This window comes from Zingiber officinale, chromosome 4B (assembly GCF_018446385.1).
Source record: "Zingiber officinale cultivar Zhangliang chromosome 4B, Zo_v1.1, whole genome shotgun sequence".
NCBI lineage: Eukaryota > Viridiplantae > Streptophyta > Magnoliopsida > Zingiberales > Zingiberaceae > Zingiber > Zingiber officinale.
This window is the reverse complement of record NC_055993.1, coordinates 88,463,155-88,534,341: the sequence shown is the minus strand read 5'-3', so window position 1 is coordinate 88,534,341 and position 71,187 is coordinate 88,463,155. Positions and strand designations below refer to the sequence as shown.

Here is a 71,187-nt window from a genome sequence, read left to right as displayed (position 1 = left end):
GGGTCGGTCGGGGCTAGGGTAGAGGAAGCTGCGGCGACGTAGGCTGTGGCGACGACAGCGGTGCTAGGGCACGCGAGTTCGGCGGCGCCGGGTCAGCATCGACGCGCAGAGGAGAAGAGGAATAGGGGTGCGGCGTCGAGCGGCGACGCGATGAAGAAGACGAAGAGGAGAAGAATCGGGCGGAGGCGACTAGAAAAAGTGAGGTGAAGAAATGGCCGAGGGACTTGTATACTCAGGGAGGAGGAAACCACCGCGTGCGCGTGCGGTTAGGGCAGAGAGATCGCGCGTGAGAGGGCTCGGGTGAGGGCATGGGAGAGGAGAAGAAAAAAAATAAAAGAAAAAGGAAAATGAAACTTTTCCTCATTAAAACGGGGTAGCCCAACCAGGCTTTCCCGGGACCCAATATTATCCCCATAAACTCATCCATACGAGCTACAAAAAATTGCAAGAAAATTTCTAAAAATTCTAAAAAATTCCCTTATCATTATTCGTCATTTTTCGATATTTTACATACTTATTATTTTCCTAATTTATGTATTTTTCTATTTTCACTTGTAATGATATTTATATATATCATATGCTATCATTAATAATATGTGAATTCTATCATCAATATGGTATCAGAGCCTAAGCTTAACAACAACCTTTTTTTTCTCTTTCTTTCTTTTCTCCACAATACATACTAGCCGCCTTCTATAATGGTTGCCGCCGACGATATCAACCGTCGGCTCCAGCCGTCTTCTACAATGGCTGTCGCCGACGACATCACCCACCGGTTATCTCTCACAAATACTCCTATTTCTCCTGCCTCTCTTGTGGTTCTAGACGTCAATGCTCAAGCACCATTGAAACTCACCATCTCTAATTATTCTGCCTGGCGCTTGCAGTTACTCATATTCTTGCTGAAGATTAGTTGGCTAATGCACTTACAAAGTCGCTTTCTCGACCTCGGTTGTTTGCTATTTGCAGTAAGATTTGTGTCATTTCTGGGACACCATCTTGAAAGGGTGTATTAGGAAATAATTATTATAAGTAAACAGTTATTTGTTTCCTAGTTATTAAGGAATAATTATTATTAGAAAATAGTTATTTGTTTCCTATTTATTATTTATTGTTTCCTAATTTATGTATTTTTTTAGTTTTACGTGTAATGATATTTATATATACCATTATCGTTAATAATATGTGAATTCTACATGCATACATTCTTCTCGTGGGATGAATGATACACTTGCACTTTGTCAATTCTTTTTTTAATCTTTATAGACATACCCAAAATTTTAGGAGATTCAACATCAAAAAAATACCTTGTGGTCTACACCCATTTGTTATCAATCATCAGCTCCAAAAAGGTTTATTACAGATGTAAGCATCCTTTGCCAGGGAGTGTGCTATGTAATAGTATATTTTGCAACTAATAAAGAACTCTAAAGTTCTAATAATGTGATTTACAATTGATACACATTGTAAACTGTATGTTTTTCCTTGAATACTATCTCTTTCTCTTAGTGTTCTGGTAAAGCATTGCTCTTGTCACTATATTTCATATAAAAGTAGCCAGAGAACATTGAAGTAACGTTAATATACATTTTTTTCATCTTCTCTTTAATTAGTATTGGCGTTAGCAATTGGTAGCCAAAGAAGCCTTAAGTTTCAATCGTGAACTTAAACTAAAGTAGTTTCATTACGATGCTACACTGAACTGTCAGCTACTTGCCAACAATGGTCTCGTCAATGTCATCTCCATATTGAGTACCCCACCTCTTCTGCTTCAGGGCCCTGTTGAAAGCTGCACAGTCTGAAAGTTGAGCACATTCACGGGCAAATGATGCACATTGTGCACAGGGACGCCCAGCATTTTCACCTCTCTGATACAAAGTTACCATTCATTGGATTTTAATTTATTTTTTTTTACTCACGTGTTTAATTTTTAGGTTCTAATTAATTTTTAAGACGACAGGTCCCTAAGACTAAATTATAAAAGCACAAAGTCATCGGCACTTCAGCCCATGGCCATATGTCAAATTTGTAGATTTTTTTTCACCGAATATTTCGATCCACAACTGTCCAATCCAAATTTTTCACTACATTTAACATCAATCTTAGAGGTATAATCGAATCGAGTCAAGTCGAACACTTAAATATTTGAGTTTGACTCGTTTATAATCGAGCCGATCTCGAGCTTTATTTAACGAATATATTCATGGCTCACAAGCTTATTCAAACTTTTATCAAGTCTAAACATGCTTAATAAATATAAATTATAAATTTAAATATTCATTAAAAATTAAATTATATATTTAGAGAAAATTATAATATTCTTAGTAAAATTTATAATTTTATTATAATAAATAAATTTAATATATTGTTGGATCGAGACGTGCTAGAGGGGGGTGAATAACGCTCGTGACTTTCACTTTTCGTTTTGGAAAATCAACGAGTAATGCAGTGGAAATAAAGTAAACAAGAACAATCGCAAACACCAACGATTTACTTGGTTCGGAGCCTGTGGCGACTTCTACTCCAAGGCCCACGCTCATTAAGCGTTTACTTTGGGCAACAATTATAATCGCGCAAATATTACAAGAAGAATATTACAATTTAACTGAACTGAAATTATACCGATAACAGGAATTTGAAATTCGCAGCTTCGGGTGATCGGAGTCTTGTTATGGCTCAGCCGGATCGTCTCGTTAGCAGCAAACAGTTGAAAGATGCTCGGAAAGTGATATGTCCAAACTGTTGGTCAAGATAGGTATATAAAGCCCGTTGAGGGCGCCCTCAACTCCGTCGATTTCGCAACGAAGATAAGGGTTGAAGGAGTTGTCGCTCATCCTCTTGAAGACGCCTCCAATGTCATGGAGGGCACCTTCAAGCCCATCCAAGGTGCCTCAGCACTCCTTAAGGGCGCCTCCCTAAGTGATTTGGACATACCGACAACAGGACAAGAAGAATATTACAATTTAATTGAACTGAAATTATACCGACAACAGGAATTTGAAATTCGCAGCTTCGGGTCGTCGGAGTCTTGTTATGGCTTAGCTGGATCATCTCGTTAGTAGCAAATAGTTGAAAGATGCTCAGAAAGTGATATGTCCAAACTGCTGGTCGAGACAGGTATATAATGTTAGCAATTTCGAGCCGCAAAAATCGCTTTTTGCGTTGCGAAAACGCCGAAGCTAGCCACGGATCCGTGCGAAAATATATAAAATAATCTTGTACATGTTTGTCTACACTAGATCTACCTTAGATCTACATGAAAAGAGCATTACCCTTGTAGTGATGTTCTTCGCTTATCCCGTTCATCCAAAGGTTGTCGGATCTCGTAGAGTGTCAAGTGAACACTCCTCTACACATGTCCACACGGACAAAAAGGTGGAGAGAACAACTTAGAGTGTGCTAGCACCCTTGAGAAGTCTCGGCAATGGAGGATGAGAGGGAGAGAAAAACTAGAGAGGAAGAAGAAGAAGTGAATGAGCACACCATGCAATTCATTCACACACCTAAAGTGGTCAGCCACTTAATGGAGGTTTAATACCTCCATGGAATACCAAGAGTCATGGCTCTTGGTCTTCCTCATGAGGTGGCACACAATGATGTAGCCTTGATGATGTGGAACATCATCATTGGCCGATCTCATGCCAAGTCACAATGAAGTGACATTCGGTCAAGTCAAACTTGACCCTTCATGTTCCCTCTCAAGTCAAGTCAAACTTGACCTTTTTATCTCCCATGGTTGATCAAACCTAACCTTTGACTCAAGTCAATTTAATTTAATGAATCTCTATTCATTGAATTAAATTGACTCAATGAATCATAGTCAAAATTAGACTTATTCAACACATGAATCAAATTGAGTCCAACTCAATTAGTCTAATTTGGATTACTCTTAATCCAATTTGGTTCATCATATGAACCTAATCCTCTTGGTCCATCATATGAACATAATCTCTATCTAATTACCCTTTGTGTGTAACCCTATAGGTTCTTGTAGCGTTGGCAATGCACCTAAACCCATTTAGAAACATAAGTAATGAGCGGTATCTAGCAACACATCATTACTACCCAAGTTACAAGAATGTTGAGATCCAACATCACCTTTGTAACTACTAATTGTGACTCTCACAATATGTGACAATGTCCTTCTATCCTTTGTTGAAGTGTATACTAAAAGCCTAGCTTTTGTATAAACATTTATAAGAATCACATTGGTCAAGTGTCTACATTTATATATACCAAATGTAGATGTTCAATTAATTTATATTATAGATAGCATAGTGTGTGGTGTCACACATAGAAGATTGTGTTATCGGTTCTTTATAAATTATAAACAGTAGCTCACGACCAAGATGGAAAGGAACAAACCATTGGAAGGTCGTAGTGTAATTAGGTATTAGTTTATCTTAACTATATAATTACACTAGTACACTTATAGTGTATTGAGTAGGACCATTAGAGGTCGTTTCTTTTTATACTGACTTTATAAAGGAACAAAGACCTCAGTTATTATGGAAGTATGTGCTCTTAATCCTAATATAATAACAAGCACATATATTTGATATTTATTTTTTTAATTTATCAATGGGTGAGATTTAGTTTGATAAATCAATAAGCCCGATAAGTTGGGAAATGATATCACTTATAGTGTGTGTTGTTGATTATAGAAGGAAACTGTGTCCTAGTGATCTAGGTTGATAATGTCCCCAAGAGGAGCTCATAAGGATTGTCATGTTAAACCCTGTAGGTGGACTTAGTCCGACATGACGATAAGGTTGAGTGGTACTACTCTTGGAACTACGATATTAATTAAGTGAGTTGTCAGTAACTCATTTAATTAGTGGGCATTCGACATCTTAAACACAAGGAGATTAACACACTCATAATAAGAAGGAGCCCAAAATGTAATTTGGGATTGGTGCAGTAGTTCAATAATAATTCTTTAGTGGTATGAATTATTATTGATGAAGTTAAGTTGTGTGTTCGGGGCGAACACTGGAAGCTTAATTTCATCAGGAGACCAAAACCAATTCCTCCTCTCGGTCCCTATCGTAGCCTCTTGTATATAGAGATTTATACCCACCTATACCCACCTTTCTACCCACATTAAGGTGGCCGGCCAAGCTAGCTTGGAGCCCAAGTTAGGGCCGGCCAAAGCTAATGGGGAAGCTAAATTTAGGTGGCCGGCCAAAGCTTGGGTCTCAAGCTTAGGTGGCCGGCCACTAGAAAATAAAAAGAGATTTTTATTAAAATTATTTCTTATGTGGATATCATGGTTTTAAAAGAGAGTTTGAAATTTAAATCTTTCCTTATTTGTAAATTGAAAGGTGAATTTTAATTTTAAGAAAACTTTTCTTTTTTAACCATGTTCATGATTTAAAAGAGAGTTTAAAAATTAAATATTGCTTTTATAAGTTTCTACAAAAGATTAAGAAAAGATTTGATATCTTTCCTTATTTGTATATTGAAAGGATATTTTAATTTTTAGAGATAACTTTCCTTTTTGAAAATTATCCACATGTTTAAAAGAAATATTTTAATTTATAAAAATTCCTTTTTATAATCCACCATGAAAGGAAAAATTATTGGAGAATTTTTTTATAAATTTCCGGAAACAAATTAGGAAGTTTTAATTCTTGTGTTAATTAAAACTCTCCTTGTTTTGGGGATTAAAGTGGCCGGCCATTACAATTGTGAAAAGGATTTTAATTTTAATTAATTAAATTTTCCTTTTTATGGCAAAGTAATAAGGAAGTTTTTATTTAAATTTTCCTTATTTGTCAAGACCAAGGATTATAAAAGAGGGGGTAGAGGTGCCTTCATGGGTGCTAACTCTATTCTTTTCTTCCTCTCTTTTTCTCCTTGGTATGGCCGACCCTAGAGGTTTTCCCTCTCCTCTTCTTTTCTTCTTTAGTGGCCGGTTTTATCCTCTCTTGGAGCTCTTGATGGTGGCCGGTTCTAGCTAGGAGAAGAAGGAGAGAAAGGAGGTTTTGTTTCTTGCATCCCTTGGAGCTTGGTGATGGTGGCCGGACCTCTACTTCTCTTGGAGAATTGTGGTGGCCGAATCTTGCTTGGAGAAGAAGGTGACTTAGGTGCATTCTCATCTCGGTAGATCGTTGCCCACACAACGTCCAGGATAAAAAGAGGAATACGGTAGAAGATCAAGAGGTTATTTGCTTACAAAGAAAGGTATAACTAGTAATTATTTTCCGCATCATACTAGTTTTCTTTGTATAGTTATTTTTGGAAATACCAAACACAAGAGGCATATGATTCTAGAGTTTTTTTTGGATTTGTTTCGAATTTGTGTTTCTTTTGTTTTATTTTTTGAATTTGTGATTCGATTGTTCTTTTTGGTTAACCTAGAGTTATTTAAGGAAATTAAATATTAGCTTTCCTTAAAAGGCTTTGTCTAGGCGATGGTGGTTGCTCCCATATCCAAGAAGGCCATGTGCCTCACCATGCAGTCCTGGAAGCCAATTTTGGAAATTAATGTTTAATGGAATTAATAACATAGGTGGATTTGAATCAATAGTGTTAAGTTCCGCTTGCGATTCAAATCTAAACCATTAAGAACAGATAAGTTAAATTTAGAATCAATGATGTTAAGTTCCGTCTGCGATTCCTAATTTAACTTCTAAAGAACACAATAAGTTATTTAAGGAAAGGTTCGACACTTGTATAAAATTTTTGTACAGTGGAACCGGTACGATTTTCCTAGGACTAACCAACATCCTTGACATCTAAATTGATCAATTGAGACATAGACCGTGTCATCCTCTAATCAATTTATGTCTTGAACTCCAAGTAGACTCACTCTAAACAAATGAGCTCAATATCTCATATTGACTCATTTGGGCATGGTCATGCACTTAGTGGTCTCACTCTATCAAGAATCATGATGTCACTCCCGTCATATAGAAGGGATAGATCTCATCTACATCACTCACATCCCTCCGCATAATTTGTTACATACCCAGTAGTCACCTTTATACTCCACCCATTTACGGGTGACGTTTGACGAAGCCAAAGTATGTAACTCCTTATGTAGGGAACCATAGTGACTTCAGGTCCAAGGACTGATAGTCATACTAATAGTCATATGAGAAAGTATATGACACTTATATAACGATCTATGATACTTTCTCATGACGGGTCATTCAGTATACATTCTCCAATGCATACTCATGTGTCAACTTGATATCTCTATATTCATGACTTGTGAGACCAAGTCATCAAGTTAACCTACATGCTAGTCTCATCGTATTAACATTGTCCCTGAATGTTAATACTTGACTAGGAATGATTAAGAGTAGTGTTCTCTATATCATCTCACTATCAATTCAACCAATCGATTGATATAGATAAGAACCTTCCACTCAAGGACGCTATTATACTTAGTTATTTGACACCAATACAAGTAAGTATAATAACCATAAACAAATGCCTTATAAATATATATATAGGAATATGATATATCGAGTCCATACAACAATCATCATATGATTGGCTCTAGGGCTTGACTATGAATGATTAAAAGTAGTGTTCTCTAAATCATCTCACTATCAATTCAACCAATCTATTGATATAGATAAGAACCTTCCACTCAAGGACGCTATTATACTTAGTTATTTGGCACCAATACAAGTAAGTATAATAACCATAAACAAATGTCTTATAAATATATATATAGAAATATGATACATCGAGTCCATACAACAATTATCATATGATTGGCTATAGGGCTCTCACTAACATATAAAGCCCATTGAGGGCGCCTTCAACCTCCTTGAGGGCGCCCTCAACTCCGCCGAATCCGCAGCGAAGATAAGGGTTGAAGGAGTCGTCGCTCATCCGCTTGAAGGTGCCTCCAATGTCATGGAGGGTGCCTTCAAGCTCATCCGAGGTGCCTCAGCACTCCTTGAGGGTGCCTCAAGCTTGACTTCGCGCGCTCCTTCTTCCAAAGCATCCGAGGCACCTCCAAGCTCCATGGAGGCGCCCCGGACACTGTTCATCCGGGGATTTGAGCTCTTTCTTCATCTTGCAAGCTACGTTAGTCCACAAAACAACAACATATCCTGCAAGCTATGTTAGTCCACAAAACAATAACATATCCTGCAAAACAAAGTTAGCACATAATAAACATGATAACAGAAGTATTTGATAGTCTCCAGACTGTCCGGTTCTGACTTCGAATTTTCGACCGAAAATCCTAGGTCGAACCGACGCCTACTATTCCCTCTCCGGGCAACGCGCCCTCACCTACTCCACTCAAGAGAGTATACCTATTGCCAGTTCGATCCTCCAGATCGACTGGAATTTTGCTCAGCGCCCGAGTCTTCAGGTCTTTCCACTGGACATTTGCTCTAGACCCGTCCAAACTTTCCATCTGGTTCGCGACACAAGAACTTTCCACCTAGGGTTACCGGCCCCTTGGATTTTTGCCCGAAGCTTCGACCTGCCAAGACTTTTCACCTAGGGTTACCATCCCCTAGGACCTAGGGTTACCACCCCCTAGGGTTATCCACCTACCTAACCGCAACTAGGACTTTTGCCTAAGATACCTTAGGACTTTTCCTGCAAACTCATTCAAACACATTAGATCACAAATAAACTTAACTTTGAATCCTTTGTCATTATCAAAACTTAGGTTCGATCATCGAATGCTTCCCGCACCAACAATCTCCCCCTTTTTTATTATGGCAATAAAAATTCAAAGTTAAGTAAAAAGACATAAAGAATGAAGTTATAATGCTATAAAGAATTTAAGAACAGCGCAAGCATAAATAACAGTGCAAGCATAAATAAATTTAAGTGCAAAGCTCCTCCTTAATAGAATTTTCTTTATACTTGAATTTTAGATTTGATTTTGAATTTGAATTTTCTTATACTCTCCTCCTTTGCCATATATCAAAAAAAACTTTGTGAGGGAAGGAGTAAGAAAATGTTGTTTGACAAAAAAAAATCATAAGAAAACAAATTGATAAAAACTAAGTTTTAAGAGTGATAAAAATTTAGCTTATAAGAACTTATCTTTTAAAAATATGAAAAAAGAAACTTTGGCAAAAATTAACTTAGCTTTAAAAAGAAGGAGTTGAATAGGAGGTTGAATAAATACTTAAAACATTTTGATAAATACTTAGCTTTTTAGAACAAATTATCTTGTAAGGATTTTTAGCTAAGTGAGTGAATAAATTAAAGAAAACATTTATCAAAAAGTTAAGAATTTTAGTTAAGTGAATTTTCACAAAGTTTAATAGGGAGCATATTTCTTGTTTTAGAGAAAGTACTTAGCTTTAAATTAAAAAATATTTGAAAATATTTTTGAGGAAGGTAGTTTAGCTAAAGAAAATTTTTTGACTTTGAAAAGTAACTTAGTTAAATTTTTCAAAAAAAACACTTTAGGATTTAAAAAATAATAATTTCACTTAGTTAAATTTGAAAAGTACTAGCTTAAATAGTATCAATTTGTATAACTTTAACTAAGTTTACTTTTACCAAAAAAAATAATTTAGTTTAAAAAAAAATTTAAAATCCTAAAGTCTAAGCATGAGTAATTAAAAATTCAAACTAAATACTTAGTTTTCTTAGCCAAATGTCTAACCATTAGCTACTAGCTGCTTACCTAAAGGGCAATAGCTTTCACTTGGTTAGTCAAGTTAAGTCAGTTATCCAGTTAGATTTGACTAAGACAGGATAACTTAACTTGATTAATGTAAATTTGGTATTTATTGTCCAGACTTACTGTGATGCACAGATATAAGCATTCTGAAGTCTAGACAATACTCTATACATCTCACACCATTCTAAGTATTTTTCATATACAAGCAAGTTAAACCTAGTGTGCTTGTGAGATGCTCTGGCTGAAATCTAGGGGAACATGCTTTCTAAGGGGAAAATTCCTAGGCTAAGTCCAAATTTTTGAAGACTAACAAAATTAGAATTTTGAAAAATATTTTTCCTAGAATTTTAAAATCAAGCTGATTTTTTTTTTAAAAAAAATACAGTAAGTAGAAATAATTATTTTAAAAGTAAGTTATATTCTACTAAGCACATCCCTATTTGTCTTCTAAGTGCACTGAACTCAAGTTCAGGTAAAGATTTTGTAAAAATGTCAGTCATGTTTGACTTGGATTCAACATAGTTGAGTACAATGTCACCTTTAGCGACATGATCCCTTACAAAGTGGTGTTTTACTTCTATATGTTTAGTCCTTGAGTGGTGAATTGGGTTCTTGGTTAGATTGATTGAACTTTTGTTATCAATTGAAATTTTTGTATTTTGATATTCTAGTTGATAGCCTTTTAGGATATGTATCATCCATAATAGTTGAGATGCACATTCTCCTAGGACTATGTATTCAGCTTCAGTGGTGGATAGTGCAACACAGTGTTGTTTTCTGCTTGACCAACTTACTAGGCACTGACCTAGAAATTGGCAGCTACCACTTATGCTTTTTCTATCTAGTTTGCACCCGGCATAGTCTGAGTCAGAATAGTCAATTAGATCAAAGATGCAAGTCATAAGGTACCAGAGTCCTACATTTAGGGTTCCCTTAATATATCTAAGTATTCTTTTAACGTTTGTTAAGTGTGACTCATTTACACATGATTGGTATCTTGCACACATACCTACTGTAAAAAGGATGTTAGGTCGACTTGTAGTTAGGTACAGTAGACTCCCTTTCACACTTTGATAGTACTTCAAGTCTACTGGTTTTTCTTCTAAGTCAGAGTCAATTTTAATGTTAGTAGCCATTAGAGTATTTATATTTTTTAAATTTTTCATTCCAAATTTCCTAATTAATTCCTTATCATATTTTGTTTGGAAAATATAAATATCATCTTTGGTTTGTTTAATTTGTAGGCCTAAGAAAAAATTGAGTTCTCTTACTAGGCTCATTTCAAATTTATTTTCCATTAACTTGGTAAATTCTTTTAAAAATTTAGTGTTGGTTGAACTAAAAAATTATATCGTTTACGTAAATTTGGACTATAAAAATATTTTTTTTAAAAGATTTTTACAGATAGGATTGGATCTATTTAACCTTGGTTAAACCCTTTAGATATCAGATAATTTGATAGTCATTCATACTAAGCCGTATGTGCTTGTTTTAGTCCATATAAGGCTTTCTTTAACCTAAAGACATGGTTTGGGTGACTCAAATCCTCAAATCTTGGGGGTTGACTCACAAAGACCTCTTCCTTGATGAACTCATTTAAGAATGTGGATTTCACATCCATTTGGTATAACTTGAATCCTTTATGTGTTGCATAAGCCAGCAGCATCCTAATATATTCAAGTCTGGCTACAGGTGCATAGGTTTCATTATAATCTAACCCTTCTACTTGGCTAAACCCTTTTGCTATTAACCTGGCTTTGTTCCTTACTATCTCACCTTTATCATCCAATTTATTTCTAAATACCCATTTAGTATCAATTATGGTTTTGCTAATGGGTTTAGGTACTAGTTCCCAGACATGGTTTCTTTCAAATTGAGCTAAATCCTCTTGCATTGCTAATATCTGTTGGTGTTGGAAGCATCCGACGATCAAACCCGTGTTTTGATAATGACAAAGGGTTCAAAGTTAAGTTGATTTATGATCTAACAGTTTGAATAAACTTGTAGGAAAGTCCTAAGTGTACTTAGACAAAAGTCCTAGCTGCGGTCAGGCAGGTGGAAAACTCTAGGGGGTGGTAACCCTAGGTCATAGGGGGTGGTAACTCTATGCGAAAAGTCTTAGTAGGTCGAGAGCTTCAGGCAAAAGTCCTAGGGGGTGGTAACCCTAGTTGGAAAGTCTTGGTGTCACGAACCAGGTGGAAGACTGGACGGGTCGGGGAGCGGGCGTCCAGCAGAAAGTCCGAAAGCATTAAGCGCCAAGCAAAAGTCCAGTCGATCTGGAGGATCGTGCTGGCATCAGGTAAATCTCCTGAGTAGAGTAGGTGAGGACGCGTTCCTCGCAAAGGGAACAGTAGGCGTCAGATCGATCTAGGGTTTCTGGTTGGAAATTCGGAGTCAGACCCGGACAGTCCGAAGATTGTCAATATCTCATTTACTATGACTATTATGTGCTAACTTTGTTTTGCAGGATATGTGTTTGGGACTAACACATTTTGTATGAACAAAGGAACAAGTCAAACTTCGGATGAACAGTGTCCGAGGCGCCTCCATGGAGCTTGGAGGCGCCTCGGGTGCAGAGGGTGAGCTAGCTGCGCAACAGGCTTGGAGGCGCCTTGGACCAGAGCTTGGAGGCGCCTTGGAGTGGCCATGAAGGCGCCTCAAGCAGGATAAGAGGTGAACTTTTCAGCACTGATCCATGCGGTTCGCTTGGCGTGTTGGAGGTGCCCTGGATGGTGTTGGAGGCACCTCCAGCAGTGCATAAAAGGGGGTCTCGAGGCAGCAGTCAAGACAACAATTCCTAAGTGCTTCTACTATAACGTGCTGCTCCAAAAGATGCCCTGAAGTGCTGTTACAAGCCCCCGACGACCCAGAGCTCCGAGATTTTGATTCTGTCATCGGTATAATAGTTCTTTATTGCACTTATTATAATACAAATTTGTACTCTTTTCCGAGCTTATAGTTGTTGCCCACCGGAAGCAATCAACAATCACAGTCCTTGGAGTAGGAGTCGTCACAGACTCCGAACCAAGTAAATCTCTGGTGCCTTTCTGTGTTTGTTGTCTTTTACTTTATTCTGCTGCTTTAACTCAATAGTTTTACAAATCCTAAACGTGAAATAGCCACGAGCGCTATTCACCCCCCCTCCTCTAGCGCTTCTCAATCCAACAATTGGTATCAGAGCGGGGTCGCTTCGATTTGGTGCAACCACCAATCAAGTATTTTTTTGTTGTGGTTATTTTTAGTTTTACGGAGTCAATTAGAATTATCTTAATAGCTACATTCTAATTCTTTTTACGAATCGGTTTTTGCTCAAAATTGGTGGAACACCACTCGAGCTCGTTATTTTAAATTTTTCCCGCACTACTAATCCTAGACCTAGTCTTGGGACATCTCGTTCTATTTTGTTCTTGCATATTAATTAAATGGCCCGGGAAGAAGGTTACAGCACCGTTCGTCCCCCGCTTTTCACCGGAGAAGATTTTGGGTACTGGAAAGGACGAATGGAGAATTTTCTAAAAATCCAGTTCAAGATGTGGATGATCGTCAAGACTGGGTTTCAACTGCCAACCGACGAAGACGGCAAGCCTACACCCTACGAGAACTGGGAACCATCTCTAATCAAGAAAGTGGAAGCCAATGCCAGAGCAACCTGCACCCTCTAGTGTGGACTGACCAAGGAAGAGCTCAATAGAGTTGGTCCTTTTTCAACCGTAAAAGAGCTGTGGGAGAAGCTGATCGAACTGCACGAGAGCACCTCCGACACCAAGGTAAGCAAAAGAGATTTGTTGTTTAATAAATTATATAATCTCAAAATGCAGGAAGGAGAGATAACAAGTCAACTCCACGCACGTATACAGGACATTCTCAACTCCCTCCACGCGATCGAGCAAAGGGTCGCGTTTCCGAGGAGTACATTGTGTGCATCAATGGTAGATGCCTACAAAATCTCCAAGGACTTATCTTCTATAAAATTAGATCAACTATTCTCTGAGTTCGAATTACATGAGCAGACTAATGCACAGCCAACCGAGAAGGGCATTGCTTTGGTTGCAGGTACAAGCAGAACACGCGAACCAAGACCAAGGCGTAGAACTGAACCAGAATCAGATGAAGAACCTGACTCAGACGATGAAGACGACGAATTAACGACTAAACTCGTCAACCTTGTAAAGAAGCTCTACAAGAAGAAGAAGGGGTTTAACAAAAGGGACCTCAAGAAGGCGGTCCAGTCCAAAGAAGCTCAATCAAGCTCGAAGGTAAAATTTGAAGTGGCGTGCTATGGCTGCAACCAGAAGGGACACATCAAAGTCAACTGTCCCAACCAAAAAGAGATAAAGAAACAAAGAAGGAAAAAGGTCTTGAGGGCAACATTCGAAGAATCAGAAGACGACGACGACGAACTCGATCAGACGAGTCTCCTTGCACTGATGACCCGGGACCAGATCAATATGTCCGGGAGCGAGAGCTAAACGGAAGCTGAATCGGAAAGAAGTCACGGATCCATATCCGTTTCCGAAGGGCCTGACCCCACTGTAAGTATTCCGCGTTTAAATAATTTAGTTAATTATTTATTATGTAAATTAGCAAAATCCAATATTCGGATCAAGTCACTTCTGAAAGAGGCATCAGCCCTTAAAGAAGTGACCAACTCCAAATCCTTGTTTGAATCCGTTTAGATTGGAACCTCGACTCAAGTCCAAAAGCTTGAGGAAGAGAATTCCAACCTGAAAATTTAAGTCAAGGATTTGAAGACTGCGTTGGAACGGTTCACTTGGGTTCCAAGAATCTTGACCTGATTCTTGGAAAATAAAAGGCCATATACAACAGATTCGGAATTAGATTCAAACCTAAAAAGAAATATAGATCGTATTTATCATTAGTTAACAGATCAAATAGTAAGACAGTCCAAGAATGGGTACCCAAGTCCAACTTGGTCAATCAAGTTGGACTTGGTCAATATTGGGTTCCCAAGGATCAAGTACATTACCTTGATGGACCATATCGAGGTTATGATCCAGGGGGAGCCAAAAGAAAAACTGTATTAATAAATTAATAAATCATTAATATATATATATATATATATATATAATTAAAATATAACTAAATTAAATGTATTTTTAATCTAATCTATAAATTAAAAAAAGGAAATTATTATTTATATAAAATTATCAATAATATAGGTGGAGGCTCCAGAATAGCTGGCACCTCCAAAACTAACCTACCCGGCAGGGTAACCCACACCAAGCTACCCGGCAGGGTAATTAGAACTAATTAGAAAAGGAACAAGTTTAACTTGACCTATGGTACTGGTGAAATTTTGGATGATAATACGTTAGGGAAGCTTAGTCTATGCATGTCTAAGAAGATATGGCTTCGACCTGGTGCAATTGGCTAAGTGAAACTAACCGAAGCTACCCTTTATGGATCCTAACTAGTTAAATCAAGATTTTGTATTAAGTTCAGTAGATAGGACTATTTGGAAAACCTCGAAGACATGGTTACTTTAATGATATTCAAAAGACTCACCATAGCCCAGAAGTTTATCTGAAGAATGCATATTTGTTGAGCCCAAAGCTAAACCTGAATCTAACATAAAGTTAAACCAAACCCTATAATTGAACCTAATTCATCTCACAAAATTATAGGATTCCCTGATTGAAAAATTTAGATTAGGTGAGATGACGAAGAATTAAATTAAAATTAATTAAAATTAATTAAAATCAAATTAAATAAACTAAAATAAATTAAAATGTTTTAAAAATTTATTTAAAAACTTATTTAAAATGTTTTAAATATTTATTTAAAAACTTATTTAAAAATTTATTTAAAAACTTATTTAAAATGTTTTAAAAATTTATTTAGAAACTTATTTAAAAATTTATTTAAAAACTTATTTAAAATGTTTTTAAAACTTATTTAAAATGTTTTAAAAATTTATTTAAAAACTTATTTAAATGTTTAAAAAACTTATTTAAAATGTTTAAAAAAATTATTTAAAAACTTATTTAAAAAATTTATTTAAAAACTTATTTAAAATGTTTTAAAAATTTATTTAAAAACTTATTTAAAATGTTTTAAAAATTTATTTAAAAACTTATTTAAAAATGTTTTAAAGATTTATTTAAAAACTTATTTTAAAATATTTTAAAGACTTGTTTAAAAACTTTTTTAAAAATTTATTTAAAAACTTATTTTAAAATATTTTAAAGACTTGTTTAAAAACTTATTTAAAAATGTTTTAAAAACTTATTTAAAAATGTTTTAAAAATTTTTTAAAATAAGTTTTAAAAATTTATTTTAAAACTTATTTTAAAAAAACTTTTTAAAATGTTTTATAAACTTATTTAAAACATTTTAAAAAAAACTTATTTTAAAACTTATTTAAAATGTTTTAAAAATTTATTTAAAAAAACAAATAAAAAACAAAAATTTTACCTAAAAACAGCGAACGAAGGCGCCTCTGCTATTGCAGAGGCGCCCTCCAAGGTCGGCGGGAAAATTCCCTCCGAAAGCAACTAAGGTGCCTCAGACCGAGTCCGAGGTGGCCTAAACGCCGCGTTGGAGGCGCCTTCAATGTGATTGAAGGTGCCTTCAATAACAAAATATGCAGCGAACAAAGAGTTCGCTGGACGTTTTCATCTCGCGAAAAACTTCGATCCAAGGCGCCTTAAACCCGGATTTCCTCCCTTCAACTCCTTCAAATACCCTGCAATGCCTCCTAGGTATACTCTAAACTATCTGAAATCATCTTTTACATAGTTTTAGTGATTGTTTTTGCAAATCTTTATGTATATGGTTGAAATTAGGAAACGACGTAATGTTGCGTCCACCTCAGGTACGGCCCCGTCCACCGACGTTAGATTCCCTACTGAGCAGCATAGGATTAGTTTTTCTTAGCATTCATACTCTGTCATTAAGTGTAGATACCTAAATAGACCCTGTTTCACGAGTTATTGTCCATATGTTATAGAGATGATTGCCCATTATCAGTTGGATAGATTAGTTTACTGCAGTCATGCAGTAAACTGAGATCTATGTGCCCACTTTTTTAACAACCTTGAGAAGGTTGATGATTTGGTCTATTCCACCTGGGTTGGTGGAAAGGGCATCCAGTTTACACCTGCCTTATTACGCACTAGCTTAGAGCTTAGACAGTTAGCATCTTCTTTCCTGTGTTACCCTAGTAGGGATCTGCCCTTTGGCGACCCCTACTCCCACATTACTCTAGATACACTCTATGAGTACTTTTTTGGTGGGGAGAGATCACTTGGAGTCTCTGACTTCAGGTCGATGTCTCTCAGAGTGCAGGACTATGTCATGTATAGAGTCCTCACTGCATGCATACTACCCATCAGATCTCGGGACGTCCCAAAGATGCGACCATCCCATTCCTTCTTCTTGTGGGCATTATGTCATCATTTAGAGATAGACATTGCATTACATATGTTCTCAAACATATATAGTTCATGCAGCTAGTCTTGTCACAACCAGAGTAGTTCATATGCCCTACCGCCATATACTAACATCCATATTTTCGACGATTGAGGGCATAGATGTGACACAGGGGATGGTCCTTCCCCTTACCCGTTATGATGAGCTTGGACTGGGTTCTCTTAGGCTAGTGCATATAGATGTCACTGCTCAGGGGGTCCTAGCATGGGTGGGCAGGCCTCCGCCAGCCGACCCAGCCAAGGATGAGCCAGTTGCTTCGAGAGGGCTCGAGGCAGATGCCGAGTTCTTTATCTTCTTTGCTCCAGCCGAGGGAGAGGACGTGTTAGAGTTCACAACCGAGGATTTTCATGGACAGCCCTCCAGTTCGGCAGGGCCCTCGACCTCGACTCGACGATCCACCTCCTTATCTGTCGAGGACCGACTCACACGTCTCGAGGCTTACTCCGCTTAAACACGACGGCTTATGCTGGATGAGTTCCGCATGCTTCGCACAGACATAGCTTCCGGCTTTGCCTCTCTTCGTCAGGGACAGCCTGCTCCCGAGTAGCCTCTTGCACCACCTCCAGCTGACGACCCTCCAACTGATGATCCTACTTATTGATACTATCTTTTCATGTGTTGTACTTTGGACTTTAGACACAGACACTTTCATCTACTACTATTATCTAATTAAACTTTTATCGATTAGAGTTTAGTTACACAACCTAACTTTCTGCTTACTAGTTTTTTATTATAAGTTACTTAGTTCTGCACATCTAGTTAAACTCTTGCTTAGTTTCTTTTATAAAACTTCTAGGAAAAATGTTGATTTCAAAATTCCAACTTTATTAGATTTTCAAAATTGGACTTAGCCTAGGAACTTACCTTTAGATATCATATTCCCTTAGGTTTTAGCCAGAGCATCTCACAAGCACACTAGGCATAACTTGTTTGTGTTTGTAAAACTTAGAACGACGTGAGATGCATAGGGTACAACCTAGACTTTAGAATGCTTATTTTTATGCATCGCAGGAAGTCTGGGCGTTAAATACCAAAAATAAAGTAATCAAGTTAAGTGATCCTAACTTAGTCAAATCTAACTAGATTGTCAACTTAACTTGACTAGCCAAGTGAAAGTTGTTACCTTCTAGGTAAACAGTTAATAGCTAATGGTTAGACATTTGACCCAGGGGATTAAATAAATACTCATGCTTGGACTTTAGGGCTACCTGAATTTAGATGAACAACCTTAATTCAAACTTTTACAAGTTAAGCTCCTCCCTCTATGGAGCTAAACTTAACTAAGTCTTTCAAACCAAATATTTCAACTTTCACTATATCTTCTAATAACTTCTCAAAGCTATTTTTCAAAAGGCCTATTAAAACTTAAGCCATTTTCAAATATTCTTGTAAATGTCTTTAAACTTAGCCAATTTTGAGAAAAATTTTATAAAGTTTTCTGAATCTAACTAACTTTTCTCAAAAAGGTTTTTCCTTCAAAAGTCACCTAAGTACTTTTTCAAATTTTGGCTTTCAAAATAACCTTTCAAAATATCTTAAAAAAGATTCTCTCTGAATCCTTAAACATTTACTTAGCTAAATGTTTTACAAAAATCATTCTCTTAGTTAAATACTTCTAAATTTAACTAAGTATTTTATTTTTTTCAAAGTATTCTGATTAGCTAAGTTATTTCTCAAAGTTGAAATAATTTATGACTTAGCTAAAAGTCTTACAAGAACATTTCCTCTAAAAAGCTAAGTATTTTTTCAAGGTATACCTAAACACTTTTTCAAAATACTTTTCAGATATACCTAAGTTCTATATTTTTCCTCTCCTTATTTTGATATATGGCAAAGGGAGAGAGTAACATAAAATTCAAAATTCAAAATTTAGGCTCTAATTAAGGGGGAGCCTTACACTTTAAAGTGTTAGCTTAAGCCTTGATTGAGTCCAAAATTGTGTTCTTATGCTTACACTAAAACTTTAAAAATTTATTGTTACTTATACATCTATTTAATTATGCATGTTTTTAATTAACTTTGAATTTGAGTTGCCATAATAAAAAAGGGGGAGATTGTTGGTGCTGGAAGTATCCGACGATCGAACCCGTGTTTTGATAATGGCAAAGGGTTCAAAGTTAAGTTGGTTTGTGATCTAACAGTTTGAATAAGTTTGCAGGAAAGTCCTAAGTGTACTTAGACAAAAGTCCTAGCTGCGGTTAGACAGGTGGAAAACCCTAGGGGGTGGTAACCCTATGCGGAAAGTCTTGGCGGGTTGAGAGTTTCAGGCAAAAGTCCTAGGGGGTGGTAACCCTAGGTGGAAAGTCCTGGTGTCGCGAACCAGGTGGAAGACTGGACGGGTCGGGGAGCGGGCATCCAATAGAAAGTCTGGAAGCATCGAGCGCCAAGCAAAAGTCCAGTCGATCTGGAGGATCGTGCTGGCATCAGGTAAATCTCCTGAGTGGAGTAGGTGAGGACGCGTTCCCCGCAAAGGAAACAGTAAGCGTCGGATCGACCTAGGGTTTCCGGTTGGAAATCCGAAGTCAGACCTGGACAGTCTGAAGACTGTCAATATCTTATTTACTATGACTATTATGTGCTAACTTTGTTTTGCAGGGTATGTGTTTGGGACTAACACATTTTGCAGGAACAAAGGAGCAAGTCACACCTCGGATGAACAGTGTCCGAGGCGCCTCCATGGAGCTTGGAGGCACCTCGGGTGCAGAGGGTGAGCTGGTTGCGCAGCAGGCTTGGAGGCGCCTCAGACGGAGATGGAGGCGCCTTGGACCAGAGCTTAGAGGCGCCTTGGAGTGGCCATGAAGGCGCCTCAAGCAGGATAAGAGGTGAACTTTTCAGCGTTGATCCACGCGGTTGACTCGGCGTGTTGGAGGCGCCCTGGATGGTGTTGGAGGCACCTCCAGCAGTGCATAAAAGGGGGTCTCGAGGCAGCAGTCAAGACAACAATTCCTAAGTGCTTCTACTATAACGTGTTGCTCCAAAAGACGCTTTGAAGTGCTGTTACAAGCCCCCGATGACCCAGAGCTCCAAGATTTTGATTCTGTCGTCGGTATAATAGTTCTTTATTGCACTTATTGTAATACAAATTTGTACTCTTTTCCGAGCTTATAATTGTTGCCCACCGAAAGCGATCACCGATCGAGGGCCTTGGAGTAGGAGTCGTCACAGGCTCCGAACCAAGTAAATCCCTGGTGCCTTTCTGTGTTTGTTGTCTTTTACTTTATTCCGTTGCTTTAACTCGATAGTTTTACGAATCTGAAATGTGAAATAGCCACGAGCGCTATTCCCCCCCCCCCCCCCCCTCCAACGCTTCTCGATCCAACAATATTCAGTCTGGGTCTGGTAGGGCTTCGTCTATAGTTTTGGGTTCAATTTTGGAAATAAGGGCTATTTGACTTAGGTTTCTATAAGATGATCTAGTTTTGACTCCTAGAGTTGGGTCACCCAAAATTCGGTTGGATGGGTGATTGGTACTTGTTCTTGTTGGTCTTATATTTGGGTCAGTAACTGGTTCTTGTAATTCACTAGGTTTAAGTTGAATTTCTTCATCATCTTCTATGTTTCTTGAGTTAATACTTTCTGTATTAATATTTTCATTTATTACATTGGAAAGATTATTCTCTTCATCGAAAATTACATTTATTGTTTCTTCAACTTTTAGTGTGTTTTTGTTATAAACTCTATATGCTTTACTGGTTGTAGAGTACCCTAAAAGATTCCTGTGGTTGATTTTGACGTAAATTTCTCTAAGTAGTCTTTGGTGTTTAGAATGAAAACTTTACACCCAAACACCTTTAAATAGTTTAAGTTAGGAATTTTATTATAATATATTTCATATGGTGTTTTATTTTGAATTTTATTAATTAAAATTCTATTTTGTATATTACAGGTTGTATTAATTGCTTTAACCTAGAATTGATTAGATAGATTATATTCATTCAACATGATTCTAGCAGCTTCTTGTAGGGTTCTATTTTTACGTTCTACTAGACCATTTTATTGGGGGGTTCTAGGGCATAAATATTCGTGTTTATATCTGTTTATTTCATAAAATTCAATAAATTTGTGGTTTTCAAATTCTCCCCCATAGTCACTTCTAATTCTTTTTATTTGAGTGTCTTTTTCATTTTCTATTAATTTACAAAAGATTTTAAAGATTTCGTAGGTTTCATCTTTAGTTTTTAGAAATTTTACCCAAGTAAATCTTGAGTAGTCATCGATTATCACTAAACAATATCGGTTTTTGCTTAGTGACTTGGCTCCATGTGAATCAAACAGGTCTAAGTGTAGGAGCTCAAGTATTGAATTAGTTCTATTTAAGTTGGTTAACTTGTGGGTTGACTTGGTTTGTTTACCCTGTTGACAAGCATTACAAATTGAACTTTCTATAAATTTTAGTTTGGGCAGACCTTTAACCAAGCCATTTTTGTTGGGATCTTAGATGGCTAGAGGGGGGGGGGGGGTGAATAGCCTCTTAAAAACTTAAACACAAAAATTCTAAGCAAATTTGTTAGCGCAGCGGAAAATAGGAAACTAAAACGACGGAAGAAAAACACACACAGCAGACACAAGGATATACGAGGTTCGGGGATAACTTGCCCCTACTCCTCGGCGTGTCCGTAAGGAGGACGACTCCTTGATCTTTCGGTAGATCACACCCCGGACAAAATCCGGCTAAAGATGTCTCCTTCTCGGTGGAGCAACCTCTCAACAGAGTCTCAGTTGATTATAGAATTAAGCACAAGACTTACAATGGCTGAGAAGAATAATCAGATGAGCTTACAACCACGCAGAGAAGAAACAGAGCAGAGAGCGCACAACAACCTTCTTAGCAAGGAGCTTACAGGTTCACCAACTTGCTTTCACAAAGGATTGATCGAAAAGAAACAGAGAATGCAGTTCTCTTCTGAACTTCTCTTCTTACTTCTTATGTCTCTCTGCTTTACTGGCTTGAATCACCGCCGCCTGCAGAATCGCTGCTGCCAACAAGGCGTAGCCAATCACCTCTCCTCCTCATCTGGTTCTCTGAACCCATGCCAATGGAAATCACTGGCGTCTCTGGATATGAACCAATAGGTAGAGGTCAAACTGAGCGCAGCCCAATCGCAATCAGATTCGCCAGTGAACGTTGATGCCTCAAATGCATCTGTTGCAGCAAATCACAGTGAAAAGAGCACTTGTCTTCTTCTCTTAATGAAGCTTAATTTGAATTCAACCATGAGAGTGTGACCTGCAACCTGCAAGCTAAAAAGACTCACAGCAGATGGTTAAAAGCAGATGGGAAATAAATACGGCAATCGAAAAAGTGCATGCAAAACAAACAATACCGTGGGTGGTGCGCACCGATCCACGCTTCGAATCATCGCGATCGGTGCGGAGCCGATCAGAACTAATCTGATCGGTCCCGGACCGATCAGATGTCGCTCTTTCCGAATGCGCACGGCTTCTGATCGGACCGATCGGGCACTAATCTGATCGGTCCCGAGACCGATCGGATGTCGCTCTTCCCAGCGCCTTGCCTCTAATCGGTCTCGGGACCGATCAGAAGATCACGGTAGCTCGATCGATTCGATCGGTCGGCGGACCGATCAGTGTCCAGGTTTCACTGGATCGGTGCCGACCGATCCTGACTTCGATCCGGTCGAGCCCTCTCTGACCTAGTCCGGAGAAACGAGCTCCCTAGCCCTCTCCGACTTCATCTGGTCCCAGAGAACGAGCTACCGAGCCCCCTCTGACTTCGCATGCCAAGCTTCCTTCTTGGACTTTTCAACACCAGATGTCCGATCACCCTTGATCCATCTGGATTTTCCCTTGCCTGGCTTCACTCACCAGGACTTGCACCTAGCTTCACTCACTAGGGTTTTCACCTGGCTTCACTCACCAAGACTTTCCAACTGCCTAACATCCCAGTTAGGACTTTCTCAATCAGGTCAACCTAGTCAACCTAGATTAGTAATTAATCTGAGTTAAATATCTTATATAAACTTAAATCAGTGTCAACAACAAAACAACATCCAGATCAGATTGTATCAACAATCTCCCCCTTTTTGTTGTTTGACAACACGATTTAAGTTTAGATCAGAAATGCTCATATACCCATAATTTTAGGGAAATCAGGATCCTCCCCCTAAGTCGGATATACCTTAGTTATCTTCTCCCCTTTTTCATATTGACTTGATGAAGTCAATTCATCACTTAACTTAGTCGAATATGTGCGAATTAGGTAAGAGGATTCAAAAAAAACTCAAAGTCATCCTCTCCCCTAAAATCAACCTTTCATTCATTTCTAAACTTAGTTATCTTCTCCCCCTTTGTCAAACACCGAAAAAGGAGCGAACAAGGTAAGATAACTTAAAGAACTCCCCCTTAATCCATACTGTCTTCTGTTTAATCCCCCTAGAATTCCTTCTAAGTGTATTTTAGGACAGTAAATGAATAAAGAAATAAAAGACATATAAAGAGTATAGTAACAACCAAGAAAAGAACAGCAAATATATAAAGAAGAATGAGTAGCATAACAGTAAGTAGCATACAACCAGGTCAGACATAAGTAGCTAGCAACCATCATCCAAAACATACAATCAATATGATCATCAAAAAGTATCAGTCATCTTCCTCAAGACGAGGAACATCTCCAGTGTCGGCTGGAGGAATATCTTCCGGAGGCGGGATGCTGCTGTTCGAAAGTGTATGGTCCGAGTGGTGCTGCGGAGGTGGGTATCCGGCCATCCACCCTCGAAGCAGTTGCTGAGTCACCAACTGCTGGCTGCGCAGATCGTCGTAGCGCTGGTCAATCCGTATGCGTAGTCCATCGAACTCAGCAGCCATCATCTCCTCGTGGCGATCAAATCGGCTCTCCAACTCAGCGATCTGCCAGCGCAGATCTGGAGCAGCAACAGGAGCAACCTGTCGTCGAGGTAACTCACCTAGTGCCCTCCCATCCTTCCACCTAACTGCCCCAGCCTGTCCTAAGATTCCAGACTTGGAAAATGCACGTTTCCCAAGTCGACAATCCTGCCTAACCATCTTTACCATCCTCCCCCTAGAGACGTCAACACCCAGGGTCTCAAGCCAATCAGTAATTACATGCCCATAAGGCATATAGATGGTGTAACCGCTTGGCTCGCTATGGGATATGATAGAATTATAGACACTCGACATGATATCAAAGTCAAGACGCCTACGCAACCCATAAAGCATCAGATAATGATACGGTCGAATCTCTGCCAATGGTTTAGAGGTAATAGGTAGAAGACAGTTTGTAACAATTTTGAAAATAATGTAATCAGGAGCAGAAAGGCCAAGGGCTGCAAATGTAAGAAAATCGACATCTAACTCATCTAATCCATCCGGTCTCGGATGTCCAAAGAAGTACTCATAAATCGAGTCAGATGAGATATCAAGAGGATGAGGCACGGGTTCAGGCAAAGCAGGATAGAATGAGAACACCGTCCCCGAACACATACGACAGCCTAAATAACCAAAGAAGGCAATTAAGCTGAAATCAACGGTTTGCTTAGCCACTCTTGATCTATAACTACCATCAATAGTCTGATGAAGGTTGTTATAGAATTCAGAAACTAGGTCAAGGTTGATATCCCTCTCTAAATATACCAAGGAATCAAGTTTATAGTAGGCTATGGTCTCCGTAATCGCTGGACAAAACTCATTCATGTAGTTTTTATCGACTGATCTACATGGGAGCAACTTGAAGGTCCTTTCCTTAAAGGATTTTTCAAACTGTTGGTTGGGAAATCTTCCCGAACTGGATGGTTGAGGTCGGGAGGTTTCTTTGGATTTGGATTTATCTTTGGACTTGGAAGTACCCTCACCTACTGGTTTCTTCCTAAGGGGTTAGGAACATGACACAGATGAAGCAAAGAAGCACAACCCGAGCACCACCCCAAATCACTGAATCAGTGAGAAATGAAACAAATGAAGTACTAACGAGAAATAGAGCTGATGAAGTTACCTTGGAGCCATTTCTCTGGTTTTCGGAGAAAGAAAGAAATGCTGAGGCAGGAGGGAGTCGTCTAGGGTTCGGCGATCAAGGGGAAGAAGAAACGGGAAAAACGGCTAGGGCTTCGTATGGAATGGGAAAAGAGGGAGTCGGGAGGAGTTACAGCCAGGGTTCGATCTATTCCCTGATCGGACGGCTGTTCGATCAGGAGAAATCCTGAACGATCAGATTCACCCGAGTGAATCGGCGACACCTGATCGGTCAGTGGACCGATCAGGGGGCTTCCTTCGTGCGCTGATCGGTCACTGGACCGATCAGATACCAAACAGAGAGTTTGGCTTCGTTCTGGATCGGTCGACAGACCGATCCAGACTTTCCTGATCGGTCTGTGGACCGATCAGTGTCTGATAACTCGATTTCAGTAATTTCAATAACTGAAATACTGAGCCATGAAGTCTGAAGAATCCGGAACTCAAGAATTCAGAACTTCCCTAAGACATACCCTAGAACTTAGGAATCACCAAACACTAATATATTCGAAATATGATTTCTTATGGCATAATCCAAAAGTTTCAGACTCTTATCAAACAAAACCTCACACTAACTCCAACCAAATGGAGTTCTGTCTTCTTGGTCCTTAAGAGTTTAAAACATATTTTTGCTAAACTCATCTCTATGATCAGGTTCAAATTTGTCAAAATATAAACAACTTGTCCTAATTTTTCAATCACGGCATGAAAGCTGAAATTTTTTATCCTTGTTATGTTTAGTTTCAAGTTTGTCAAAATATATCCAAGTTGCTATTATTTCCTTTAACAACCTATCGTTTTATCAATCAAAGTCATGAAATGAACCAAACAACAATACCAATCAACCATCAACCATAATTAGATAATTTCTAGGCAAAAGTCCAACCAAGATTCCTTGGTTGGAATATATGAGTAAGATCTAGGAGCCAAATACACATGAATTATGTAATGGCCTTCCCCATACTCAATTAATGTCTCTTCTACCTAATTATTCAAGGGATGCATGATACATTTTGAATAATTTGGTTGATCCTAGCATCTCACCCCATATTTAGCAAACAAAAACAATTTGTTAAACCTTATAGTTTGTGTGAGATGTTCCCAAGTTGCCCAAATTATTGTCCCAATTACTCTTGTCATTTTACTAGTCCTTATTGATCATGGTGAAGTTCTAATGACCTAAGGAGCCAAACACATTCCCAACTCCCTCCTTAAATGACTAAATTCATTCTCCGGAAGGGGTTTGGTGAAAATATCAGCTAGGTTTGACTTTGACTCAACATATGTGAGTGCAATGTCTCCCCTAGCTACGTGATCTCTAATGAAGTGATGACACACTTCAATATGCTTGGTCCTTGAATGATGAACTAGATTTTTCGTTAGGTTTATTGTGCTAATGTTGTCACACAACACTTGCACTCCCTTATACGAAAGTCCATAATCTTCTAGAGTGTGAATCATCCACAACAATTGTGATACACTCTCTCCCATGGCAATGTATTCAGCCTCGGTCGTGGAGAGAGCAACACAATGTTGCTTCCGACTTAACCAACTAACCAATGATGATCCTAAGAATTGGCAACCCCCACTAGTGCTTTTCCGATCCAATTTGCACCCAGCATAATCGGAATCGGTATAGCCTATCAAGTCAAAAGACTCTGTACGAGGGTACCATAGACCTACTCGAATTGTGCCCTTAAGGTATCTCAATATTCTCTTAACTGCAATTAAATGAGATTCCTTGGCACAGACTTGATATCTAGCGCACATGCCCACAGCAAAAAGTATGTCTGGTCAACTAGCTGTGAGATATAGAAGACTACCAATCATGCTTCTATATTGCGTTAGATCAATTGGTTTTCCACTCTCATCATTGTCAAGGCGAGTGTTTGTCGCCATTGGAGTGGACACTTCCTTAGAGTCACTCATATTGAATTTTCTAAGCATCTCTTGAGTGTATTTTGTCTGATGGACATAAATTCCATCTCGAGTTTGTTTGATTTCAAGTCCGAGGAAGAATGTCAACTCTCCTACTAGACTCATCTCAAACTCACTTTCCATGTGAGAAATGAATTCATTCAAATAGCCCTTGTTATTTGAGCCACAAATTATGTCATCGACATACACTTGGGCTACAAAAATGTTTTCACCATCTCTACGTAGAAATAGTGTTGGGTCTATTTGGCCTCTTACAAAGCCCTTTTCTAATAGGTAAGTTGACAACCTTTCGTACCATGCTCGAGGTGCTTGTTTAAGCCCATAAAGAGCTTTCTTGAGCTTGTACACGTGGTTTGGAACTTCGGTATTCACAAACCCCGGTGGTTGTTCAACATAGACCTCTTCTTTGATGAATCCGTTTAAGAAGGTTGATTTAACGTCCATTTGATAGAGCTTGAAACCTCTATGTGCAGCAAAAGCTAGCATCAAACGAATGGACTCTAATCGGGCCACGGGAGCATAAGTCTCATCATAATCGAGACCTTCGACTTGACTATAGCCCTTGGCTACAAGTCTTGCCTTGTTTCTTACAACTTCTCCCTTTTGATTTAACTTATTTTTGAAGACCCATTTAGTTCCAATAATGGTGGTCTTCTTAGGTCTAGGAACTAAGTCCCACACTTAGCTCCTTTCAAATTGACCTAACTCATCTTGCATAGCTAAGATCCAATCAGGATCGTGCAATGCCTCATCAACTATTTTTGGTTCAATCTCTGAAATCAATGCGACTTCATTAGACTCATTTCTAAAGAATGACCTAGTCCTAACCCCTTGTTGGATGTCTCCCACAATTTGGTCTTGGGGATGACTAGTGGCTATCCTAGACTGCCTTGGTGTTGACGGTTCCTCATGAGTGGTCTCACTCGGCACAGGCAAGGACTCAATATCAGGCAAAGGATCAGATTGAGTTCTTTGTTGCCTTTGCTCATCAACATCAGAGTCAACTTCGACTCGTTCTTCATTTTGATCATTCAAACTTAGATTTCTAAGTTCAAATTGTATTTCTCCTACATCCCTTGGTTGATCATTTAAGTTAGGGATTTCTTCAAAAGCTACATCAGAGGACTCTTCAATCAATTTAGTCCTATTGTTGTAGACTCGATAGGCTTTGCTGGTAAGAGAATACCCGACCAGTATCCCTTGATCAGCCTTAGCCGTGAACTTCCCAAGATGATCCTTGGTGTTCAAGATAAACACTTTACAACCAAACACCCTAAGATGTTTAATTATAGGCGGTTTCCCAAACCAAAGTTCATGGGGAGTCTTCCCTAAAAACCTATGTATTAAAACTCGATTTTGCACATAGCAAGCTGTATTCACAGCTTCAGCCCATAAGTAGGTACTCATTGAGCATGCTTCGTACAGCCTCTTGTAGGACTCGGTTCTTTCTCTCCACAACCCCATTTTGCTGTGGGGTCCTTGGAGTAGAGAACTCATGCCTATATCCCTTTTCTTGACAAAACTCTAAAAACATATGATTTTGAAATTCCCCACCATGATCACTTCTAATGGTTTTAATTGTTGTTGATTTTTCATTTTCAGTTCTTCTACAAAAAGAAATAAAAATATCTATAGTTTGGTCCTTATGTTTCAAGAAGAAAGTCCATGTGTATCTAGTAAAATCATCAATGATTACCAAGCAATATCTACTTCCATTCAATGATATTACACTACTGCAATCAAATAGGTCCATGTGCAATAAATCTAAAGCAGTAGATGTACTTACAGTGCTTTTACCTTTATGAACAACTTTTGTTTGCTTACCCTTTTGACATGCATCACATAGTTTGGTCTTGTGGTACTTGATGCTGGGTAAGTCTCGCACTAATCCTTAGTTGGCCAACTTTCGGATGTTCTTCATGTTTACATGTGCCAACCTTCTATGCCATAGCCAAGACTCTTCTTCTTTCGACATGAAACACTTAATCAAAGCATTAGTAGCACTTTTAAACGATACTTGATAAATATTATCAACCCTTGTGCCTACTAGTACCGTGTCAAGTGTATCAATGTGTTTAACCAAACATTGACTTGAATGAAATTCAATTGTGTAACCCGTATCACACAATTGACTGACACTTAGGAGATTAAAAGTCATCCCCTTGACTAGAAGGATATTCTTGATATGGAGACATTCGGATATATGAATGTCTCCAACTCCTACAACTTTAAGGCTACCATTATTACCAAAAGACACATTACCTCTACTTTTGTTTTGAATGGTTGTAAACAGTGATTTGTCCCCGGTCATGTGCTTGGAGCATCCACTATCAACAAACCAAGTTGATAGATGCTCCCCCTCGACCAATGCCTACAAGACACGGAAGATAGAGGTTTTAGGTACCCAAATCTTGGGACCTAATGCTTCTACAACGAAAGACCTAGGAACCCATGCCTTGGTCATACCTTTCCTAGTTCCATGAGCCCTAGAAACATGTGATCTACTATTTTGAGTTCTAGACATTAGGGAAATGAAGCTCGACTCCTTGGGTTGATACCCTAGCCCGGCCTTGTTGTAGACTGCCCTTTGGGCATTTAGAATCATGTCTAGAGTCTTAGAGCTAGTTGAGAACTTCTCAAGCATTTTCTTGAGTTTCTTAACCTCACCTTTTAAAGCCTTGTTCTCATCCTCAAGGACTTCTAGATGTAGGTCATCGACCTCATCTTCCCTAAGGGTCATTAAGGTTTTTACTTCTTCTTTTAACAATTTATTTTCTGTTTTTGACTTTTTAAGCAATGTAGATAAGTGAGTGATAGTCTTATAACACTTTTCTATATGAGAAGAGGTTACCTCTTCATCATCCGACGATGATGAAGCCGCGGTTGAAGCGTCGCTCGAATCTCCCTCACTTCCGGAGTCCGAAACCTCCCTTGCCATGAGTGCTAATTGTCGTGTGCTCTTTTCCATCTTCTCTTCTTCCTCCGATGAGCTTGATGAGGACTCATCCCAAGTGGCCTTGAGAGCCTTCTTCTTCTTGACTCTTTCCTCCTTCTTTTTGGCTCGTTCCTCCTTCCTCTTTAATTTTGGACACTCGCTCCGAATGTGTCCTTTCTTGCTACACTCATAACATATAACATTAGATTTATCAAAATTTTGATCATTAGTTTTACCTTTTCCTTTGTATCTTCGGCTTCTTCTCATAATCCTTCTTACGAAGTTCGCCATCTCACTTGATGATGATCCACTTTCATCATCGGATTCGGAGGAAGAGGTGGATGAGGAAATCTCCTTTTCCTTCTTCTTTTCCTTCTTCCTTCTTCCATCCTTGCTCTTTGGTCCTGCAAATAAAGCAATACCCTTCTCTTTTTGACCTTTGTTAGCAAGCTCATGAAGTTCCATCTCATAGAAAAATTCATCTAGTTTAACAATGGAAAGATCCTTGGATACCTTGTAGGCATCTACCATAGATGACCACAAGGCATTCCTAGGAAAAGATTTAAGAGCGTACCTTACTAGATCGCGATTCTCCACTCGTTCGTCCACAGAGTGTAGACCGTTGATGATCTCCTTGAATCTCCCATGAAGTTCACTTACCGTTTCATTGTCCTTCATGGTTAGATTTTGGAGCTGATTCAAGAATATGTCCCTCTTGGCAATCCGAGAATCTCGAGTTCCTTCTTGGAGCTCGATGAGTTTGTTCCATAGGTCTCTTGCACTCGAGAACGGACCTACCTTGACGAGTTGGTCCTTGGCGATTCCACATTGCAAGGTGACCATAGCCTTGGCATCGGCTTGTGCTTTGCGGAGTTGTTCGGTAGACCACCTTGACGAATCGAGTTCCTTACCTTCTTCATCCTTTGGTGGTGTGAAACCTTCCTTGACTGAGAACCACATGGCAATGTCGGTCTTGAGGTAATACTCCATGCGACCCTTCCAATATTGAAAATCTGCTCCTTCGAAGTAGGGTGGTCGATTTGTGCTAAAACCTTCCTTCATAGCCATCCTTGTTTGCTCTTTTGGGTGTTAATCCGAATCAAAGAGCCCCTTGCTCTGATACCACTTGTTGGGATCTTAGATGGCTAGAGGGGGTGAATAGCCTCTTAAAAACTTAAACACAAAAATTCTAAGCAAATTTGTTAGCGCAGCGGAAAATAGGAAACTAAAATGACGGAAGAAAAACACACACAGCAGACACAATGATATACGAGGTTCGGGGATAACTTACCCCTACTCCTCGGCGTGTCCGTAAGGAGGACGACTCCTTGATCTTTCGGTAGATCACACCCCGGACAAAATTCGGCTAAAGATGTCTCCTTCTCGGTGGAGCAACCTCTCAACAGAGTCTCAGTTGATTATAGAATTAAGCACAAGACTTACAGTGGCTGAGAAGAATAATCAGATGAGCTTGCAGCCACGCAGAGAAGAAACAGAGCAGAGAGCGCACAACAACCTTCTTAGCAAGGAGCTTACAGCTTCACCAACTTGCTTTCACAAAGGATTGATCGAAAAGAAACAGAGAATGCAGTTCTCTTCTGAACCTCTCTTCTTACTTCTTATGTCTCTCTGCTTTACTGGCTCGAATCACCGCCGCCTGCAGAATCGCTGCTGCCAACAAGGCGTAGCTAATCACCTCTCCTCCTCATCTGGTTCTCTGAACCCATGCCAATGGAAATCACTGGCGTCTCTGGATATGAACCAATAGGTAGAGGTCAAACTGAGCGCAGCCCAATCGCAATCAGATTCGCCAGTGAACGTTGATGCCTCAAATGCATCTGTTGCAGCAAATCACAGTGAAAAGAGCACTTGTCTTCTTCTCTTAATGAAGCTTAATTTGAATTCAACCATGAGAGTGTGACCTGCAACCTGCAAGCTAAAAAGACTCACAGCAGATGGTTAAAAACAGATGGGTGAAAACAAATACGGCAAGAAGAAAAAAGTGCATGCAGAACAAACAATATCGTGGGTCGGTCTGCAGACCGATCCACGCTTTCTGAATCATCGCTGATCAGTCTGCAGACCGATCAGATGTCGCTGCGCACAGCTTCTGATCGGTCTGCGGACCGATCAGGCACTAATCTGATCGCTACAGTGTTCGACTAGACGTCGCTCTTCCCAAGCACTTATAGCCTCCTGATCGGTCTCCAGACCGATCGGTAAAATCAATCAGGATCTAATCTGATCGGTCCGCAGACCGATCGGTGTCGCTCGAAGGTGCGCGATTCTGATCGGTCGGCGGACCGATCAGGCACTATCTGATCGGTCCCCCGACCGATCAGATGTCGCTCGTCCCAGTGCTTCGAGCCTAGTCCGGAGAAACGAGCTCCCTAGCCCTCTCCGACTTCATCTGGTCCCAGAGAACGAGCTACCGAGCCCCCTCTGACTTCGCATGCCAAGCTTCCTTCTTGGACTTTTCAACACCAGATGTCCGATCACCCTTGATCCATCTGGATTTTCCCTTGCCTGGCTTCACTCACCAGGACTTGCACCTAGCTTCACTCACTAGGGTTTTCACCTAGCTTAACTCACCAGGATTTCCAATCTGCCTGGCTTCACTCACCAGGACTTTCCAACTGCCTAACATCCCAGTTAGGACTTTCTCAATCAGGTCAACCTAGTCAACCTAGATTAGTAATTAATCTGAGTTAAATATCTGATATAAACTTAAATCAGTGTCAACAGCAAAACAACATCCAGATCAGATTGTATCAACAATTTTGACTCATTTTTTAAATAAGTCTAGTATGAATGTGATCCAGTCTTCTGTGCCACAACTTAGTTTCCTCTTGTTGTGTCAATAGACACTTTAGTGAAGAGGATGGTAAGTCAATTGTATAAATATTCTTTTTCTTAATTCCCTTAAGTGTGATTTCAGGATTTTCAATGTTTTTAATTAAGCATTCATATTTTGAAAATGTGACTAAGTATCCTGAGTCACATAACTGACTAATACTAAGTAAATTAAAATTGAATTGATCAACCAGTAGAACCTTTCGAATATAGAAATTGGAACTTAATTGGATATTACTAAGGGTTCCGTCGTTGCCGAATGCAACTGATCCTAGGTTCTTGAGTTTCAGCTTAGTGAATTTCAATCTATCTCCAGTCATGTGCCTGGAGCATCCACTATCTAGCATCTATTGATCCAAATCTTTATGTTCCTACACATAAAATATTTGATTTGGGTCAATTTAATGGATTCAAGAGATAGTTTGATTGAAATCAACTCCTTAATGTTCCATCTCACCCAGTCTAGATGATCAAATATGGTATTTCTATGGGTGATTGTGAGATGGTTTATTAAGTTATTTAGGTTAAAATTATGAATTAGATTTAGTTAAATTAACTAGGTTAGGTTAGTTAATTTGATTAAGTTAATTAATTAGGTTAAGTTAGTTAATTTGATTAAGTTAATTAATTAGTTAATTTGATTAAGTTAATTAATTAGGTTAAGTTAGTTAATTTAATTAAGTTAATTAATTAGTTAATTTGATTAAGTTAATTAATTCGGTTAAGTTAGTTAATTTAATTAAGTTAATTAATTAGTTAATTTGATTAAGTTAATTAATTCGGTTAAGTTAGTTAATTTGATTAAGTAGTTGTAAAGTCATTTTAATTAAGTTATGTTTAATTAAGTTAAATTTGTTAGGTTTAATTAAGTTGATTAAATTGAATTAAGATTTAAATTGTATTGAATTGAAAGTTTAAATTGAATTGAATTAGGTTTAATTAAATTCGATTAAGTTCATCATAGATCCATCTCACCCAATTCTAAGTTATCAATCAAGGAACCTTATGTATTCTTGTAAGATGGTTAACTTTAATTTAGATTATATCTAAGGATTAATTTACATTTGAGTTAGACTTGAGTTTTTTAATCGGTTAATTAAATACATATTTCGAAGATTGGCTTTCAGGCTGTGGCGAGGCACTATGCCTTCTTGGGTATGAGATCATCCACCATTTCTAGATAAATCCTTTCAAAGAAATTATATATTTAATTTTCTTTTTGAAACTACTAGGACTAACCAATCAAGTGTAAATTACGTCTGAGTCCTTAATCTAGCCTAATCTAAGCATATAATAAAAGCAGATTATAAAGAAAAGAAAATAACAAGCATCAAACAATTCTATTTATTTATAAAGATAGTTTTTCTATTGGCTCCCCCTAGATCATAACATCGATATAGTCTATCAAGGTAATGTATCTGATCCTTGGGGACCCAATAATATCCAAGTCCAACTTGATTAATTAAGTTAGACTTGGATACCCATGCTTGGACTAGCTTTCTATTTGGTCTGTTAACAAGTGATAGATATGAATGATATTTCCTTTTTGTCTTAAATCCTAGCCCGGATCGATTGTATACGACCTTCTGTTTTCCAAGAATCAAATCAAGATTCTTGGAACCCAGTGTAAACTGTTCCAACATGATCTTCAAATCCTTGACTTGAGTTTTCAGGATGGAATTCTCTTCCTCAAGCTTTTGGACTTGAGTTGAGGTTTCAATCTGAATAGGGTCAATTAAGGATTCGGAGTCAGTCACTTCTGTAAGGGTTGTTACCTCCTTTAGAAGTGATTTGATCCGAACGTTGGATTTAGCTAATTTGCGCATAAGATAATTATCTAGATTATATAACCGAGAAGTACTTACAGTGGGGTTAGGCCCTTCGGAAACGGATACTGATCCGTGGCTTCTTTCTGATTCTGCTTCCGATTCGCTCTCACTTCCGGGTTTATTGATTTGGTCCCGGGTCGTCAGTGCAAGGAAGCTCGTCTGTTCGAGCTCTTCATCAGACTCTTCTAATGAAGACTCGTCCCAAGTTGCCTTCAGGGCTTTCTTCTTTCTTTGCTTCTTAGCATCTTTTGTATTCGGACAGTCGACTTTGATATGCCCCTTTTGGTTGTAGCCATAGCAGATTACTTCGAACTTTACCTTCGAACTTGGTTGGACCTCCTTGGATTGGACTACCTTCTTGATATCCTTCTTGTTGAAGTCCTTCTTCTTTTTGTAGAGCTTTCTTACCAGATTGATGAGTTCAGCGACGATCTCATCGTTGTCATCGTTTGAGTCAGATTCTTCTTCTGACTCCGGTTCGGTTCTACGTCTTGCTTTTGGTTCGCGCGCTTTGCTTGTACCTGCAATCAAAGTCATAACCTTCTCGGTCGATCAAGCATTAATTTGTTCATGTAATTCAAATTCAGCAAACAATTCATCTAGTTTAATTAAAGATCGATCCTTAGATACCTTGTAAGCATCTACCATGGATGCCCACAAGGTATTCCTCGGAAAAACATTTAGGGGGTACCTTAGGATGTCGTGGTTCTCCACTTTCTGTCCGATTGCGTGGAGTCCGTTGAGCAAATCTTGTATACGGGCATGAAGTTGGCTAGTCGTCTCACCTTCCTGTATTTTAATATATATAATTTATTAAGTAGTAAGTCACACTTACTTACCTTTGTGTCGGGCGTGCCCTCGTGCAACTCGATCAGCTTTTGCCACAATTCTTTGGCGCTCGAGAACGGGCCGACGCAGTTCAGCTCCTCCTTGGTTAGGCCGCACTGAAGTGTACAGGTTGCTTTGGCATTTGCTTCTACCTTCTTTATCAGAGTTGCATCCCAGTTCTCGCACGATATCAGTTTTTCATTGTTGTCAGTTGGGAGTTCAAGGCCAGCCTTGACGATCATCCATACTTCAAAATGAGTCTGAAGGTACGACTCCATTCAACCCTTCCAGTAGCCGAAGTCTTCTCCGGTGAAGAGCGGTGGGTAGGCGGTGCTGTAGCCTTCTTAGAGAGCCATAAAAATGAAATCTCGCATACAAAGAAAAACAGGAAAGCTTGTCCCAAGACTTGATCCTGGATTAGTAGTGTGGGTTAAAAGAAGAATAAACATGCGATCTCGAGTGGTGTTACACCAACTTCGAGGAAAAATTTGATTACGAAAAATAGATCGGAAGGCGGCAATAATACCGATTCCGATCGACTCCCAAAAACTGAAAATCACCACGAAAAAATTGCTTGAACTGGTGGTTGCACCAAATCGAAGCGACCCCGCTCTGATATCAATTGTTGGATTGAGACGCGCTAGAGGGGGGAGGCGTGAATATCGCTCGTGGCTTTCACTTTTCGTTTCGGAAAATCAACGAGTAATGCAGCGGAAATAAAGTAAACAAGAACAATCGCAAACACCAATGATTTACTTGGTTCGGAGCCTGTGGCGACTCCTACTCCAAGGTCCATGCTCGTTGAGCGTTTACTTTGGGCAACAATTATAATCACGCAAATATTACAAGAAGAATATTACAATTTAACTGAGTTGAAATTATACCGACAATAGGAATTTGAAATTCGCAGCTTCGGATCATTGGGTCTTGTTATGGCTCAGCCAGATCGTCTCGTAAGCAGCAAACAGTTGAAAGATGCTCAGAAAGTGATATGTCCAAACTGTTGGTCGAGATAGGTATATAAAGCCCGTTGAGGCCGCCTTCAACCTCCTTGAGGGCGTCCTCAACTCCGCCGATTTCGCAGCGAAGATAAGGGCTGAAGGAGTCGCCGCTCATCCTCTTGAAGGAGCCTCCAATGCCATGGAGAGCGCCTTCAAGCCCATCTGAGGCACCTCAGCACTCCTTGAGGGTGCCTCAAGCTTGACTTCGCGTGCTCCTTCTTCCAAAGCATCCGAGGTGTCTCTAAGCTCTATGGAGGCGCCCCGGACACTGTTCATCCGGGGATTTGAGCTCTTTCTTCATCCTGCAAGCTACATTAGTCCACAAAACAACAACATATCCTGCAAAACAAAGTTAGCACATAATAAACATGATAACAAAAGTATTTGACAATCTCCGGACTGTCCGGTTCTGACTTCGGATTTCTGACCAGAAATCCTAGGTCGAACCAACGCCTACTATTCCCTCTCCGGGGAATGCGTCCCCACCTACTCCACTCAAAAGAGTATACCTGTTGCAAGTTCGATCCTCCAGATCGACTAGACTTTTGGTCAATGCCCGAGTCTTCAAGTCTTTCCACTGGACGTTTGCTCCACGACCCGTCCAAACTTTCCACCTAGTTCGCGACACCAGGACTTTCCACCTAGGATTACCGTCCCCTAGGATTTTTGCCCGAAGCTTCGACCCGCCAAGACTTTTCACCTAGGATTACCACCCCCTAGGACCTAGGATTATCACCCCTTAGGGTTTTCCATCTTCCTAACCGCAACTAGAACTCTTGCCTAAGATACCTTAGGGGTTTTTCTACAAACTCATTCAAACACATTAGATCACAAATAAACTTAACTTTGAATCTTTTGTCATTATCAACACTTAGGTTTGGTCGTTGGATGCTTCCCACACCAACATATATTTATCTATATTTTTTATAAGTAAAGTGTAAAATCTATAAATTTAATATCAAAACTATTAGTTTTTTATTTAAAAGTTGATTCATGAGCTTACTAACGAATATACTCATTAATTAACGAGCCGAGTATTATGAAATTTGAACTTAATTTATTTATTTTAATAAATTTCATTAAACGAGCTCAAATAATTTTTTATCGAATCGAATTTTGAATATTCCTAATCAACCTGCTAAAATAGAAAATTGAATCACGGTACTATATGAAACAGCGAAGTTTTAGGGTGCGTTTGGTATGCGCATTTTTCATTTTCATTTTTAAAAAAATACATGTTTTCTAGAAAACAGAAAATAATTTTTTGTTATTCTCTATTTTTCTAGAAAACGCTATCTATTTTTTAAAAAAAAAATAAGTACAAAAAATACAAATTAAATATTATTTTTCAGAAAATATATATTTTTCAAAAAATGAAAATAAAAAATGCTCATCGTCACGGCTCCTTCAAGTCACCTGTCCGGTTTGACGGTTGGCTGCTGCAATTGCACCTTGCCGCAGTTGTCTGCTGAGGCAGTCCGTGACGAGGGCGACGAAACGAGCGAGGGAGAGGATCCTCCGGTTTGTTGATCGCCGACGCATCCACGGAGCCGTAGAGGGCAGAAAGAGAGTCGATTTTTTGTGGAGTCTTTATTATATTCTTTGCGATCGCTTGATCTGGCCTAGATTTGGTCTGGCTTGTATAATCCAGTTGAAGGCTGTCAATTTTGTGCTTTCGTTCCAGCAGTTCGGAGTGTCGATCGCTTTCGCAGCTGGCTGTCCAGGTATGGTTTTCCTCCTTGCTTGCTTTTGGATGGGGATTTGTGATCCATAGCTAGGGTATTCATTTTAATTGATCCGTGGTTACATATTTCATCGATTTTATGAATTTTGAACTTCTGTATGGTAGCAGATTCGTGTTGTCTTTAGGATCTGTGGTTCTGCTAATGGTAGTAGTTTTGTACCATTTGGGGATAATTGGAGCTCGAAATACCGCTTTTGGCGAAACAGGAAAAATAAAGCCTACGTTTTACCTGCTTATCACTTTTCAAGGGGCCTATAGTCATAAACTAGGTTAGGGGCATATACTTAGTTACCTACTGTTAGATCTCCATAATAGGTCGTTTATCATGCTTCTTCTTGTCAACCTTTGGCTTTCATGTTCATGTAAGGAGCTTAACTGTTCTCTGCTAAGAGAGAGTTAACACATTGACGGCTACTGATGCAAGCTGTTTCTTTGTGAGGAACTCCGTACCATGTAATTTACATGGTATTCCTTGAGCAGTATCCCTTTTGAGCTTGTTCCAAGAATTTTTTGGTTGAGCCTGTTATTATTGGAAAGAAGGCCCTTGTTCTCTGGAGTTGACGTAATTATATTGTAGATGTAGGTAAGTTGGAAGCTTCGACGAATTCTTTTATGATTTGTAGAGTTTGAATTGCCTTAGACAAATTATGATGCTGCTAATAATGATTTTGAACCGTTAAAATGCTTGTTGATTATATTTGTCATATCTGGTCCCTGTACAAGGATATTATTAATTTGCAAATTAGGTCTAACAACTATCCCAAAATGCTAAACCTAAGTTAGAAGTAGATTACTCATCTAAAACATATAAATCTCTTTCTTTAGTCCATATTTGATGTAAGACTAAACTAAGATGTTGTGTCTCCCTCATGTTTTTGTGAAGATCCAAGGTTGATTTCATAGTTCAAAATCATCCATAATTGGTAGCATATACTGATGGTGGTCTTGACCATCATGATGGCTTCCCTTTCCAAACTGGTCAATATGCTGCCAAACTATCACAACTTGCTTAGACAAGAGAACTAACCATAAACTTGTTAAGCTTGACCGTTAATAAGGTTGTAATGCTCATGAATAAACTCGGTGCTCAACTTGATAAGAGCTTATTTATGTTTCTAATATTAAAAATAAATTAAATGAACAAGCTTGAACCCTAGCGAGCTCAATTCATTAAAATAAAGCTCGTAAACAATTCATAATAAATTTATTTATTAAGTTGTATAAAGTTTGATTACATTCTTGTTTAGTATGCTCGCAAGAATGAAACTCAAAGGATAAGTTTTATATTTAAATATATTAAATATAATGCATATCTTATAAATTTTATGCTTTTATGGTATTTATAAAATACTACAAATGAGAAAATAACATGTTTCACTTATTAGAGATCATTCTTTGAACTTAATTATAAATATAGTAATGTCTCTTTTGAAGCTCAATAAAAATACTCTTTTACGAAGCTCGACAAAAAACTTGAGTTTGGTTTGAGTTTTGTTACATTTTTAACAAACAATCTTAAACAAGCTCGGTAAGATAAATGAACAAGCTTGAACATAGTCAAGCTCTACACTTTTGAATCCCTACCACTAATTTAAAATGCTTATGATCAAATGAGTAGAGTTCATTCATCTAAGCCTTAAGACCCCTTTCATTAGCTAACAATTCTTTTTGTGGAACCAAATTATGATGTGTTAATATTATTTTCTAGTAAATGACCCATGCTAAGCATGAATGAATTACTAAAAATGCTGATCAAATGAATAGTAGTTCATTTATCTAAGCTTTAAGACCCCTTTCATTAGCTCACAATTCTTTATGTGGAACTAAATTAGAATGTGCCAATATTATTGTCTAGGAAATGACCGATGCTAAGCATGAATGAATTACTAAAAATCATTCAGTCAATCAGATTACATCTTAATGATGGTGTTGAAGTCGTGGTTTACCTACTCATTCTGAAAAGGAAAGAAAAAAAATGAATTAGTGGTTCCAAAAATGATAATATCAATTCTTTATGAGAAATTTAAACATAGAAGGAAGGCTATATAAAAAGGTTTGAACTTTGTACTTTAGAATTGAGACATTAACAAATAGTAGCTATTGTCTGTATAGAATTTAAATGACAATGACATGTTCAGTCCAATGTAAAAGAGTAAAAGAATTTCAATATTTTGTCATACTGATAACTGTCGAACTATTTTGAGATGACACAATGCGTCAATAAAATTTCCACCGGTATTATTTGGGATCTAAAGTAATTCTAGCAATTACTATAGTAGGAACAGCATCAAGTGTGCTTTCATATATTATCCACTTCTCTTTATGTAATAATTGCTTATTTTGTATGTCAGATAACAAAAACAAATATGATAACTTGATCGTATGTGATTTTTGAATTGTTTTGTAGATATGGGATATCGATATAATTGCCATATCTGAATTGCATATTACACTACTTGATTATGAGGATTATTCTTTTCCACTTTTTTGCATTAGTAGTGACAAATGCATCAACTAATGTCTTTCTCAAGTATAGAGTTGGATTGATAGCAATTGGGTCTCTCAGGACCAACAATTAGAATCAAGTAACAGAACTATGGGGCCTATCACTGGTGTGAACAACCCCAATAATTTAGCTTCAAGGCAACGTTTAAGGTGGACAAATGAACTGCATGATCGTTCCGTGGATGCTGTGGCACAACTTGGTGGTCCAGATAGTAATTGCCTTCTAGACATTTTAATAAGATAATAACTGCAAGATTGATTTACCAGACTGAAGGTATATTAGAATTTTCCTTTCAGAAATTACTTGGCTTTGAATTGTTATATCAATGTTCTCAATATCCAGTTTTCTCTCAATGTTCTTATGTAAGTTCTTTTTGCATAGGCATTCTGAATTGCTAGATGTGGTTAATAGGCAAAATCAGGGAAGAAAAATTCTTCTACATAAATCACCTAGTTTAGGCACAACTGGGATATCCGCCTGCCATCTAGTCGGCCGTAGTACTGGCGTAGGGAGTCGAATGAAGAAGTATTTGTCTTTCCAGTCCAGTCCATATTATGAGAGGGCATTTTATCGAAAAATGTAGTCCTCGGGCTGGATTGGAAGCGAAAAACCCAACTAGCTAGTTGTTTGCGGTAGTAGAAGTAATGGAACACCTAGGGAGTCAGAGGAGTTTCACACAAACGAAACAACTTCACATAAAAGACAAATGGAGTTTGGGACTAATTGTTGGAGTGGGATACGAAAATACTAGCTTAGTTTGAAGAAAAAAGTCGAAATGGGGAAACGAAGGCCATCTCGGACTTGGTCCTTTAAAAAGTCACATAACCGGTGGGGGGAAGATGGGGACGATCCTGATCACTTGGCATAATCATGTGCAAAGAGATGGGAACTTCATAGGTGAAGCAGTCATGGTTCAGGTCTACCTCGTCAAACTCCAAGGTAATCAACGTGTACCACACCCCAGGAATATTCATGGTCGATTCGGAGAGTAGGATCCAAGGGGAACGAAGAAATAAGGAGGGAGTCTACAGGAGCTTATGGGAACAAGGAATCAGCTGACATCGCAGAAACAAGGAACGTAATGAGGATGAGTGGCGTCGTTAGGGCTTCTTAAAAAGAAACTCTACATCTCTTTAAAATAGATCGTTTGATCGTGTGCGTAAAAAGGCGGGCTAATTGCTGATTAAAAGAGAAATGGACTGTCATCCGTAAAGTCGTGCGTCAATTGTCACGTTTGGGAAAAGGAAGTTGATAGACATGTGGCAATAGTAGGAGAAGGGCCTTTACGATGAATGTAACAGGCAAATCATTATCTTGATGTGTCATCGCGCATATCAAATATCAATAAAAATCTCTCCCCTCGTTTATGGCGTCCGACGATCATCTAAGGCCGACCAACCCAAGAGCCGGTTGGACCACCGGGGCTACGCTTCCCATTTCTCATTGGATAGCTCCTAACGTGCATCCAATCAGCCCAAGAGTCGGTCGGACACCTGGGAAGGGCTCCCAACATGCCACCTCAACTGATCGGATATAGGTTGGTCAAGTTCTTAACGGGACACAGTCGTCCACTATAGCGGTAGCATCACTACTTGATTTACCGTCTGATTAACCGTAATAATTTGTTGCTCGACACATAGGGGATGCTATTCGTTAAGTATTTATGAAAATCGCCGCCTGTTCAGAGCGTGCCGCCACTCGCGAGGGTATGTCTGATTTTATTATCTACCCGACACAGAAAGGGACAAAAACTAGGCCATTTCTTCGCACAGACACGCGAGTACTCACAAAGACTTAAAGAAAAAATAGCATAAAATGATAAGGACATAGAATGGGAGCTAATAAAATTTAGTGAACTTAAGTACATGTCCAAGGAAGTTTGTTGACCGCATTAGGGTTAAAATACAAGATTGAGTGAGCCGGGAAGTATTACTTAAAATTTGGGACGACGTCTTCAGAGAGCTCGTCCAAAAGCTTCTACCGGTGTAGGAAGTGGGTTGGGGGTTCGGATGCTAAGTAATCGGACTCCCGAACACAGGGGACAAGTTGCAGGTAGAAGTCACGGGACTGAAGGTAGGCCACTCTCTTAGCTTCGAAGCACTTGTCCTCCCCTGTCTTATAATCCGCTAGCTTGGCCTGGGATTCCATCAATTCATATACGATTCCTGGTTGCTCAGACTTACAGGCCATTAACTCGGACCTCGTGGCCTTTAACTCGGATCGCATGGACTCCAATTCAGCCTTCTGAGCTTTATACACCAGCAGAAACTTGGCTGCCAACTGTGCATCTTTTGCAACCAACTCTAAGGCATGGGCAACTTCCAACTCCTTTAACTTGTTGAAGAGGCCTTGTGCTTCGATAGTCTTCTCATCTAAATCAGCTACTGCCTGGACCCTCCTTGTTATTTCCGACTGGAGTTTGGCTTCGCTTATTTTCAGGGCGGCTTCCAATTTTTACCCCTTTACCACCTCAACGCTAGATAGTTCTCGAGCCTCTTGTACCTTCCTCTCCAGCTCACTCAGCAGGTCAGCTTGCGTCTAATCCCCTTGTTGGGTTGTCGCGTTGGGGATTCGGGCGGGAGTCGGAGAAGATTCCAATTCTATTATTCGCCTCCTCAGCGCCTAGTTTGCGTGTTCAAGCCCCACTATGGTTCGGGATGCTTTCATCCCAACCCCCCAAAGTTGAAGAGAAGTAGTATTAGTAGTGTTCCAGTTAAAAGGATAAGCCAGCCAAAACTTATCGCGGTTAGTTCTTGGGCAAACTCATCTGCTAGCCTCATTATAGTACGGTCTTCCGTTCGGGTCATCGAGTCCTCCTAGTCCTCTGCTAACAAGCCCTATAGTTGTATCTGCCCGTAGACTGGAGAGGGATCCAAAGACGAGGTTACACCCTGAACGGATGACACATCCAACATAGCCGAGAATGGAAGAGACTTTGTGACTGGTGGGACGGGGTAGGTTCGGAGGAAGCTCTTGTAGGCAAGATGGTTGGACAAGGGGATGACGTCCGAGGAGTCAGGGCCATAGGAGACCCGGTCAGCTGCGAAACCATCTCCTCTTGGACCGGGCTGCGGGAGGGCAAAGCCGAGGGCGTCTAATCGGAAGACCAGGCCAGAGCGCCTTCCCTAGCTGGCATACGCTCGGAAGTTGATTGTTTGGTAGTGCCCAAGTGACATCTGTTACGCCTAACCCACAGTTGTGTTTCAGACTCAAGGGAAGGAATTTCCTCCACTCTTGTTGTCATGAATATATGGCCTGCCTGGTCGGCTGATCTTCATGCTCGACCAAAAGGGCTTGGCCTCGCCAATCTAGCTCAGCCTCTTCCAATCGCAAAACCTTAGAAGTTAGCGCCTTGAACAAGGCTTCCGCTACACAAAATAGAAAAGATCTGAGTTAGTGATAACATAGAAACTAAGTTAATAATTCTTACCCAAAGAGAAGGGAAGCACGGCTCAAACTGGACTCAGTCCGAACATATAGAAGAGGCCCTCCTGTAACAGTTGGGGATGTTGAATTGCTGGCCAGCCAGTTTTTCTGACACAGAAACGAAGGCGGTAATCTCCTAACTCAGGGAGGGGAGAGAGATTCGCCTGCCAATTAGTCAGCCAAGACACGGTATTGGACACTTGGATGAAGAAGAAATGGGATTTTCATCCCTTATTAGACGAAGACAGTTTCTTGAAGAAGACAGCTGATACGGGGTGTTAGATATGGACCCCAGGGGGGCGTTGAGGTTAAAGTCAAGGTGAGAGAGCGGTCAAAGTCAAGGGGAGAGCAAGCTTGCTTATAACTAAGCCCATCGACATGAGAGTTTGGTACATAAGCGCAAGAGCAAGGACTCTTATAACTCGGTCGAACCGCTCGAGAGTCCGGGACATAGGTGTCAAGGCAAGCACGCTTATAATTCGGTCGAACGCCTCGAGAGTCTGGGACGTGGGTGCGAGAGCAAACTCGCTTATAACTTGGTCGAGCAACACGAGAGTCTGGAATATAGGTATGAGGGCAAGCTAGCTTATAACTCGGCCGAGTGACACGAGAGTCTGGAATATGAGCGCGAGAGCAAGCTCGCTTATAACTTGGCCGAGCGGCACGAGAGTCTGTAATATGAGCGCGAGATCAAACTCGCTCGCTTATAACTCAGTCGAGCGACACAAGAGATTGGAATATGAGCGCGAGGGTAAGCTCGCTTATAACTCGGCCTAGCAGTCTGGATTATTGGCATGAGGGCAACTTTACTTATAACTCGGTCGAGCGGCACGAGAGCATGGAATATGGACGCAAGAGTAAGTTTGCTTATAACTTGGTCGAGCAACACAAGAGCTTGGAATATGGACGTGAGAGCAAATTCGTTTATAACTCGGCCGAATGACACGAGAGTCTGGATTAGGACACGAGAGTTTGGAATATGGGCGCAAGAACAAGCTCGCTTATAACTCGGCCAAGCGACACGAGAGTTTGGAATATGGGGCGAGAGCAAGCTCGCTTATAATTCAGCCGAGCGGCACAAGAGTTTGGAATTTAGGGCTCTTGAGCTAAGTTTGCCTACATTTCCATTAAATGTAAATATTCAACGGTATATAAAAGCACGTTATTGGCATACTCTCAGGTTCGATAAGGTTGTAGATAATTTGCTCCCCACGGCCGCTCCAAGTCTTCTTGCTACAAAGTAACTGCAGTAGATTGTCTAATCTCCTCCATCTTCGCATTTTATATTCAGGCAAAGTTCCCACAGACGACGTCAAATTTGATTCTGTCTAAAATCGAGGAAGATGGGGCTCTGGGTAGGTGGCTCTGGTGTCGACCATGAGAAGACTTTGAGCTAGAAGAAGATAACGCTGAGTGATCCTCTCTACACACACCACAGAGAGAACAAATAAGAACGTTAGAGCGAGAACCAGGAAGGACCCGGTTGGAACCGTAGCAGAAATGAAGAAGATGAACAGTAGTGTTGATGAGTGTGCGAGTGTGCGTGCGCGTGAGAGCGTAATGGAGAGGACCTCTTTTTATACTGACCTCATAATCTCCGCAATAATAAGGCGTCAGAGAATGTCTAGTGTCAAAATATGTTGGGTAACGGAGGGTGTACTACAACCTTCCCCCAGAAGGCTTCATTGCCGGTATATGTCAGAATAGCAGAATATTGCTTGGTGAGTAGTTGTTATTCTCTGACAGGTAGTTGCGATTGTATGATAATGTTATCTTTTAAAAGGAGTTCAACCAACTTTAGAGCCGACTGGATGTATACTGGGGGGTCGTGCCCATTAAAAGTAGGGAGCTAAGTCTCGAAGGTTTGACCGGCTCTAGGGCCGATCGGCTGTGTGCTGGCCGCCTTGCCCTCGAAGAGTAGGAAGCTAAGTCCTGAAGGTTTGACCAGCTCCAGGGCCAATCGGTTGTATGCTGGGTGCTTTGCCCTCGAAGAGTAGGAAGCTAAGTCCTGAAGGTTTGACCAGCTCCAGGGCCAATCGGTTGTATGCTGGGTGCTTTGCCCTCGAAGAGTGGGGAGCTAAGTCCCGAAGATTCGACCTACCCTAGGGTTAATCGACTGTATGCTGGGCGCTTTGCCCCTTAAGAGTGAGAAGCTAAGTCCCGAAGCTCTGACCAACTCTGGGCCGACTAGCTATATGCTGGGCGCCGATATGCTGGGGCCACAACCACGAGGAATGAGGAGCTAAGTTCCGAAAGTCCGACTGGCTCTGGGGCGACCAACCGTATGTTGGGGCCACGACCACGAGGAGTGGGGAGCTAAGTCTCAAAGGTCTGACCGGCCCTGAGGCCAACCGGTTGTATACTGGGGGCCACGACCAAGAGCAGTGGGGAGCTAAGTCCCTAAGGCCCGACCAGTCCTGGGGCCGACCGACTATATGCCCTTTGAAGAGTGGGGAGCTAAGTTCTGAAGGTCCGACCAGCCTTGGGCCCAACCGGTTGTATGCTGGGCACCTTGCCCTTAAAGAGTGTGGAGCTAAGCCTCACCTTCGAAGGTGAGTGGTTTGTCCGGCTAACCATTACCTCATCTTGATTTTGACTGTCACCTTACCATCTTACCTTGACTTTGACTATCATATCATCTTGACTATCAACCCCATGTTATCCTTTGTGCCACTCATAACGCGCCATATCATATGGTTTTGTTAGATTATTCACACGATTCATTCAACCCATTTGAATAGTTTAAATTGTTGCTTGGTCATGTTGATTTTGCAAGATTGCTCGACCTCCTATTTTCTGGTACTTAACATGAGAAACAGAAAAAGGAATAGGGCCATAATAGGTTGGAGTTTATGACATTGAGCTGAGAAGAAATTCCAGCATTCATAGGAGCATCAAGATTTGTTTTCCTCTTCACAGATGCTCTTCGATGCTCTCCTAATCCTTCCCTAGCATTGGGAATCTTGAAAGATGGCTGGAGAGTGTGAGAATGCATAGTTTCTATTTAATTGATTGTGCCTAGGTTTGGTAATTGTATGTTGAGCATATCTTAGTGTTCTCATTTATCTAAAACTGCCACAGGTATGGATGATGACCTGGTTAGGACACCTATGTTTAATGACTCGAGTGAGTTTGATGACTTGAAGTTCATATCTAGACTCAGCACGATTCTGGTGGCCTCCATTCAAGAAATTAAAGATCGGGTGTCTCAAATAGAATTTGTCTTCTGTAGCCAGCTATTTCCAGGCTTCCAAATGACATCAAGAGTTCTACAGAAAAAAATAGCTGATACCAGGAAACTTGCTGAAGATGAATGGAAGGAAAAAGAACAGTCTCTCTTACAACAAGTAAAAGAGCTACAAACTGAAAGGCAACAATTTCAAGAAGAAGTCCAGCAATTGAATAATGCTCTAGAACAAACTAAGACGAGGTTGATGAGTGCTGAACAATCAGTAGACAGACGTGAACTAGAGAAGGAAGTTCTTTCGACCAGGCTTGAATGCTTAATGAGGAATGAGGACATGCATGCTAAGCTGAAAATGCAGTTTGATCAGGAAAAAAGTGAATTGTCTGAGGCGAAGAAAATGCAGAAAAAATTATCAGAAGAAATTGAATTGAACAATCAGAAACTGCTGAATGAGCAAGCTAAAGGAAAAGATTTGCTTATGGAATTAGATAAAATGACAGCAATGTACAAGCAATTAAAGTCACAATATATGTTTGCTGTGGGGAAGTTCAATCACAAATCAGGAAATGAATGCTACTTGGACAGGGTAGATGTGGTGAACAATTCACCGTCGTCTCATCTAAAAAAGAGAAGACTTCAAGGTAACCTTCTCTTAGCATCATGAAAATATTGGTCTTACCAATCTGCAAGTCTTTTAATATTCTTGTTAATGTTGCTTTTACTAAATTGGAGTAAAATTGATGAATTTTTATTTGTTTCCTGTAGGATTAGTTTTGGTTTCACCTTTGAGAGTGTGATTCTATTCTACTCTTTTTTTATAGCATACTAAGGTACTGTGAATGAAATGTACAGATTCTGAAGAAAAAGAAGAAGAGGAAGTCACTGACATCGCTTCTCAGGTAGATGAATCAAAGACTGGGAGCGGTGCTCATGAAAATCCTGTGCTCCATCAAGATGTTGATGTCTTCAAAAGATCAAGAAATGGCTCCCACACTAATCCAGCCTTTCTCGACTCCATTTTACCAAAGCATGATGTAGGCACTTCCAAATTAGAATCAATAGCCTGCAGGAAGAAGTCTAGTTCATCCTGGAGGGATACTCGGGCTCATGAAACTAATGGATGGGATCCACACGACAACTTTCTTGACACTCCTTTGGAGATTGCAAGAAACTTAAACAAGTTACCTTTTGAACCAGCTCAAGATCTTGCAGCACCTCCCCCACAAGATTTGTATTTCCACAATTCTGACGATGAAACACAAGATATGAACACCAAAACTATTCCACTCGAGCAGCATAACTCTGCTGGTCCAGCAAACAAGGGCGTCCGATACTGTGAACCCGTGAGGAAAAAGGCCGAGCGGGAGAATCTTGAAGGAGTGGAGTGCATGCAATGCAAGAAGTTCTATGATGCAGTTCTTCCAGGCGATGACAATAATCCGAATGAAAAGATTAGGCGCTGTGAACATCATGATGGCGTCTCAAGGCATCGTTACAGATATGCTCCTCCATTGACTCCTGAAGGTTTCTGGAATATTGGGTTCGATTCAGATATGTAGTAGCTTCCTAAAACGATGAAGCTCAAGTAGCAACTGCACATTGTCAGCTGCTTTCAGTTGCCTTTTATTCTATTATAGAAGATTACCTCGAATGGATGAATCAACAGTTGTCTTTACAATTAAGCAGGCTCCTAATGGAGACATGACAAAAAACTTGCAAAGAGAAAAATCCTCATCATCAAAGTATTCTTTTTTCAGCAGATTTGAAAGGTTTGTTCCCATGTTTGACAAAAAAACAGCAAGAATAATATTGTCCACTCTATTATATAATTAAATGGATGAAACATGCATACTGGCTACTGCAATCCTTAGGTACAAAGCAAGTATAGATATTAGAACGTCCTTTGTAAAATGGAATACAATTCTTTAATTAAATTTTTGAATAAAGTTGAACCTACTCAACATTTTATTAAACGTGTGGCTTGACAAGTGAAAACAATCATTCAGAGGAAAGGCAATTAAATTAGAACAGAACACCAAGGCACTGTTACTCAAATCAAAGTCAATTGTTGTTTGTTATGGCAATTTATGATACATATTTATTTTATCTATTTAATCTTTACATTAATTTTAAAAAATAAAATCTAATTTTATTTTATTTTATTTATACATTCTCACGAAAAAAATAGTTAAAATCCTTAAAAGTTTTTGGATTGCCATGTTAGGTAGGATTGATTTAGGGTGATGAATCGGGATTGGATCATACAATGATCTTCTAAAAATATTTTTTCCAATGATTTTATGAAAAAATTTTAAAGTTTAATTTAGTACGAGAAGAGACAGAGAGAGGCGAGAAATGTAAAATAGTTGAATGACACATTATTTTCAGTGCACACGTTGTACGTGTAATATAATACATAATATGTGTAAATTAATACTCCATGTTCATAAATTAGATTTGATAAGTTGTGCTAGCCTATGCAATGCAAGGGCAACACTCATAATTCTGACTTTTTCTCATAAAAAAATTAATTTAATATCACATTTGATCTTAACTAAAAAATCAACAAAAATATACTTTTTAATGTCGTCGGCCTATTTTAAGATGTGAGACTAAAAATAATCATGATAGTGCATATTTTTTATATAAAATAACTAAAAAAAATTACTAATAAATTTTAAAATTATTTTTAATGTGAAAATAAAAAGAATATTAAAATAATTTAATTTTAGATTTCACCCAAATTAGTTATTAAAGAGTCCAGATTCTTAATAAAATAATAAGACAATGTATTTATAAAAACTTCTCCACCTACCGTATTGTCAATCCAAAAATATAGAATTAAGAGAATCATGACATATTTTTTATATCAAAAGAATCAGAGAAAATTATTACTAAAAGGTCTTTTAATTTTAGAATTCATCAAAATTAATTATTAAATAATCCAGACTATTAATAAAATAGTAAGATAATAAAATTTGATAGATGATCAAATTAATTAATAAAGACTAAATTAATTTGATATTTAATTATTATTTAAAATAAATTAAATTAATAATAATAATATTAACATAAATACTAAATTAAAATTATATATAATAAATAAATAAAATTTATATATAATTTAAAATAAAGTTATATATATATTAATGAGATATTGATTATGATTTAATTATGTTTATTTAAATTATTTTATAGTAAGAAATTAATTAAATTAATTAATTAAAATTTCAATTAAAAATTTAAAGTTCCTCCAACCTCACCTGCTGCTACTAGCCGTCAGCTATCTTTCTCTCTTCCCTATCACGAGCATACGATTCTAGCGATCCTATTCTAATTTCATTGCAAAATTCGATTCAACTTATTACTTTTGGAATTGGAATCACTATAATAAAAAAAAAAAGAAAAATGATAAGATCAATTTATAATAAAATTATCTTACTCTAATTAATTAGGTATCGGAGAGATTTTCTGATTCAGATCGCGCTTTTACAAACACGGATAAACTTAAAATTATTTTCACTGCTTCTTATTAAACTAACTGAATAATTTTAATAATTTTTTAAAAAATTACTTCTATTGTTTTTTAACCGGTCGGTCTAGTCGGTATCGGATTGGGATGGCGCCATCGCGCAAAGCCTGGCACGTGCCGAATTGAATCCGCTGATTCTCCTTATGGTAGAGTCAAGATCGACGTGCGCTGCCACACCTGACCTAGCGAAACCTGCTCCTTTGCTCCGGAGTCAAGATCGTCGACGGTCTCTTCTAAACCACCAAGAGGATCGGCAAAGAACACCCTGCGATGATACTTACGGGCCGCGTGCTTCGACTACCGTCGGCGAGCAGCATCTAAGCTGCAGGTGCTTCTCCGTTTCATTTTTTTTTTTTGCCTATACATATTGGTTGCAGATTCATGGGCTTTCTGATCTTTTTTTGCCTTTTTTTTATTTTACTTATTCAACGTTTTTATATAGAAGATCTTTCCATCCATCGGAAATTTGGAATGCTTACATTTTGTCTTTAGGTTTATCGATTAATATGTGCGCTAAAGTTATATCTGTTCCTGCCATCGCACGCTAAATATGCAGGTTCTTGATTCAAATTGGACCAGAAGATTTCACTCTGATCTTCAAGATCTATCTTCGATGCGATGGCCTCACTTTAATTTTCAAAATTATGTTAACTCCGTTTTGAACTTTCGGTGACTCCATTTTTGTGCGTGTTGACTTTTTTTCTTCTCCTCTGTGACTACTAACTTTTATTGCAGTTTTTATCCTTGAAATTGTAGTCGAAGCACGTCGTCTAACTCTTTAGTTTGTTGTTCGAGAAGTTGTTTAGTGTTAGGGTTACGAATGACTAGCTGCATAATAATATTATGATCTTGATATCGATCTAGATTGTCACGATTCCTGTCTTCACCATTTCCTTTTGTTTACTAAAGCTCAGCCATAATATGTTGTGTTTGCCTAAACATTAATGGCTTGCCAAAAGCTGTACCATTTTGGCAGTGATTGCGGTATTGAGTATCAGTATGAATTGGTACAGGTGGGCACCAATTAAAGAAGCGGGGAAAGAAGAAGTAGACGTGAAGCAGAAGAACTAATAAGCTTACTTGGTAAGGTTTTCTTGAAGACGAGAATCTGATTCCTAGTCAGAATGGTGCGTACCATTCCCCTTTGGGTGGCACATAATAAACTTTTGATCCATGATGAAAATACATGATATTTTACTACAACATTAATATCAATTAGTAGTGTCAACTAGGGTAAAGATTGCATGTTTTACTAATCAAACAAAATTTCACATTTCTTGGCTTGACTATTTAAAATTGCTCCAATTTTAATATAATAAACACACTTTCATGTTTTTCAGAGCTTGGAAAAAAAATCTATTCCCATTAGTGTTTTAAATAGCAGTTTAAATATCCATATAAGAAGTCACATTTGTTTTTTGGAAGGAGACCTCTTACACGACTCACATAACTGCATATGCCATCAAGTATTTGCACCTTTTCTAAAATGCATGTAAATTGTTCAGGCTGTTTACTATGAAAACTGTCACATAGTTAATTCACTATTATACATATGTTAGCCATTTTTATACATATAAATGTTTGCAAATATAGATTGCATATTGATCAAGATATTGCATACACATTCAGATAACACATATGCCATACTACATGTGCACATGCAATGAGTCCACAGTATACACTGTCAAAATCACAAATTTTGTTTGTAAATTCTTCACTAAACAAGATACTAGAGTTTCAAATTATATTTCTTAAAAATATTTTGGAAACAAGTGCAGTATTAATGTTGGGCTAGCTGTTGGCTCTTAGAAGTAGACCAAGACATCAGTTTACAGATGCGACTATGAGAAACATAAGAGGTGTTATGCTTGTGGTAGCTTTCCTTTGCTCTAACCCTAAGATAAAAACAAAGTTGATTCTTGCATTTCTCTTTCATCTTGTTTGATCTGTTTCTCAGATCTTCTTATTCTTTCTTTATGGTAGTTGTGCAGGGTCTTGTTCTTAGGTATCTTGTGAATTGTAATGCTCTTTTAAGACAAGGAAAAAAGCATAAAAAAACTTCGAGATGGTTGATTCCTCTGATTTCACCTTTTGCCAGGTGAGTCATTCATTGTTTGATGAAATATGCTCTGCAACCCTCAAAGCTTGTTCTTCTGCTATGCCTATAACCTAATACTTCATTTTTCATCAAATGGATAAGTTCAGAATTTGAATTTCCAATCCTTCTGAATTAACGAAAGTTGTACAAAAATTTCTAAGCATCTTACCTGTTTCTCATTTGTAGGTTGGTTTAGAAGTTCAAGACGACAACATAGAGTCTCCTAAAGCAATTCCTGATATTAATAAGATTGTTCTTGAAGACAATCCTTCATGTGGTTTGAGAACAAACAGAAATCCAGTGCCAGGTGATACTTCTCGAGACAATGCAACTTTACAAGAGAAATCTGATGTGTCTTCATCTCATAATTCAAGTAAAACAGCAATTGCAAATGACAAGCTAACTAAACTAATGATACCGGAACAAGTTAGAGGGGCAAAAGATTTGGAACATGCATCACAGGAACAGAAACCAGTAGTGAAAAAACCTGTAGCGAGAGCTAAGGTTCCATTTGAAAAGGGGTACAGCCAAATGGATTGGTTAAAGATTACTCGTACACATCCTGATCTTGCAGGTATTTCTTTCCCTTATTTTTTTTTATGTCTGTGCAGATCGTTATCCACAAAGCACTAGTGAGGGGATGTGAGAAGACAATCTTGGTGGAAAAAGATTGAAAAACCTATCATAGCTAGAGAAAAATACAAGAACAAATGGTCTTAATAATGCATTTCTTATTGCTAACTTTTTAGGCATGTTCATAGGCTAAAGTCATTTCAATGATTGTTACAGTCAGGGAACGAATGATACAGACACTCTGGACTCCTTGTCTGTAAGGAATATGAAGTGCCTTCCTTAAGTTGGAGTAAAAGGGCTTATACATCCTTAAGGTGGGATTTGCTTGCATTATCTCAATACCACTCATACTCCTTCCCCTAAGGAGCACTTGTTTGTTGTAACCATAATGAGCATACATTCCCTACTTCTTTGCCTAAGGACTAGGAAGTGTCTGTCTATTAAGTGCATCCTCTTAACAACCAGTTAGTAACCAAAGAAATTAAAAATATATTCTCATTTCTATTTGGAGGTGAATGGAAGGGAGAGAAGCCTCGCGCTGCCTTAATAGCATAAATGACTAGTAATATAAAGAGTGAGTAATGCTTATGGAATTTCCTACTTTGGTTTCAGGATATGCATTAAACTTTTTACAATGTAAAGATTTACTGAAGAATTTCTAAATAAAATTTTCTAGGAAGATTTTGGATGATAGATGACGCATTTACTACTCTTTTCTCACCATATAGCTCAATTTAAATCTAAAAGATTTCAATTTCCAATCAGCTGGTGTCATCCATTGGCACGGATGCCTGCTCTTATAAAATAATTTCCGAGGCGAGATATATAATGGATTGAGACACCCTCCACCTCGGGAGGAGGCGAGCTATCTAGTTTCCTTTTGTCTTTTTGGATATTAGAGTTTTTGGTGATTTGGCCAGGTCTTCCTTGATACAGGTGCCCTGCCCTCAAATACCATGCCTTTCCAAGCAAAGGATGTCATGCCACCCTTTATTGAATCAACACCATTGATTTTAGAACATCATGATCATCCTAATATCTTATCGTTCTTTGCTCTTCTCTCATTCTATTTATATTTTTTTTATAGTTACTGGTGTTGAATTATTGGAACATAGGTGCTACCTTTTGGTGTATTCTCATAATTTGATACTACATATATTTGGTTAGATTTTCTTTTAATTAGCTATTTTCCATTGTCTTTCATTATTGTAATATATGCAGCTCGTCATCTTCTATTCTTTGGCTGCACTATCTTCATATATTCTTGTTGTATATTCATCTATAACAAAAGAGTGAAAGGATCTTTTAGCACATTTTTGTTTTTTTAATCAGTTTTAACATGTCACTATCTGTTTAATTTTAATCTAATTCCAAAATCATGATCTGTTTTAATGCAATCAAATCTGTGTAGATGATAGGTAGCATACCTTTTCTTGTTGATCCAGTTCCATGATAAGTTGTTTTGAGGTACTTTAGGATGTTTGCCAACATTCTTAGACCACTATTTCTGTAGACTTTTGCTTGTGTAGTGTTTAGTTTGGTTCAGAATGATGATTGATGCTATATCAATTTTCATCTCCCTTTTTTGATACGCCAAACAATAGCTGTTTGTTACTATTTAATGTACATTGATAGATAGTCAGAGTCATATGGGCTTTGGTCAAATCCAGATTCTAGTTTCCATGTTAAGTTGTAATAAGAGTAAAGGATATTGTTATGTTTAGGGAAAAATATTATATTGTTTTCATTAAAGATACCTATTGTGTAGATATGTATGGAACTGATGATAAATTTCTAAATCTAGAAGTTCCAATTTGGAATTAAACCCACTATACCTAATAAGCTATTAACTCTGCATGTTTTCTACGAGGAAAGGAAACTAAGAAAGAAATAAGACTATAGAAACTCTTTTCCTAGTTTTATATTGCTTCCACCATATTTGGACGGAAAAGTCACTTTTGCCTGCAATGGGTGTGGAATGGTGCTCAAATTTGAACTTAAAAAAAAATAAAATTATTTTTTTCTTTTCAAATCATTTTTGATTAATATTTTTATACGACTGAACCAATTTGGGGTTAAAAGGATTACAATTAGTTTGGGAAATTGCAGATAATATAATTGGCAAAGTAATCAATTTTTGCACATGGATCAATATAGGCACGTGGATTAATACATTTCTATCAAAATGATGAACCAATAGAAAAGAATGGGATGATATCTCTCCTGAACAAAAAACACTAACATTATTAGAATTCATCCATAATATTGCAGTGAATCTGATTATGTATTGCACTTTGTAGTTTAATGTTAACAGATACTGCTTGTAATGCATGCATAACCAATCTATGAAGTTGTATGAGTCAATTCTTTCATTTCTCACTTAAAATGGTTCCTCTACTGGTACAATTTCAAGCAAGCTTTGCTGGATGTTTGATCATGATAAATTAATCAGTCATATCCTCCTTTACTATGCTTGGGGATATACTTGGGCAACTCTCCCTAGCATATTAGTTACTAGATAGCTTAGTTCATAGTTCACTACACAGTATATATATCTTTCTACTTTTCTCCCTAAAATGTTGGTTCTGAAATTTTGAAGTTGCACATATACTTTTATATGTATCTGCTCTGATGATTTTCATTCTTTTCTCTTAATTTATTTGTCATTATGACCATTTTAGGGCTTAAGGGACGATCAAACTGCAGGCTAATTACTCTGGATGAAGTTAAGCAGCATAAAACTGGTGGTTCTATTTGGACAGTTCTAAAAGGCCGTGTTTACAATATTTCCCCATACATGAAGTTTCATCCTGGAGGTATGCAACATTACTTGATTCTGCAACTTGTTATGAGATCATTTTTGTGTAATCTTATGTGAAATAGGTAGCACAGAACATCCTTATAGTAATTTAACATTATATTGCAGATTCTCTCAGAATTTCTCTCCATGTTTTACTTCTTTGGGATGGATGTCTATTGATTATGACTTATCATGCACATATATAATATATTTAGCTTCTACATTCTTCTTGCCATATTTCAATCACTAAGTCTATGAAAATTGCACCATCTTGATTTATGCCGATCTTCTTGAGGCTATATACTGGAGTAACTACTGACTGTTTGTCAGGACAAATTTGGAAACTAAAATGACTTGGAGATATTTACAGATTTACATACTGCATCCAAGTTAGGCCCAATAAGTTTACAAGTTCAACTCATGTTGAGTTAACTGAGTACTCTCCTAATAGTCATATACAATTTACACGAATCAACTATATTTTCTTCCCCCTTTTTCTTATTAAGTAGTAATAGGTTTAGCTTATCATTTCTTTTGACAGGTGAGGATATGATTATGAAGGCAGCTGGCAAAGACTGTACTGCTTTATTCAGTATCCTTAGTTTTTATCACGTGTTTACTGGCTTTTTTTTTTATCTAAATGAATTTAGACAACGCCATCAAGATCAATAAACTAGGAAGTAAACAAAGAAACAAGTACAAGTGTGACCGTGTTGCAAAATTTTCTTTTAGCCTAACCAGCACAAAGCTTGTAGCTAGAAGATACTTTAACAAATCCCAAAACGAAGAAACAAGTACGAGTATCACTATCTAATAATTTTTTTTTTTAGTCTAATTGACACAAAGTTTAATCCTAGCAATAAGTTATCTAAAGTAATCCCACCTTAGCAACAATTCAGTCTTCACCTTCCAGTGTGTCAAGCATAGGTCTTCACCATTCTATTTAGCACCAAAATAACATGTCTTACTCTTCATTTACTTATTTATCAGTCCACCGCAGGTTGATTTGCCTTAACTGTTATATTAGACAAATATCATGCATGGGTTAATGCGGAATTCTTACTGGAGAAGTGCCTTGTGGGAATTCTAGATCCTAACTGAAAACTCAAGCACAGATAAAAAGGTCATGCACTTCGGTGTTGCTTGTGTCTGACAGTTACAAGTAAATTTATTTCTTTAAGAAAATAAGAGCAGACGATGCTCTCAGCGCTTCTTGAAGTGGACCATGTTGCTTATGTACATTTCCTTTCATGTACCACTTAATTGATGAATCTGATGCGTTGTTAAGATTTATATATTTAGATTGCCATTGTGTAAATTCCTAGTGTATCATTGTCCAACGTGAAAGATTTGTTATTTTCAAGATCATCAAAGCTGTCGGGAACAAGTGTATTATTTTGAACAGGAAATTATAGTCGTAACTATTATCTATGGCTCTCTAATGCCTTAGTTTTTTAGGTTGTATTTGGCCACTGTTGATTCAGTCGACTATATGTGCCTTTCTTTCAGACTCACGATCGTCTGGTAACTATGTTAAGACTTTCCGATCCAATGCTATAAATATATTTCCTTATCCTTGATAAATTATCAAAGATCTCAAATAGGATTATAAATAAATTCAATATTCATGAACAATATATTTATCTAATAAAATTCTTATATATATATATATATATATATATATATATATATATATATATATATTTATTTATTCAATAAATACAAGTGAATTAAATGAATAAATTTAAATACTTCATGAATATTTTTAAATATATTTGTGTAAAGTTTGTTATTATTTAGGAATAGAGATTTATTTTTATTGTGAGATTATAATACTGGATCGTTTGGGATGATCGATATTACTTTTAACTTTAATAAATAGAGATTATGAATTATTCATGAATAATATTTATTTGTTGTCTCAATTCCTCTTTGAATGTATTGTTATTGCTAAAGTGAAATCTCCTATGATTTATAGGGCCGTGCAAAAAAAAAAAAAAAAAATAGAGAAAACAAAAATTAGATTGGAATTGGTAGCTTTTTAGTTTTGATTAATCGAATTTTCCTTATTTAAGATTTTTTTTACAGATAAACGGGTAGAATCGGGAATTGATCAATGTTCTTTGGAAATTTTTTTAACCATTGCTTTAGTTAATTAGTAAACAGAAATTTTAAATTCAATTCTCTAATCTTAAATTCGAGCACAAGAAAAAAAACTCAATGAAAATCTCAAGAATAGACACATAATTATGATTCATCATTTCATTTTTTTATGAATCTCATCATTTTACCTGTCTATTCTTAAAATTTTGATTGAGTTTGTTTCCTTTACCTATCATTTTTCCTTAAATTCCTCTGGCGGCGGCGTAAAACACATTTTCTATGCAATCTCTACTCTTACTCTTCCTTGATTGGCGGAAAAAACGGACCCCACAGATTGTCCTGGCTGACGTACACTACCTCTCATGGTCATGGGCATCGCGATGCCGTACAGATACAATTGGCTCTCCCCTGACCACGTGCTCGCGATAGAATCCGCTCCAAATCCGCCAGCAATATTACATGATCGGACGGTTATAACTCACAGGCCGGCGATGGGACGGATAAGATTTCTACATCTGGATAGGATCCACGTCCACGTCAAGTCCACGTCCCATGCCCCATCCATCGCTTCCCGTCTCCAGTCGCGACCAAATTCCTTTTTATTGCCGCCTCTTTCTTCCTCCCGAGTTAATTCGATTCCGTCGCGAGCTGAAACCCTTCAATTTCGATCCCCTTTATCATCTTCCTTCTCCTCAGCCATGAGACGTCGGAGCTCGATCCCTGCTCCGGTGGCGTCTCCTAATGCCCCTTGCCTCGATCACCCCGCATTCTCCTACCTCCGCCAAATTTTACCTCGGAGAGTCAGCCAAGTCATTGAGATCCTGCTGGCGCTGGTCGTGAGAAAGGTGTGGGGTTTCGACCCGGACTTAACGGAAACAGATCCTAGCCTAGGCAGCTGGCCAGTTTCCGCACACGATTATCAGCAACCGCTGTCCTTGGGCGATCTCGATCGGCTTCCTACCGATGTGATTGTGCAGATACTGAAGCTTCTCGGGCCGAAGGAGGCGGCCGGGTCAAGCCTGGTGTGCAGCTCTTGGAGGGTTCTGGTGTCGGATAATAGACTGTGGATCTTCTTCCTCAAACATGGGAAAGAGCCATTCGAGACGGTGATGTTTGCTGAGACGCAATTGAGATCGGGGCCAATGTAATTCCAATTTTTTTCATTTGTTTTTATTCTCTTTAGTTTCTTAAATTTTCTTTAGTTCTCTTATGTCTTTCCTAATCTCTTTGGATGTGTCTCCAGTAAGGAATTTCGATAGCACTATAACCTCCAAACCTGTATAAAAAAAATTAGAGGCAATGCTTGTTTCATTAGTCCAAGCTCAAACCACTTATGCTTAGTTTCTTTAGTCCACTATTATATATGTTGGATGCCCCCACCCTTATTATCTCTATCATGCCTTCGTGGATCTTTTCAGCTCCTTGATGAGTTTGCTACAGAAATGTTTCATATAACTAAGTTCGAGCCTTCTCCCCTAATACCAAGCTCCTTAGAAGAGTTGATTTTACCCTTGAGTAAGGTAGAGATATATGCAGTTGTTCAAGCCCTGGGTAAAGGCAAGAGCCCTGGGCCTAAAAGAATTCAATGCTCACTTGAGCCTTTCCAGGAATTTGGGACTCTTGATATTCATTTGCCTACATTTCCTTGTCACCAAATTTGTAGGAGTGTGTACAACCTTTGACTTCAGGCCTGTTGCTCTAGAGCACCTACTTATCAAGGTTATTTAGAAAGTTCTTGCTCATCTTTGTCCTAAGTGCATCTCAGAGTTGATCTATAACAGGTTGTGTTTATCAAAGTAAGCAGCACTGTCATTTGCCTCTTGTGTGCAACTGGTGAGGAAACTGTAGTTCAGAAATTGAATTTTGAGAAAACTTTTGAAAGCACTCGAACTGCCTTGGAGCAGCTTCTCTCCACCTACGGCCTCCTATTGGATCCATGCCACCAACATTACATTAGGATAGTGTGAATTAAAAAAAAAATTGAACCTGTATGTTAGAACAAACATTATTAATGTAAACCGGATATGATACCTTGGCTTCATAGAAGAACTGTCTAATTGTCTAGTCTCTAACTTGTCCACGCGGTTCATCCTCACAACATAGCAGCAGAGGTGCTAGTGTAGGATTTCCTAAAAGAGATGAGAGGTGATCATCATCATCAAAGAGACAATGCTGACAAGAGGGAACACATGACATAGCCTTGACTATTCTCTCAGGCCATATTCGAATGCAAATTTTTGTAGGTTGACAGCTTTGGGTTTCTTCTCCATTATGTTAGTGTACTTTGCACTATCCTTCGGTGGTTGCTTGATGATCTAGTGTGGATACATGGTTCTCACTTCTCAATTGCTCTCCTGTGAGTTTTCATTTCACTAGCATTGCAAATGAAGCTCAATACAAAGGATGTTCTTGGAAGACACAAAGTTCACATAAGCAATTTCTCCTGCTTGTGTCCATCGAATTCTTATAGCTGTGAGAAATTATCATTGCACCTCTTCTTCTACTATGAAAAGGTCAAGCTGTGAAGGCAGCTCATATTTTGAACTTTGGTGGATGACAGATCCAAATGTTGACTCTTGGAAATTTTGGTGTTCTTCTATAGCCACCAAGTTATGAAGATGTTAACACCTTCATCTTTGCTTCTGAGAATTGGCTGACCTGGTGTGAAGCAACCTTCCTAGATCAAAAGGTTTCCCCATCAGTTTCCTTCAAAGGCAGGTGGACCTGCTGTGATGTTGGTAGGTTTAGTTGTCCTTGCAATTTCTAGAACAGTACATGGGGGCTTTGATTAGTCTCATCTCCAAAATCACCCCAAGCAACAGCACTGCAGTATCCTTGTGACATGGCCGTGAGCTTTCTTGTTGTATCTATTTTTTCCCTTTTGCTCTCTCCTTCTTTAGCAATTAAAATAGTGGATTTCTTTATTGTTTCCAAACTTCCAGCTTCACCTTATGTAATCTGCAGTACTCAACTTTCATCTTACTACAATTGGTGATCCCAGGTTCACTATTATCTCATCTTTGCTAAAAGGAAAAGTGGAAAACTATCGTGCTGTGTGTTCTTTTCTCTAATATTTTTCTGTAAACGAGTAAATTTTTTTCTTAACTATGAATCTTTTGTGTGACAGGATGTACCTCCTTTATTCACATCAAGTGTCCTTCTTGAACATCTTTGCACGCCGTGCCATGGTTCCAGGTTCTATTATTGTGGATGGTATGTTTCGTCCATGAATTTTCTTTTTTCTGTTTTGATTTTTTTTTCCCAGAAGAACAAAAAATTGAAAAATTGAAAAGAAAATTAAAAAAGGCAATTTATCATCAACCTTTTGATGCGATTCTGCAATAAAATTTATTTGTATGCAGAAGGTGCGTTTCTTCCCCGAAAAATATAGAACTCTTTTAACTTCCGTACTAAACCTCCTAAATTGGTTTAGGAAAACCAGTAGATGTTATATTCAAGTGATTAGTAGTTAAATGAGTAGTCATGTTTGAACTTTTTGAACATTTTCTTAAGGATATATGAACTCTAAAATGGATTCTGCATGACACAGATTTGGCTTCATGCATGATGTAATAGTTTTTCCCAAGAAAATTGATTGGAGTTTTATATTATCCTCGGTAGTGTTTTTTCCTTTTCAAATCATGAAAATTTATGTCCTAATTTAATTTGTTTGTTTGTAAGTATTGTATCATGTACGTAGATGGATTTGGTTATTGCAAATGTGGTAGAGAAATGTGTGTATCCATCATTTATAAATTATTTTTCTCAGTCTGCAGCTTCAGGAAGCTTATTTCAAATGTTTTTGAGAAATGTATTTATGGATCATTTATACATTTTTACTCTCATTCTATGGTTTCTGGGAACCTTATATGAAGGTGGATCGGGTTATTGCAAATATGGTTGGAGCAAGTACGCTGCTCCATCTGGGCGTTGTGCTACATTTTTGGTAAAAAAATCTTTTACTATCCCGGTGAAATTTGTAATTTAATTTTTATATTGTGACTTGTGAGTTGTGATCTTTGTATGCAAAGTTCATTTGCCCATGCATTGTAATATATCTGAGTCCAGAAGATGCTTCCTAATGTAGTGACTCTGTTTCTCCATAGGAATTTGGCAACTTGGAGACTCCAACACATGCAAGGTTTCGGCATTTTTTCTCTACAATTTTTAGCAGGTTTTTTTTTTCCTTCTGATTCATGGTTAAATTTATCTTTACTTTTTTTAATCATGAACTTATTTACCAGCAGCACTGATTCATGTTTAGAGTAAAACTTATGTGATTCTTCTCATTACAGAATGCAGGTTAGGTCATCATCTCACCCGATAATTGTGTCTCTTCCTATCTGCCACACTGAGGGTAGGTGCATCCATAGACAATGACAAGATGGAAAGAGGATATTCTGATTCTTACAATAGGGGGGGTTTTTCATATTGGTGTGACTTTCTTGATTCTTTCTGCTGCTTCATGCATCTTGTTTTCAATTGGCATATCACTTTCTCAATTTGAATTTGAAATTCCTAAAATGCAATGGTTGACTCAAGATAGCGACTTCTATTCATCTGCTACAGAAAAATAATCCAACTTATATTAGTTTCAAAAGCAAGTACATTATCACAAACTTTTCTCAACTTATGCCACCCACTATTTCTTCTGGATCATATCTAATTAATTACAATTGACGAAAAATCATTGGTCTACTTAATTCTCTTACTGTGTGATTGGTTGAAATTGTTCAAGGGAATGAAAACTTGTAACTTCCTTTGGGAGAAAAGGTTTCCAGCAGAGGTGTAATGTTGGATTCACAGCTTCACACCTGTGATTGTTAAACCATGTCAGGCATTATGCAAACAGGGTTTTTATCATGCCTCTCACGTTAGTGTTGATTTATAGTTGACCTAGATTGAATTACCATGTGCTAGTGGTTTAGTTAGATTAGAAACTTCTGTTGCCAATTGATTTTTTAAATAAAATTTTCAATCTTTTTTGTGAAGATGTTTCTAGATGTGGTTATAGTTTCCTCAATTTTGTATATTTGAGATTCCTAAATAGGTGAAGACCAAAGTTACGTAATGTGTTTTCCTTTTTCCAGATACTGAAGCTGCTCAAACGTCCAGAAGGCAACTTAGAGAGTCAATATACTCTGTCCTTTTTGATATGAACGCTCCTGCAGTTTGTGCAGTTGATCAAGTATGCATCTGAACTGGCTCCATTTTGTCTTCTTAATTTTATCTATTATCAAGAGCATCCTTTGTTCCTGACAAAGTTGTCAAAGCTTGTTTCCGAAGGATATCAGTTTTAATGGCTGGTTGAGATGCTTCTGCTCTAAGTTTGTTGGCGGGCATCAAGTTGATTGTGGCATTGTATTTTTGGGGAAATAGAGAAATTAAATAGAGAGAGGAATCTAATAACTATTTGTCCTGAATTCTTGAGGGTTTAGCAAACAAAATGGGAGATTCTATGTCAGAGTTTGATGTACCTGCAAGCAATTTAAAAGTGACATTTTTTTTCCAACAATGACACAAATGAACATAGGCAGATATAAAATGTGCATTCACAATGGCTTACAGAATTATTATCAAAATGTTCAGGCACACATCATATAAGCTAACAAGATCAAAAAGGGAAAAGAGTGAAAGGGAATAAGTGAGTAAATCCAGCCACAGAGCAGGAGCAGATTATGACGTTCATGCAATCATCAAAAATCGGCTGTGGATGATCCTTTGCACATTAACACTTAATATATTAAGTCACCATAGCTAAGCTTCCTGTGTTGCAGAACTAAGAAGCTAATAGTTGGAGATTTGTCCACGAAGCCTGGAAATTCTGTTGCTGCATTGTTCATTTTTTTTAAATCTCGAGTATGGGCCAGGGTGGATGGTTGATAGGAGAAAGGCGCAATAAAGCAAAGTTCAGGATTTTGATAGATACTCTCTAAAGAGATTCGATTTGGAACTATTGCCTTGGAATTCAATACTATTTTTTCAGTGTTCCAGATTATTATTTCTGCTTTTGATTGATGATTTAACTCTTTTCTTTATTTTTTTTGAATAAATTAACTCAAACATATGCATGCACGGTTGTTTCCTTTTAGATGATAATTTTAAACTTATGTTGTTGTGAGGAATCCTGATTGATGTGTAATTTGTTTCCCCTTTATCCTTGTTCCAATAAGATGAATGCTAAACTACTTTCTTAATCTGAAACCTCAGGCTGTTTTAGCTTTGTATGCAGCAAGAAGAACTTCTGGAATAGTTGTTAACATTGGTTTCAATGTAACATCAGTTGTCCCAGGTAAATCTTCATTTACTAGTGTTTTTAAGTTCTTAGTCTTGTTTCTACTATTTTCTATTATCGAGACTGTTAATTTACAAAACAAGAGCAAGGGTGGTCACCAGTACAAATAATAGTTGGGGTTGCTGTCCATCTTGTGTCATCTGTACTATTCATAGTTTTTTTCATACTGGCTGCATACAAATGCAAGCCTTCAAAAAATTTATGGCCTTCTTTATTTGGAGTTAGGACTAGCAAATAAGTTAGATTGGGCAGATTATAAGGTGAGTATGGTGATCTTCTGTGTTACTTGCTAGCTGCTGCAAAATTTGGAAAAGTAGCTTGTATTGGGACTTTTCAGAGTAGTTGTTATTTAATCTGGGAAGGTTTTTTCAAGTAAATTGACCTATTCAGCAGATGCCTTAATTTATAGACTAAGGTTTTATGTTCCACTGACCTCACAATGCTTGAAAATTTAAGATGTTTGAATAATATAACTCATTTGAGTCATTTACTACCATATTGAAAATTAGCAAATTGAAGAGTTATCTTAAACAGTTGAAATGTTCCTTGTATCAGAAACTAGTGATTCTACTCTTAAAAAAATGACTTTTTGGATTATATATACTCTCCCAAACTCAAATTATAATAAATATTAATTGTTTAACAGTTTTTAGAGGTGAAGTGATGTATGAATTGGGCATTGAAGTATTGGGATTTGGTGCTTCAAAAATCACTGCATTTCTCAAGGAACTAATGCAACAGAGAAATATAATTTTCCAATCTCTATATACTGTTCGAACTATCAAGGAGGTATGTTGCTCTATGTGAATTCAGTTTTCTAATGGACACTGTAAGCCTGTATGAATTATTTTTTTTTGGACAACCTATCAAGGAAATTCGAACTATCTCCCCTATCTCTGTTTGATAATTGGGACTGTACTTATTTGGGCATGCCAACAAAGTTTCTGTAAATAAAACTATATTTTATTGGTCTAATTCCAACTTAATTTGCTAAAATATCTAATTCTTATTATAGAAGAGGAAAAGTGAAAAACTAGCGTACATAAACTCAATGCTAAACAGACCTAGAATACTCACTCTCCTAGAATTTAAAGAGTATATATCTGTGATGCTCAACTTGTTACACAGGTGAAAAATGTCTTAAAAGAATTTTGTGAAGATATGCAAATTGATCTTATTTATTATGAATGTTTTTGTTAATCTATATTGCAATCCATAATCTTCATATTTGGTTTGAATTCTTGATAGATTCATATATTCAGTTTGAAAATTTTGATTTGGTCTAAAATGTGCTTAGAACTGAAGCCAACTGAATCATTCATTACATGAAATATTGAAGTTAATTTGTTCAGCTCCAGCTAAAGATTCCACCTTAGCTTTGTTAAATTATTTCTTCAAGTTTGCCCCAAGAATAGAATCATGCTTTAGTTTCTTGTGTTGCTCTATGTGAAGTTTGAGACAAATAAACTTTCATCAAATTGAACTTGTTTATCTTCAAGCGCCTAAGTTAGTGCACACATTTATATATATATATATACCCCTTGTAGTAACCTGAGACCCTTTCATGCCAGAAACTCTGCTACGTGGCCACTGATTATAATGCAGAACTACTTAAAGACTCCAAAGGATTGTGTGAGGTTGCATCTGAGGGTTTGTTCACTCTAGCAAAGGAGCGTTTCCAAACTGGAGAGATTCTTTTCCAGCCACATATTGCAAGAGTGTGAGTTTTGTTAATTTAATTCATCTGGATATGTATTCCTCTTTATTCATTCATGCTTATAGTTCTGGTAGTTCTCCTGTATTGTAGTGCTGTCCATTGTCTGGTTAGATACACTTGTTTCTACTGACGAACAGTGATAATGCATGGGCCAGAAAACTTATTCTGCACTATTCCCTCTTCTCTTACATATTTTTGGTTGAGTGATATGTTAGAATCTCCACAACCCCTGAATCTATCTGATTTGGACTCTTGTAACTGGAGCACTTATGGGTAAAATCCTGATGTTGGAGTAATTTACTGTAATTGAAATCTTATCTGTGAAGATGATTCACTTACAGGAAAAGGTAAAAACAAGGATAAATAGCAATATGATTGTGTGATTGATATATTCTTTTGGTCTTTGTTGTTTATAGGCATTCAAGGGGTTTGCATGAAGCTGTGGCTCAGTGTATAGATCATTGTTTCTCTTCAGAAGTAACAAGTGATGATGGATGGTATAAAACTGTGGTTTTGGCTGGTGGAACATCATGTTTACCCGGACTACCTGGTAAGCTAATTTGGTATTTGAGTTTCTGCGAGGCTTATTCTTTAATTTGTTTCATCTTCAGCCTTTTTAACAGATTTTCTAACAATAATTTGATTTAGTTAAACCTATACTAAGACTTAGTTTGCTTCTCAGAAAACTATTTTGCAAGTACAAAAGCTATGGTCAACAAAAATGATTTCGGTCAAAGAGGAGTCATTGTCATTACAATAGGATGAATCATTGAGGTTGCTCATTTTATATTATTAAACAAACAAATGACAATAGCTTTCAATTATACACAAATGAACCCTTCAAAGTAAACTAGTTTTTTGTAAAATATTTTCCTTGAAATTATTTTCTCCTATTTCACTTGAACAAAAACAGCATCTTTTATTAATTTTTCTATTTGGTGTGGTGAATCTCAGAGAGGTTGGACAAAGAACTCCTTAACCTCCTTCCTCCGCAAATCTCTGAAGGAATAAAAGTCATACCCCCTCCATATGGCACTGATTCTGCTTGGTTCGGAGCAAAGATCCTCAGCAATGTAAGCCAATCTAATGTTTTAAACTGTCTCAAACTCTTTCTAACTGCAAATTACTATGATCTGATACTATCATTTCCATCACATGGTTGATTTACTTTCTGTTATTTTGTAGTATACTTGGAAGTGATTAGTAGGTGCCAGTTTACACGATAAAGTGAAAATGGATGAAAAAAATCCAACGATTTTAAAATGTGAAGTCGCTGTTTAAAATCCTCCATTGCTAGTCATCTGGGGCAGTGATTGATGCTAATTAATTTGTTCCATTGAAGGATTGCTTCTCCAATTACTGATCAGACTAGGGAATGCCCCTGGAATTGATTGAGCCCATATCAGACTCAAAACTGAATCACATCTATATTTGTCACGCCTCTTTAGATGCTTGTCGCTTGCAGCTACAAAATGTGCCACGTTAGTCCTATTGGCACTCTCAGCCCAAGTTTAACTGATAGAGTTCATCAAAGCCAAGGCAACTGAGTATTAGATTTCAATTAAGTTAACTTTATTGTGCATTCACAACTATGTTTAGTAACTTTCGCAAAAAACCAATGGAAGTGTGTGTAAGATTAGTCAAGTTAATCGGTAAGCATAGCTATTCAACTAATAACTGAAGTTTAGTCAAATTACTTGATTTTCATGGTGCACTTGCAAATTGTATTTTCTTCTGGTTGTTTTGACAACTTTCAGTGAAATATGGGCCTTTTTGTTGCTAGCTGTATCTAATTTTTGAATATGAGAAGTCATCAACTATGCTGAAATTGATTGATTGTAGGTGAGTACCTTCTGCGACGCATGGTGTATTACAAGAGATCAATTTGCCCAGAAGTCTCAACGCAACATATGATGAAATTTCCAGCCCTCTGTAGCTTATAGACAGACAGACATTCTTCTCGCAGGATGAATGATACACTTGCACTTTGTCAATTTGTTTTTTAATCTTTATAGACATACCCAAAATTTTAGGGGATTCAACAACATCAAAAAATACACAGTGGTCTACACCCATTTGTTATCAATCATCAGCTCCAAAAAGGTTTAATACAGATGTAAGCATTCTTTACGAGGGAGTGTGCTATTTAATAGTATATTTTGCAACTAATAAAGAACTCCAAAGGTCTAATAATGTGATTTACAATTGATACACATTGTAAACTGTATGTTTTTCCATGAATACTTTCCTATTCTCTTAGTGTGCTGGTAAAACATTGCTCTTATCACTATATTTCATATAAAAGTAGCCAGAGAATATTGAAGAAAACGTTAATATGTACTTTTTTTTTTCATCTTCTCTTTAATTAGCATTGGCGTTAGCAATTGGTAGCCGAAGAAGCCTTAAGTTTCAAACGTGAACTAAACTAAAGTAGATTCATTACGAAGCTACAGTCACAATGAAACAACCATACGCATCTCTGGACTGGTGCTGCTATTCTGAGAGATTTGGTCTGTAGCAGAACTCTCAGCTACTTGCCAACAATGTTGTGTTGGTCTCGTCAATGTCATCTCCATATTGAGTAGCCCACTCTTCTGTTCCAGGACCCTGATGAAAGCTGAACAGTCTGAAAGTTGAGCACATTCACGGGCAAATGATGCACATTGTGCACAGGGACTCCCAGCATTTTCAACTCTCTGATACAAAGTTGCCATTCATTGAATTTTAACTTCTTTTTTTTTTTTACTCACTTGTTTAATTTTTAAGACGACAGGTCCCTAAGAGTAAATTATGAAAGCACAATATCAATTCATCGGCAGCCAACCCGTGGGGACTTCGACCCACAACCGTCCAACCCAAAATTACCCTCTATTACGTCTTAACACCATGCCAAGCTAAGTTTTAGCTTTCCATTGATGGTTCTAGAAATATGTATCATCCTCTTCTTGGAACGATGTATGATTAAAACATGAGATCTTCGGTCAAAATTTAATGTGTTGTTTAAACATGTCTCATTTCATATTTTATCATTTATATTAATTGTTAATAGTCATTTATAATTTATCTTTTTCATCTTAATTAAAAATAAATTAATAGAAATACTAGGACGAGCGAATGAAATGAAATGACTAGTGTTCCTTATTAGAAACAAATTAACGATTCCATAATCCGCGATAAAAGTCGCGTCGGTACACCAAACTCCAAACCTCGACTTATCGGAATCCAAGTTTGATCCGCCTGCACACGCTTACCACGGTGGAATCCCTGCAAGGGACCGGCCTCCCATCCAACAAAAAGATGGTAAGGAAAGGGGTACTACTTAGCTTGGAAAAGGTACTTTACGACTGTGGATGAAAACTCATAGCTTGATCATCAGTCGCCGTCCACTCTCGATCTGATGGCTCCCGCATCGTCATGGATCCTTCAAGTCACCTTCCTATTGGACGCCTCGAAGTCAAAGCCAGGAAAAAGGAAGAGTCGACACGTGTCCGGTTTGACGGGTAGCTGCTGCAATTGCTCCGTGCCGGAGTCGTCTGCTGAGGCAGTCCGTGACGAGGGCGACGAAACGAGCGAGGGAGAGGATCCTCCGGTTTGTTGATCGCCGACGCATCCATGGAGCCGTAGAGGGCAGAAAGAGGAAGAAAGAGAGTCGATTTTTTTGTGGAGTTTTTATTTTTTTCTTTGCGATCGCTTGATCTGGCCTAGATTTGGTCTGGCTTGTATAATCCAGTTGAAGGCTGTCAATATTGTGCTTTCGTTTCAGCAGTTCGGAGTATCGATCACTTTCGCAGCTGGCTGTCCAGGTATGGTTTTCCTCCTTGCTTGCTTTTGGATGGGGATTTGTGATCCATAGCTAGGGTTTTCATTTTAAATGATCCGAGGTTACTTATTTCATCGATTTTATGAATTTTGAACTTCTGTATGGTAGCAGATTCGTGTTGTCTTTTTTGATCTGTGGTTATGCTAATGGTAGCAGTATTTTTGTACCATTTGGGGATAATTGGAGCTCGAAATACTGCTTTTGGGAAAACAGGAAAAATAAAGCCTACGTTTTAGCTGCTTATCACTTTTCAAGGGGCCTATAGTCATAAACTAGGTTAGGGTCATCTACTTAGTTACCGACTGTTAGATCTCCATAATAGGTCGTTTATCATGCTTCTTGTCAACCTTTGGCTTTCATGTTCATGTAACGAGCTTAACTGTTCTCTGCTAAGAGAAAGTTAAAACATTGACGGCCACTGATGCAATCTGTTTCTTTGTGAGGGACTCCGTACCATGTGATTTACATGGTATTCGTTGAGCAGTAGCCCTTTTGATCTTGTTCTCAGAATTTTTTGGTTGAGCCTGTTATTATTGGAAAGAAGGCCCTTGTTCTCTGGAGTTGACTTAATTATATGGTAGATGTAGGTAGGTTGGAAGCTTCGACGAATTCTTTTATGATTTGTAGAGTTTGAATTGCCTTATACAAATTATGATTCTGCTAATAATGATTTTGAGCCGTTAAAATGCTTGTTGATTATATTTGTCATATCTGGTCCCTGTACAAGGATATTATTAATTTGCAAAGTAGGTCTAACAACTATCCCAAAATGCTAAACCTAAGTTAGAAGTAGATTACTCATCTAAAACATATAAATCTCTTTCTTTAGTCCATATTTGATGTAAGACTAAACTAAGATGTTGTGTCTCCCTCATGTTTTTGTGAAGATCTAAGGTTGATTTCATAGTTCAAAATCATCCATAATTGGTAGCATATACTGATGGT

The 71,187-nt window shown here is 38.1% G+C and overlaps 4 protein-coding genes across 16 annotated transcripts in view; all 4 read left to right on the top strand.

Moving 5' to 3' along the window:
• The first annotated feature begins 37,862 nt into the window (after positions 1–37,862).
• Positions 37,863–49,125, top strand: LOC121975444 (protein gamma response 1-like). Of its 4 annotated transcripts, none has more exons than XM_042527090.1 (5): positions 37,863–38,165; positions 40,752–40,964; positions 47,199–47,945; positions 48,157–48,855; positions 48,942–49,116. In XM_042527090.1, the coding sequence occupies exons 3-5, from the start codon at positions 47,201–47,203 to the stop codon at positions 49,007–49,009; spliced, it is 1,512 nt and encodes a 503-aa protein (XP_042383024.1). In that variant the 5' UTR covers positions 37,863–38,165; positions 40,752–40,964; positions 47,199–47,200; the 3' UTR covers positions 49,010–49,116. The 4 variants fall into 4 exon arrangements, with proteins under 4 accessions (XP_042383024.1, XP_042383026.1, XP_042383028.1 ...); XM_042527092.1 differs by having other exon boundaries at positions 40,722–40,964; XM_042527094.1 differs by lacking the exon at positions 40,752–40,964 and having other exon boundaries at positions 37,871–38,165; positions 48,942–49,125.
• Positions 49,126–50,986: 1,861 nt separating this feature from the next.
• On the top strand, positions 50,987–57,764 carry LOC121975442 (cytochrome b5 domain-containing protein RLF-like). Of its 6 annotated transcripts, none has more exons than XM_042527088.1 (8): positions 50,987–51,164; positions 51,850–51,919; positions 52,615–52,695; positions 52,828–52,934; positions 53,121–53,508; positions 56,189–56,323; positions 56,849–56,899; positions 57,335–57,764. In XM_042527088.1, exons 4-8 carry the CDS (start codon positions 52,902–52,904, stop codon positions 57,406–57,408), a joined length of 681 nt encoding a protein of 226 aa, XP_042383022.1. In that variant the 5' UTR covers positions 50,987–51,164; positions 51,850–51,919; positions 52,615–52,695; positions 52,828–52,901; the 3' UTR covers positions 57,409–57,764. The 6 variants fall into 6 exon arrangements, with proteins under 6 accessions (XP_042383022.1, XP_042383021.1, XP_042383018.1 ...); XM_042527087.1 differs by having other exon boundaries at positions 52,615–52,709; positions 52,820–52,934; XM_042527084.1 differs by lacking the exon at positions 52,615–52,695.
• Positions 57,765–59,013: 1,249 nt separating this feature from the next.
• Positions 59,014–68,635, top strand: LOC121975441 (actin-related protein 8-like). Of its 4 annotated transcripts, XM_042527083.1 has the most exons (14): positions 59,574–60,882; positions 60,971–61,239; positions 61,353–61,411; positions 61,538–61,623; positions 62,286–62,356; positions 62,517–62,584; positions 62,706–62,767; positions 63,501–63,598; positions 64,621–64,702; positions 65,352–65,494; positions 66,277–66,425; positions 66,839–66,972; positions 67,377–67,495; positions 68,265–68,635. In XM_042527083.1, exons 4-14 carry the CDS (start codon positions 61,539–61,541, stop codon positions 68,334–68,336), a joined length of 1,083 nt encoding a protein of 360 aa, XP_042383017.1. In that variant the 5' UTR covers positions 59,574–60,882; positions 60,971–61,239; positions 61,353–61,411; position 61,538; the 3' UTR covers positions 68,337–68,635. The 4 variants fall into 4 exon arrangements, with proteins under 4 accessions (XP_042383014.1, XP_042383017.1, XP_042383016.1 ...); XM_042527082.1 differs by having other exon boundaries at positions 60,971–61,411; XM_042527080.1 differs by lacking the exons at positions 59,574–60,882; positions 60,971–61,239; positions 61,353–61,411 and adding an exon at positions 59,014–59,554.
• Positions 68,636–69,881: 1,246 nt separating this feature from the next.
• The window catches only part of LOC121975440 (myb family transcription factor PHL7-like), a 6,607-nt gene continuing 5,301 nt past the window's right edge, over positions 69,882–71,187 (top strand). For both annotated transcript variants that reach the window (XM_042527079.1, XM_042527078.1), the window contains exon 1: positions 69,882–70,225. The gene's annotated coding sequence lies outside the window, so the exon portion shown is untranslated. The remainder of the gene's footprint in view (positions 70,226–71,187) is intronic.

What these genes read in the sequence shown, in the direction of transcription:
- LOC121975444 (XM_042527094.1), top strand. Translation starts at nt 47,201, where the DNA reads ATGGATGATGACCTGGTTAGGACACCTATGTTTAATGACTCGAGTGAG. An exon ending in AAAAAAGAGAAGACTTCAAG is followed by an intron (nt 47,946 to 48,156) that starts GTAACCTTCTCT and finishes TGAAATGTACAG; the next exon opens with ATTCTGAAGAAAAAGAAGAA. An exon ending in GAATATTGGGTTCGATTCAG is followed by an intron (nt 48,856 to 48,941) that starts ATATGTAGTAGC and finishes ATTCTATTATAG; the next exon opens with AAGATTACCTCGAATGGATG.
- LOC121975442 (XM_042527084.1), top strand. Translation starts at nt 52,902, where the DNA reads ATGGTTGATTCCTCTGATTTCACCTTTTGCCAG. An exon ending in CTGATTTCACCTTTTGCCAG is followed by an intron (nt 52,935 to 53,120) that starts GTGAGTCATTCA and finishes TCTCATTTGTAG; the next exon opens with GTTGGTTTAGAAGTTCAAGA. An exon ending in AGACTGTACTGCTTTATTCA is followed by an intron (nt 56,900 to 57,334) that starts GTATCCTTAGTT and finishes CTGTTATATTAG; the next exon opens with ACAAATATCATGCATGGGTT.
- LOC121975441 (XM_042527080.1), top strand. Translation starts at nt 59,109, where the DNA reads ATGAGACGTCGGAGCTCGATCCCTGCTCCGGTGGCGTCTCCTAATGCC. An exon ending in CTGTTCGAACTATCAAGGAG is followed by an intron (nt 65,495 to 66,276) that starts GTATGTTGCTCT and finishes CTTTCATGCCAG; the next exon opens with AAACTCTGCTACGTGGCCAC. An exon ending in GAGCAAAGATCCTCAGCAAT is followed by an intron (nt 67,496 to 68,264) that starts GTAAGCCAATCT and finishes GATTGATTGTAG; the next exon opens with GTGAGTACCTTCTGCGACGC.